Genomic DNA, 72089 nt, shown 5'->3' on the forward strand with positions numbered 1-72089 from the left:
TGCTACTAGCGCACACTCATTTGGAAAGTATTCATCTATCTTAAAATCATTCCCTAGTTTTTGGATTATCTCTTTTTCAAGTTTGGATAAATGGTTCGTGATTTGATTCTCTTTCCTCTTTCAGTTCTTGACCTCAAAAACTCTTGCAGCAAGAGTACCTAATAAATCAACCAAGGTTTGGCATCTTTATTAGTCATCAGATATCTTAATTCTTCATGGTCAGTATGAATTATCACCTTGGTCCTAGTCAAGTAGGACCAGAACTTCTCAAAATTGAAAACCATAGCAAGTAGCTCCTACTTTGTGATAGTGTAAATTTTTTGTGTGGGGTTTAAAGGTTTTCTTTCATAATAAATGGGATACAAAATCAACTCTATTCTTTGGCCAAGGATAGAACCCAAGGACACTCTGTTTGCATCATATATTACCTTAAAAGATTTTAACCAATCTGGTGATGCAATAATAGGTGCCAAAATCAACCTCTTTTTTAGGCATTTGAAAGCCTTGAGACACTCATCTTCAGACAAGAACTTCACCTTCTTCTCAAAATATCTGTATAGTAGGGCTGTAATTTTATAGAAGTCCTTGATGAATCTTCTATAGAAACCTATATGACCCAAAAAACTTCATATACCTTTAACTGATACTGGTGGAGACAATTTCTTAATCAGTTCTATCTTTTCTTTGTTTTACTTCAATGACATGTTTGGAGATCTTATGCCCTAACACTATACCTTCTTTAACCAAGAAGTGACATTTTCCCCAATTTTACACTAAACTACATTCTTTACATCTCTATAGTGCACTGGCTAGATAGTCTAGGCAATCATCAAAAGAATCTCCAACCACTGACAAGTCATCCAAGAATACCTCAATTTTATCTTTTACCATGTTAGACAATGTAGATATCATACTTCTCTAAAAAGTGGTAGGTGCATTGGAAAGTCCAAATGACTTCCTTTTGAATTCAAAGGTCTCATAGGGAAAAGTGAATGTAGTTTTATCTTCATCCTCGAGAGCAATCATGATTTGATTGTATCCCGAGTTCCAGTCAAGCAAATAGTACCAACCCCTTCCGACAAGTCTGTCCAGCATTTAGTCCATGAATGGCATTGGAAAATGGTCTTTTTGAGTCCATTTGTTTAGCTTTCTATAATCCATTCATACTCTTCATCTACTCACTGTCCTTATTGGTACTAACTCATTCTTTTTATTTGGAACCACTGTGATTTTCCTTTCTTTGGTACCTATTGAACTGAGACAACCCACCTACTATCTACAACAGGGAAAGCTACCCCAACATTTAACCATTTAACTATCTCCTTCTTCTCCACTTCTTATATAGGGGGTTTAGTCATCTCTGATGATAAATACTAGGAATGTTGTCTGACTCAAGATGTATCTTATGTGTGTATTTACCAAGTGGGATCCCCACACTATCAGCAATTGTCTAGATAATAGCTTTCTTAAACTTTCATAATATCGATATCAAAGCCACCACCCGTGCTCCTGTCAAGTCTGTTGGAATTATCATTGGTAAGGTAATATTGATCCCTAAGAATTCATACTGTAAGTGAGGAAGGAGGACCTTCAATTCCAATATTAGTGGTTCTATAATCGGTGGTCTTGCCAGAGGTGTGGTTCTATTCTTCAAGTCAAGATCAAACTTTTTTGGGGGATACTTATAAGAGCCTATGCCATGTAGGGCATGAACCATGTCATCACATTCAGGTATTCCATCTCTATCAAAGTTTATGATTACCACAACCAAGGCTTATACCCCTAATCTTTCCTCAATAGGCACATCAACAGTGATCCTATCATCATTGACCACATCTATCACTGCCATAACACTTATGTCATCTTACTATTGTACTATGATGCATATATTCAATACAATTTGCACATCATTCTACTTGAAGGTGATTTCTTCCAAGTCTATGTCAACCAAAACTCTACCGGTAGCTAGGAAGGATGTACCTAAGACAATTTACGAATGGGTATTCACATCATAATCTAGAATCAAAAAATCTTTTGGATAGCTGAATGATGCAAATTTTATCTCGACGTCACGTACAATGCCCAGTGGATCCTTTATAGATAAGTCAACCATGAATAGCCTTACAGAAGTAGGCTTGAGTTCTCCTGAACCTAGCATTTTGTATATTACCAATGGTATAGTATTTATTCTTGCCCCTGAATCACATAAGGCCTGGATGATCTCATAAGTCCCAATAAAATATTGGATGGTCACTACACATGGATCTTCTTTCTTTTCAATTAAAGTATTGTGAAATCTTTAGTTAAATTCATTAACTATGTTTTGGAGCTCTTTGCCAATCCATTCATCATCACTATCACCATCACTATCATCATCACTATCATCATTAGTACAACTCAACTTCTTAAACTCTTCCTCAGGTGGTTTATCTACATCAATGTCCTTCTTCTCGAGATTATTAGTAAAAGGTAAATAGTGCTCCTCCGATGAGAAGTCATTCCACGTCTCAATGGCCATACAATTAAGAAGTTTTTAAGGGCTCTATACATTATCATCACATACCGCTACTTACATCTCTCCGCTAAAGTGATAGATATTTGCCCACGCTGCTGCTCCAACTGCTTAATAGTATTTTTTTGTGACGCCACCTTTTGGGCTAATCTTGAAATTTCAGCTTTAAGTTGATTTAAGCAAGCTTCTAGACTCTATCTCATGTATGCAAGGTGGAATCTATTTATCCTTCTCATCCTGATTATTCCAACCTTGATTTCTTTTCCTTTGGGCTTGGAAACCCGCCAACTGACAATCCACACACTTCTCCTCTTTAGATACCCCTAATCTATGCACTTTTGATTAATTTATGGTTGGTGCTTGAACAACTCACCAATTTCTGTCCATAATATTAAAATCTCATATGCTACCGTATCCTCCGCTACTATCTGTATAATGGGAGCTCCAATGTCATAAATATCCGAACCTCTCTCAACCTCTTAAGTTTTCCACCCCTGGTTAGTTAACAAGATCTGATGCATAATACCCGAAGTTATCTCCCATCGCAATATCATAAAGGGTCCCTCACATATATTATCCACCATTTCTCTTGAATTAGTAGTCAAGGCTATATAGAATATCTCTAACAAGCTTATCCCTGATATATAGTGGTTGGGTACCATGCTCAATCTCTTCATGAATTGGAACCATGCGTCGTACATAGATTCTGAGTTTAGCTGCCTAAAATTAGTAATCTTATCCCTGAGCTGCAATGCCCTGGAGTGAGGAAAGAACATGTTCAACTACTATCTACGTAACTCCTTCCATGAAGTAATAGATCCTCTTGGCAGTTCACCAAGCCATAATAATGCTTTTCCAATAAGCGACAAAGTATAGAATCTCAGTCTCAGTGCCTCATGATCTACCCTCGGTATGGTATATGAAATGCATATCTCATTAAAGTTTGTCAAGTGCATGTTTGTGTAATCTTTAGGTAACCCTGTAAATTTGCCTTTTAAATATAAGAGTTGGATCATAGCGCTAGAGATATTAAACTTCACATTAGGAGATACGGCAGGAGGAATAATGGTTCCTTTATCAGATGGCTCATCATATGCCAAATCTTCTTCATCATCAACATATAGCTGAACAAACTTCCTTGCTAGGACCTCTTGAGGTTGACTTCTATTCTAAACTCGATTGAGTACTACTCGACGGTCTACTATCCGTCTCTCAACAACATCTCAAACTCCATCTTCAGGGAGATTGTCCCTAGATGCTTCAAACATCCCACTATGTGATTATAGGATCTTCTTTGAAATTAGTAGGAGTAAGGGATTACCTTTACTCCATGTTCTAGGCATAAACCGATGTATGTACAACTAAGAACAAAATGAAAAACCTCAAAATTACAACAACTTCAATCCACAAATCAACATCGTATTCCCCAGCAACTTTACCAATTTCCTTGTGAGATCCAAGCAATACCTCGTTTTAGATGATGGTATGATTGCTGTCAAGATATAGTAACCCAATGAAAGTTAAGGTCAAATCCCAAAGGAGCACATGGTTTGAAGTTATTAGAAGTTGTTGTCTACAGGAAGTATTAGAAGTAAATAGGGGAATTTGTTTGTAGTAGTCTCGAGCAAGTAGCAATATGAAATCTGGTTGAAATTAGTTATGGGTGAACACTAGGATTTTATTTCCCCTGGCATCTAAAATTTATAGGTTTACATGCATTGTCGAATAAACTTAATGCCATGCATGTAGAACAGATAAGTTATGTACCTCCTACAACCTATTTTTGGGTGCAGGTACTAATTGCAGGTACTAGATGGTAATTTTCCTACAAGTCAGCTCTCGAGATTTTGGACTTCTTGTACTCTCTTTGCGTACCTACGGTTCGTGGGTCAACTTAGTAGGTGTTGAGAGTCAATTTTTCAACTCTTTTTTATTCTCAAACATGTTTTGATCACGATCAAGTCAAAAAATATCTCAATCATCATAATAACTCCTAATGTAACCAAAAACTACTTTTTTTCACCAACTTTAGGAACCTATCATCCAAATAATGGTTTTCTATAAAACATACCCAAAACAGATCAAATCCAACAAAAAGACCTCATAATCTATAGCACATCAGGATGTTGCCTTACTAACCCATATATTAGATTCCAATTAACTATTACCTTTTGAGTAACAATTTATTAGACGACAACTAACCATCTTACTTAGATAATACCCAGTAGTGTGGATTGATAGTTAAACTTCAAATTACTATTGTAATTATCTTTTCCTAGTCACTACTTCTCTTTTGGAGGAATTAACAATAATCTAGGTGGGATCCTAATGTTTGCAACCGCTAAGATAGCTATTAAAATGAAGATAATGCAATACATGCATTAGTATCGATTTAGAACAACATAATACAATACATGCATTAGTATCAATTTAGAACAACATAGCACTTCCACTACTTCATCAATTCATCATGGTTTCCATAACTTAGCTAAGGCTTTTTAGCCTCTCATGCTTGTAAAGTAACCAACAATGCTCATAATTGAAAGAATAAGATATAATAACAATAATCATAATTGAAAACCCAAAACTTCAACAAAATATATCAACCAAAATCAATGCAAGAGAATTCTGAGACCAAAATTGGATCTTTGAATCAAAATATGTTTGCAAGTATCAAGAGTGCGTAAATTCTACTAAAAATAAATAAAGGGTATTTATAGTTCATGAGAAAACCGTAAAAATAAAAGCCCGAATAAAAAAGGACAAAATAGTCTGTAGCAACTTACTTTGGCCACATGCAATCTGCCAGTGGGCGGAAGTACCACATGCAATCTGGATGTAGATCGAGGTAAGTGTCAGAAAAATTTCTGCATTGTTCATTCTCAGGATTTTTGACTTTTGGTACTTACCCTAATCACATGCGATCTATATGTACTCTATGTGGTTCGCATGTAGACATAGGCATGTGATGTGCTATTGAAATATAACACTTTTGATGCTTAAAACTATGAAAAAATGCAAGTTTCTTAGGTTGTTTGGTTAGATATGATGCATTTTGGCTATATTTTTTTAGAAAACTAGGTTTTGGATGCTAAGTTCCTGAAAAAGGTGAAAATATGGTGTTTTTAGCTATTTATGTGATCAATCTTGGGTATTCGTGACACTTTCTGGATTGTACGTGACTAGTACATGTGATGAAAGTTAAAGATTTGAAGCTTGGTTTCAAGTGGACCATATATGGCACTTGTGGATCTTGAGAGTTTACAGTGCTTCAGTAATTGGTCATAACTTTTCACCACGATATTGGATTAAGAAAAAAATGGTATCGTTGTAAAGCTAATTCAATTATCTATCAGATGGTGGGGACTTTTCCACTTACTTAGTCTACATGCAGACCGCATGTGGGCAAAGAAAGCATTAGAAGTCCAAAATACCGAGAGTAGACCTACAAGAATTTTTTATCTGAGCACATGCGGTGGACATATGTGCCCAGCCTCAGGCTGCATGTACTACATGCGCCCAAGGACAGGCCTCATGTGGATACCACATATAGCCCTTGACCCGTTTTTGTCCTTTTTTGTTCAGGTTTTTATTTTAGGATTTCCTCATGTACTATAAATACCCATTATGTGTTATTAGTAGAAGTTACGCACTCTTGATACTCGCCAACATATTTTGATTCTGAAATTCAATTTTGGTCTTGGAATTCTCCTATATTAATTTTGGTTGATTAATTCCGTTATGGTTTTGGGTTTTTGCTGGTGATTATTGTGATTTCATCTTATGCTTTTAATCATGAATGTTGTTAATCACTTCACAAGAATGATTGGCTAAAAACCCTTAGCTATGGTTGTGGAAACCTTAGCGGATGGATAAAGTAGGGGAAGTGCTATTGTTGTTCTAAATTGATACCCTTGCATGTATTGTATTATCTTTACTTTAATTGTTATCTTAGTTGTTGTAAATGTTAGGACCCCTTTAGATTATTGCTACTTACTCCAAAAGAGGAGTAGTGACTAGGAAAAGATAATGACAACACTAATTTGGATTTTAACTATTGATCCACACTACTAGGTTTTATATAAGTAAGATGGTTAGATTTCATATAATAACTAGAGACTCAAAAGGTAATAGTTAACTGAGATCAAGATAAGGGTTAGTATAGTGATATCTTGAGACACAAAAGGTAAATGGTGAAATCCTTCCGCTCGTCCAAAAGACAATAAAAGGTAAATAAATTATCAATTTTGCACGCAAGGTATCGGGTTGGTGCAACAAAGAACGATAAGCCTACGTAGCTTAGAAGTTAGGGTGAACACAATCCTAGTGTTTACCTATGACTGAATACAACAAAAGTTGATATTTTCTAGTAGTTTGACATTGATACTCAAAACCCCCATTTACTTTTCCAATTCTGCCCGTTGATTGCAATAGCCGAGAGCCATAATTCCACACATTCCCTTGGGACTCAACCCCAACCTTTTTTGGGTTACTATATTTGTCAGCGACTGCATCATATTTTGAGTCGAGTTATAGCTTAGACATTACCAAATTTTGGTGTTGTTTCTTGGGAATAGTGTTGATTTGTGAATTCAAGTTAGTACAGTTTTTGGGTTTTTGATTTTATTGTTGTTCTTAGTTGGGTATACGCCGGTGTATGCCTCACACATGGAGTCTAGGAAATCCCTTAGTCTTGTGAATCTGAATCTAGAGAGGATCCTACAAACACCTTGTAAGATAATGAAATAGAAAAGAAATGATATTTATTAAGCGGTTCATGAAGATGTGCCTCCCCCTCATCTCGAAGAAGTATATGATATTATTGATAGATAGACTAGTGATCTTTTAGCTTAAGCTGAAAGCAAGAGGAGGGCAACAAAAAATCTTAGTGGATAGCTAGGGAGGCAAAGCTAGTTGAGCAAAGACAAGAAGACGACTGCCGAGTAGCACTCAGTGAAAATCAAAATGGGAGATAGAGGTGCTCATGTTCAAGTTATCCCAACATATTAGTATGTGCATCAATATGTACTTAATGAAAAAGATCTAAGATATGTTAAGCCGATAGAGACTGTAACCTTTATCCCTCATGCCTTACCCCCAGGCATAAAGTTTGACATAACAAGCTCAATGATCCAGCTCTTAAATCTAAAGGGTGTGTTTGCAGGTTTGCCTGCAGATAATGCAAATATGCACCTTGCAAATTTTATTGAGATCTACAGTTCATATTCTATTCCAAGGGTAAATTAGGAAGAAATTAAACTAAGGTTGTTCCACTTCTCGCTTACAGGAGAAATATCTTTATGGCTAGGGGAGCTTCCAAGAGTATCTATCACCACATGGAATGAGTTGCGCAGGAAATTCTTGAAGCAATTTTTTCCTTCATCTAGGATGTTGCAGCTTAAGGAAAAGATTTATTATTTAGGCAACTTTAGTCTGAGTACATGTAAGAGGATTGGTTCAGGTTCAAGAAAAAGTTGAATATGGTGCCCAACCATCGGGATTCAGGGACAAACTTATTGGAGTTGTTGTTTAGAGCCTTGACCATTAGTTACAGATCTATGGAAGATACTATCTTTGGAAGATCTCTTACGAGATTATGATGGGTGGTAACTTCTTACAATCTAGACTAGATCTCTCTCAGTAACTTGAGGACGACAAATTCAGGAGGTAGAGAGGGGTTCTGCAACTTATGCCATTGGAGTTTCTGAGGACCAGGGAGTATCTGATGATTTTGCAGTGCAAGATATTATGATACCGAGGATTGATCTTGGGTTGTTGGCAAAGTAGTTTGAAACTATGACTTATAAGAAAGTTTATGCAGTAGGAATATACGGTGCAACTTCCAAAGCTTATGAGTCTGAATTAGATAAGGAGTTGAGGTATTTGGATCATTAGTTGGAGGGTTTTTGAGCTTAAGGATAAGGAAACCAAGGTTGGAACTATTATGATAGATACATAGACCGTAGTAGGGATATAGACTATGAATAGAGATGAAAAGATGATACAAGGAGAAGTGAGATCAATATATTTTACATGGCAGACGAAATATATAATTATGAATGGAAGAAATGTTGACCAAATTGGTAACAAGGAAACAAAGTTAGGAGACTATTCTTAAGGAGATCAAGGCTGATATTTCATGTTTTGACTTAGAAGTTTGAGTCTCATGTAATGGCTATCAAGCAGTTAGAACATCAGTTTGGGCAGATGTCTACCACTTCGCATCACAGGCATCCAGGTGCCCTCTCAAGTTGCATGGTGCAGAAAACTTTAAACATCAGTCATTGTTTAGTTATCACCACTAATTGTGGAGCCACCACTGATGATCCCCCTGTACCTACTATTAAAGAGTTAAATATTAATAGCACTAAGACATCAGAGGCAGATTTTCAGAAGTCTCCATGGGGTGATGATGATTTTATGTATGATAGTGGTGAGGATTGGGTCATAGAGCGCAATGATCATATGCACATTTATGGTGCGACCCCTTTCTTACCGCTAGTAGAAAAGAAGAAGAACCCCAAAGTAGTCTTTACTTCATGTTCTATTGGGCCTTTTAATGTCAAACAGGCTTTATGTGACTTGGGATCAGGAGTAAATGTGATGCCTCTGGTAGTGTACAAGTTGTTAAAAATGGGGGAACTCAAACCTACCTCCATAAAGTTATTATTGGTTGACTCATGTATAAAAAAACCAATGGGTGTTTTATGTAACGTAAAAGTAAGGGTGACATCCTTTATGTTCCCTACTGATTTCATAGTTCTTGATTGTGAAGTGGATTTTCAGGACCCCATTATATTAGGTAGACCCTTCCTATCCACTGGTAGGGTTTTGATTGATATGGAATTAGGGGAGATTACTTTCAAACCAAATGATGCGCAAGTAGTTTTTGATATATGTATGGCAGTGCAGAAGCCATATAATATATAAGTGGTGTCCATGATTGACACTATTGATGAGGATGTTATTTCTTAGACCAGTGTACTAAATATACCAGGTGTTGATATACTTGGCTACCGATTATTAAGACTGAGGTGGCGACACTCTATGAGCAAATCCGATAATGGGTTCAGACTACACTAGTGACAGTTGAGGCTAGACTGTAGCCTGCACACTGGGCTATGATGTCAGAGCTATGAGGTTCCTCACACTCTGATTTATTTGTGAAGGATGATTAGATGGTCCCTATAGTTGGGACCAAGAGAGGCTGAAAGAGGTCCTGCAGAATCCAGTTATGCCATATGAGCAACCCCTGAAAAGGGCCACCCATGGTTGTATAGAGACTGCATTTATTGATAGGAAGAGGAAAGTTAAGATACTTGAGGGTGCATCCTCTCGTAGCAAACCACTAGTACCATGGCCTCCATTAGTAGATATACCCCTATATGGGGAAAATTATGATACGAACAGTTAGTGCATCCCAGGTTTGTCCTCATTCCCTTTCTTTTATATTATTGTAGCAAATTGGGGATAATGCATAATTTTTTGTTGGGGGTGGGGTATACCATATCCTTCGTGGGTTTTGATTATGGTTCTTCTTTTCTTGTCGGCCATGGTATGGTTGTAGAATCCACATGTCAAGGTTAATTTGTGTCATATTGTATTTTGTTTTGTGTAATTAGGAAATTTTTAAGTATTTAGGGTAGTTCTCATATTTTTGATTGATTTTTGAGAAAAATGATACCCCTCTAAAATTTTAGAATTGTGTGAATGTATATATGGGTGAGCATTGTAGATCTTGTTATGGCATTAACATTAGGGACATGATAATCACTTTCTAACAATTGCATGAATCAGATAAGTAGTAGTTTGTAATATTTACTATGTGCTATGTGTGTGTGACATGCTACTTAGTTCCCTTTGTGTGTTGAATTCAGAACTTACCCGCTTACTCTTGACTAGGTTAAAGGATAGTCGGTTAGGAAAGGATAATAAGACATTTTGATTTTAGTCCACTTTTAGCCTAAATAACCTCCCCTCGGTGAAATAGTATTGATCCCTATTTTGAGCCTATAACATGTTTTTCTTGTTTCACTATTCACCTTCATATTGTGTTGGAATAACCTGTTTTGTCCCTGGCCCTCCTTAGACATTGTGCACCTAAACTCAGGTAAATTGCCTAAGTTTAGGATGGCTATCATAGGGGGGGTGTGCTATAAATTGGGTATGTAGAAGGGTTAAATAAAAGAAAAAGTTAGAAGGGATGGGTGTGGTATCAAAAGAAAAGAAAAAATGAGAAAAAATGAAAAAAGAAAGAATAAAAAACCACACCCAACCTGAACATGAAATAAAGAATAAAAAAAGGTGAAATAAAGTGAAAAAATTGGCTAATAAGTGATACCCCAAGGTTAGTTTAGTGCCAAGGATGCTTAATCACTTGATGTATCCATATGTACCGTACCAGCCCCCAAGCCTATATTAAAAGTTGTGAAATGTGCTATAGTGATCCTAACATGATTTTCTGAATGCTAAGGTAAAGAAAATAAGGGCAAACCTACGGTATTTTATGAACATTGATTGGAACTTCTTTTCTAAGTGTTAGTGTCTCTTGACTATCCCTACATTGACATGCATTATTTAATATGAGTTAGGGAGACACCTTTGTTGTGAGGGAACATGAGTCATATTACTAGCTGTCTACATTGTTTAATAGTGTAACTTGTACATATGCATGGATATATATTGCTAATGTAATGTCATATCTTGATCTTGTGCTTCATGTTCATACACAACTGATTTTGAAAAGTAAAGATAGGAGGAGGTGTTGCAATTTAAGCTAAAGTGTTGATTGACTTCCTTGAAAATCTTAGAATTTCCTAGTTAAACGTCGTGTTTTGTGTTGTTTTGGCTTGTTGTGTTTTGTTCCTGAGGAGATGCAAACGTTCTAAGTTGAGGGTTGTTGATGTGCTATATAAATATAGCACTATCTAGGCTTAAAACTATGAAAAAATACAAGTTTCTTAGGTTTTTAATTAGATATGATGCGTTTTAGGTATGTTTTGGAAGAAACTAGGTTTTGGAAGCTTAAAACTATGAAAAAATGCATGTATGAGGCTTGGTTTAGGTTCAAGAAGAAGTTGAGTATGGTGCCCAACCATCGTATTTTAGGGACGAACTTATTTGAATTATTTTATAGAGCCACATGTAGCCACCGACCTTTTTTGTCCTTTTTTGTTCGACATTGATACTCAAAACAACCCATTTACTTTTTCAGTTTTGCCCATTGATTACAGTAACTGAGATCCATGGTTCCACCTATTCCCTTGGGACTCAACCCCAACCTTTGTTGGGTTACTATATTTGGCAACAACCGCATCATCTTCAGAGTGGTGGTGTAGCTTGGGCGTCACCAGTAAGTGCTAGAAGTTTTTTTTAAGCTCTTTCACGCTCTGTATCTTCATTTCTGGTAGTTACCTTAGTCATATGTGGACCACAAGTCCTATATGCATTCCACATGTGGACATAGGTAAGTGCCAGGCCTTCTTATTCTTGCAAGCAACCTTCAAAACATCAAGTTTTAGCACATGCTTTGGTCAAGTACATCCGGTAAGTGCCACAAATGCCCAAAAATAATCAAGTAAGTAGCCAAAAACTCCATTTTTCATCTTTTTCTTGAACTTAGCAACCAAAACCTAGTTTCCTACAAAAAATACCCAAAATACATCATATCAGAGAAAGAAACCTAAGAAACTTGCATATTTTCCTCGTTTTAAGCATCGAATGTGCTATATTTCTATAAAACATCGACGTCCTTAATGTTGCGGTCTATCAAACATGAAAGTGCACTCAATCATACAGGTAATATAGTAACTCTAAAAGTTGGATATCATACCCACGAGGACTACTTAACTAGTAATTCTAGTAACTTTAGTTTCGACAATAATGCATTAAGTGTTTCGAAGGAGCAAGATGATTTTGAAGATTTAAATAATAATCAAACTAATAAAGAAATAATAAAGTATGAAAATAGCAACGTAAGAAAAGTTGTAAACAATATGAGTGAGGATTCTATGGTTGGGACACTTTTAACAATCTTACAAATATCTATTTTTATCGTAGTTTAGTTGATTATCAGGTTATTGATTCACAAGGTTTAGAGTATGATCATGGTCTCTCGATCTTCTAATCTTCTATCTAAATGGACATTACAACTACATCGTTGAGTGGGATGCAATAATACATTTAAATGCATTAAGATATCATCTTGATAGTGAACCAAACAAGGCTTCTAGTTATATCTCTATCCTAGATGCTAATTCAAATCCTTTATTTTATAAAAGAATAAGAACCTTGCTCCTTAAACTCTTTGATCTAACCTGTGATTCTCCTCTGGGATTCATAAAGGAATATAGGTGTATTTTAATGGTGGTAAATCATGAAAATAGTAAGAACAAGATATTAATAAAAACCCATATAATAATGCAATAATAAATTACTCTATGAATATCAAAGTGTAATCATGTTTTCGACCTCAACCCAGAACAAGGGCGTTTAGCTACTAATGGACATAGTCATAACACCACAGATGAATACATGACTAAATCAATAAATAAACTAAATTAAAAGTATAAAAACCCTAATTGAGGTGTTTTCCAGTCTCCCTTAAAGTTTCAAAGTCATCTGAGGTGTCTAACATCAAGTTCAAGTGTCTTATTTATAGAGGGACAAGTTGACCCTTTTTGGATTAGGGTTCGCGTCGCCCCTCTTATTCCATGGACAAGGGTGTGCGACACAGACTAATTGTAGTGACACTATGGAAAGTAATATTTTAATCCATATCCATGTACGTGATGCCCCTCTCATGGAATAGAACAAGGTCCGCGATGACCCATGTATTTACGACCTCAATTTTCCTTCTAAACTTGTATTATGCACTTGTCCTTGAATACCAAGCCTCGTGGTGGTGTTTAGACATGATTTACAGCTTTTATATCATCCATATATCATCAAAATCAACTCACCTAGAATCATATAGAATCAAACATGATGGATTAGAGGCCAAAACCACATAATATCAAGGACAACAAAATAGAAGCTTAAGTTAAGAACTAGTTGCCCTTTTTGATCTTTACCTTCTTGTTCGACTACGCTTGATCAAATTGATTATTAAAAAATATAAATAAATTTTCAACATGTAATTATGCAATAATAACATTAGGAACCCATTATACACACTAGAATTCATTGAGATCAACTAGAGCAACACCTAGCTCATGCTAGTAACACTAGTTTTCGCATTTGAACTTTAAGTGACCAAATTGAGTACAAACTTGTTTGAAAGACATTTTAAACAATGTAATAAAGAACTTAAACACTTAGATGATTAATTATATCATTCTTATCACATTAAGCACAAGATTAATCCTCAAAATAAGGTAAAATAAGCTTGGATAACAACACAAAGGTACAAAAATCCACCTCAGATCCTCACCCCACACTTAAATCTATGCTAATCCTCGAACAAATCTTTACTCCAAGCATCATAAGATGTGGTGACTTCAAACTTCTACTACAAGCAATGAACTCAAGCTGGTACTATAATGACTACACAAAATGCAAGTTCCTACACTAAGCATGTTACAAACATAATTGATAGTTCAAAAATACTACTCCAAAACATCCTAGCCTTAAGAATTGACTCACCTAGTTGGCAAACTCATACATATTGTTCAATCAAAGACACCATACAAATCACCAAATTATCATCAAACATGTGCCCTTACAAGAGGAGAGTTACCCATAATCACTCATATAATGGCAATTTATAACAAATTAAGTACAAGAATAAAATTATGCTCACTTTCATAAAGAATTCACAAGTTACACAAGATGAACCATAGGATTTCCCTTAGTGTAGTAATCCACTAATATCAAAATATTGAAGCTTAGGATCAAATAGGTCATTAAGGGTTGTAGTGTAGGCTAAGGGGAGAGTAGGAACTATTTTGATCAACAATAATGACTTTATTCCCTAAATGCTTTAATACATTACACATTTCATTCATTTCACCATTAACAACCAATTTCCACCACTTTTGTCTACCCCTATCTTTTGTTTTGACCCATCTCATTAAGCTTATTCACATACACTATGGTGGGAGTAGTGTATATGAATTCATAATTCAATTTCACCCTTCTTCATACCTATTTTACATAATGCTCCCCTATGATAGCCACCCTTAACTTAAGAGATTTGCCTTAGTTGAGGTAGACAATGTCCAAGGAGGACCAGTGCCAAAACAGGTTTATTGTAACACTACTGGGCTAAAAATAGGAATTTCTATACCACAAATTTCTCTAACTCCCAACCACAATACATCAATTGTATACACCAATAAATATTACTTTAGGGCTTTACTTTTACCTTTCTCCTACTTAAATTTCAAAATCCTTAACTTAATTAACATTTACACTAAAACACTTAGGAGCTTTGGATCAAATTAAGGTCTATCAAAGAAAGGGATTTATGATACATATGAAGATGCCAAAGAAAATAATCTAATGTCTCAATGGGGTGGACTAGGATAATGTACACGGGTAGGTAAAAGAGGGTATGCAATATATCTATCAAGGAAATGCTTATATCATCTCCTAAAATCATACTCTTTATTTCACCTTTCACACACACCAGGAAAGTTCTAGACATCAAGTATAACATGGAATACATAAAACTTCTTACACACATAGAACATGCTCAACTCAACTAGGATCATTATAGACTCTCAACCAAACAATCACATGAAATCAACATTAAGTCAACACGAGTCATAATCATGAGCCTAGGGGTCTCAAAAGTAGTAATTCACACAATAAACATACCTATTTACAACCAAAACACATGCGTCATGCAATCAAATATAGAACCAACACGAATATCCCATAATTTTTTTTAAGAATTACTCCTAAAAATGGGAATTTCCATACCCCACACTTAAAGATCTACTTTGTTCCCAAAGTATATTCAAAAGATAGAAATACTCTCTGAGGCCTCTAGGCCTAGCTAGTAGCATCTTTATACATCAAAAGGGTCCTTAGGACCCCTCACTCAGTCTTCACTATCCTCTATAGCTCATATTTTTCAATACTCAAACTTTCCATCAACCTGTGACTCAACAAAAAACCAGTGAAGTAAAAACTAAAAATACTTAAAATATAATCTAACTTAACTTGGGTTACCTCCCAAGTAGAGCCTGATTTAGTGTCACAGCATAACCCATATAATACTTTACTATCTTCTATCATCCTTTTACTCCTACTTGGACGCCATATTCTTATTCATTACTTACCCCTTGAATGTGAACTCTCAAGGTTAGTAACTCTCGTAACAATAGCCTTTTTAGGTTCATCAGTCTTTATTAGTTTGGGTTGGGGTATTTATGGCTTTGGAAGTTCAATGAGGAAGTTTGAAGAGGTATTTAGTGAAATAAACTCCACCACTCTAGACTTATCCCCTTCAATCACTGTAATCATGCATAAATATTTGTAGTGGGATAACTATTATTGCAGGCTGTGTAACCCCCAATTTATTTTGCTGAGCTGATTAGTTATATGATTTTGTAGTGTAGTAATCTAAGCTGATATACCAGTAAACTAGTCTACCTCCAATACACCTGCAACCTTCATTGGAGCATCTCTTGAGTCAACATACCACTCAGGATTCCCTTGTTAAATCCAATTCAGCAGTGTGTATAATTCATCATACGTCTTCTCAAGAGCTTACAAACCTACTGCTGAATCCAAAAGAATCTTAGTGTTTGGATCAAGACCCTCTATAAAAGTATGAACTAGTACATTATTAAACTGATGGTGGTAAGGAAAATTTCTAAGCATACCCTTAGATCTTTCCCAAGCTTGGTAAAGATTTTCTCCTTTTTTTGCCTGAAACTCAAAATCTCACTTCTCAAATATGTTGTCTTCCCAGATGGAAAGAATTGAATATGGAAATTCTAAGCCAGATCATCCTAGGAAGTGATGGAGTTTGGGGGGTTCAGCAAATAACCACCTCTTCGCTTCCCTAATTAGAGAAAAGTGGAAGAGAGTCGGTCTAACATAATCAGTAGATACCCAGTAGGAATATAGGTGTCAATGATTTCCAAGAAAGTCTGTATGTGTTGTTGTGGGTCTTTATGTGACAACCCTGAAAATTGTCCACTCGAACACAATATTTTTAACATATTTTTCTTCAATTTAGATCGACCATCAACCTTTGGCTTACGGATGCAATTAGTAGCATGGTTTGTAAGTGGGATTGCCATTTTATGAATAGTTCTGGCTTATGCTTAAGCAGGAGCAGCTAAAATCACCGGAGCGGAGCATGTGCCACATTTGGATCAATAAGATTAGGATCTATTTGATTGGCCATTTAAACTTGCTGAATTGGATAGTGAGATCTTTGCCTTTTATGAAATGCTTGTTTTGGTTCTGAATAAATCTCTACTAACTCTCTATCTCTTGCCAGACTAGCATATCACTAGTCTTGCAAAAGTCAACCACTAAGATTAATTCATTAACACTTAAACTTATTATCAAAAAAACAAAAATTTAGAAAATACCTAATTATTTGTGTCCCCGACAATGGCATAAAAAACTTGTTGCAGTCTATTGCACACGCAAATGCACACGATCGTACAAGTAATATAGTGACTCAGAGAGTCTGATATCGTACTCACAAGGACTACTTAACTAGAAATTATACTAACTTTAGTTTCGATAATAATGCATTAAGTGTTTCAAAGGATCAAGATTATTTTGAAGATTAAAGTAATAATCTAATTAATAAATAAAAAGAATGGAAATAGCAACGTAAGCATAGTTGTAAGCAATATAGGTAAGGATTCCAGGGTTGAGACACTTTTAGTAATTTTACAAATCTCTATTCTTATCATAGATTAGTTTATTATCGGGTTATTGATTCACAGGGTTTAGAGTATGATCATGGTCTCTTTATCCTCTAATATTCTACCTAAATGGACATTACAACTACATCATTGAGCGGGGATGCAATAATCTATTTAAATGCATTAAGATATCATCCTGAAAGTGAACCAAATAAGGCTTCTAGGTATATCTCTATCCTAGACGCCAATTCAAATATTTTATTTTATAAAATAATAAGAACCTTGCTCCTTAAAATCTTCAATCGAACCTATGATTCTCCTATTGGATTCATAAAGGAATATAGGTGTATTTTAATGGTGGACAATCATCAAAATAGTAAGCACAAGAGATAAAGAATAACCCATATGATAATTCAACAATAAACTACTCTATGAATATCAAAGTGTAATCATGGTTTCGGCCGCTACCCTAGAACAAGGGTGTTTAGCCACTCATGGACATAGTCATAATCACCATAGATGAATACAAGATAAAATCTATAAATAAACTAAAGAAGAAGAATAAAAACCCTAATTGAGGTGTTTTACATCCTCCCTCAAAGTCTCAAAGTCATCCAAGGTGTCTAACATCAAGTTCAAGTGTTCTATTTATAGGAGGACAAGTTGGCCATTTTTGGATTAGGGTCTGCATCACTCCTCTTAATCCATGGACTAGGGTGTGCAATGCGTCCTCATCATGGTGACACAATGGAAAGTCATATTTTCAGATATATCCATGTCTGCAACATCCCTCTCATGGCATGGATCAAGGTCCGTGACACCCCATGTTTTTGCAACCTCAATTTTACTTCTAAACTTGTCCTGTGCACTCGTCCTTGCATCCCAAGCCTTGGGGTGTTATTTCAACTTTATTTCCAGCTTGTGTATAATACATATATCAGCACAATAATCACACCAAGTATCCTATAGAATAAAAAACCATATATTAAAGCTCAAAACAACATTATATCAAGGACAACGAACTAGAAACTTAAGCTAAGAACTTGTTTTGGCTTTTTTGATCTTTAACTTCTTGTTGGAATCTAGGCTTGATCCAATTGAAACTTGAACAATATAAACACGTGATTCAACATGTAATTATACAATAATAACCTTATGAACCCATTACACATAGTAGAATCCATTGAGATCAACTAGAACAACACCTAGCTCAAGCTAGTAACACTAGTTTTCTCATTTGAACTCCTACTGACCAAATTGAGTACAAACTTAATTTAGAGACACTTTAAAAAATCTAATCAAGAACTTAAACACTTAGATGCTCAATTATATTATTCTTAAGACACTAAGTGCATGAGTAGTCCTCAAAATAAGACGTAATAAGCCCGGATAACAACACTAAGGTGTATAAATCCACCTCAGATCATCACTCCACTCTTAAAGCCATGTTTGTCCTCGAACAACTCTTTACTCTAAGAATCATAAGATGTAGTCACTCAAAACTTCTACTACAACCAATACATTCAATCTAGTACTACAATTACTACACAAAATGCAAGTTCCTACACTAAGCACGTTACACACACAATTGACAGTTCAAGAATACTACTCCAAAATATCCTAGCCTTAGGATTGACTAACCTAGTTGGCAAACTCAATACATATTGTTCAATCAAAGACATCATACAAATCACCCAACTATCATCAAACATGTGCCCCCACGACAGGATATTTACCCATGATCACTGACATAAATGCAATTTATTAGAAATTAGGTACAAGAATAAAATTATGCTCACCCTCACAAAGAATTAACAAGTTAAATAAGATGAACCATAGTCTTGACATTAGGGGTCGTTTGGTTGGGAAATTGTTATCCCAGGATAACTAATACCGGGATTAGCTATCCCGAGATTACCCGGGATAACTTATCCCACCATGTACATGGGATTAGTTATCCCATAACTATGGCATAAATGGTGGGATAAGTTATCCCACCATTGATTGATCCCTCCAATCAAACACTCATTCAATTGATCTTTATATTTTATCCCGGGATTACTTATCCCTTGGATTACTTTCAAACCAAACGACCTCTTAGTGTATTACTCCACTAATATCAGAATGATAAAACTTAGGATCAAATAGGTCTTTAAGGGTTTTAGTGTTGGCTAAGGGAAGAGTAGGAACTATTTTGATCAAGAATAGTGACTATCTTCCCTAAGCACTTTAATACATCACACTTTTCATTCAATTCACCTTTAACAACCAATTTCCACAACTTTTGTCAACCCATATCTATTGTTTTACCCCATTTCATTAAGCTTATTCACATACACTATGGTGGGAGTATTGTCTTTTAATTCATGATTCAATTTTACCCTTCTTCATACACACTTTACGTTATGCACCCCTATGATAACCACCCCTTAACTTAAGTGATTTGCCTTAATTGAGGTGGATAATGTCCAAGGAAGACTAGTGCCAAAATATGTTCATTGTAACACTACTGGGCTAAAAGTAGGAATTTCATTAGCACAAATTTCTCTAACTCCCAACCACAACACATTAATTGTAGACACCAATGACTATTACTTTGGGGCTTTACTTTTACCTTTCTCCTACTTGAATTTCAAAACCCTTAACTTAATTAGATTTTACACTAAAGCACTTAGGAGATTTGGATCAAATTAAGGTTTATCAAAGAAGGGGGTACAGGCTACAAATGAAGCTGCCAAATAAAATAATATACAAGATCAATAGGATTAACTAGGATGATGCACAAGGATAGGTAAAATAGGGTATGAAACATAGCTATCAAGGAAATGCTTATATCATCTCCTAAACCCACACTCCTTATTTCACTTTTCACACACACCAGACTAGTTCTATATATCAAGTATAAAAAAGAATACACAAAACCTCACATACACATGGCACATGCTCGACTCAACTAGGATCATTATTGACTCTCAACCAAACAATCACATTGATTCAACATTAAGCTAACACGAGTCATAATCATGAGCCTAGGAGTCTCAAAAGTAGAAATTCACACAATAAACATGCCTATTTAAAACAAAAAAACATGTATCATGCAATTTAATATAGCACCAATAAGAATATCCCACACATTTTTTGAGAATTACTCCTAAAAATGGGAATCTTCCAACGCCACACTTAAAAATCTACTTTATCCCAAAAGTATACTCAAATGTAGAGATAGAAATACTTCCTAAAACGTTTAGGCCTAACAACTATCATCTTTATACATCAAGAGGGTCCTTAGAACCCCACACCGAGTCTTCGTTATGCTTCTTAGGTCAGAATTTCTAGTACTCTAACTTCCCATCAACCTGTGACTCAACAAAAAAATCAGTGAAGTAAAAACTAAAAATACTTAAAATAAAACCTACCTTAACTTGGGTTGCCTCCCAAGTAGCACCTGATTTAGTGTCGCGGCACAACCCGTATGATATTTTACCATTTTCTATCATCCTTTTCCTCTTACTTGGAGGCCATCTTATTATTCGTTTCTTACCTCTTAAGTGTGAACACTCAAGGTCAACAACTCTCTTAACAATAGCTTCTTCAGGCTCATCAATCAGTATCAGTTTGGGCTGGGGTATTTGTGGCTCAAGAAGCTCAATAAGGAATTCTAAAGAGGTCTTTAGTGGAATAAACTCCAACACCACACACTTATCCTTTTCAATCAATGTAATCATGCACAAATCCTTGTAGTGGGATATCTGTTGCTTCAGGTTATGTAACCCCCAATTTTATTTTACTGAGTTGATTAGTTAACTAATTTTGTAGTGCAGCAATCTAAGCTTATATAACAGTAAACTGGTCCACCTCTAATATACCTGCAGCCTTCTTTGGAGCACTTCTTGAGTTAGTATGCCCCTTAGGATTCCTTTGTGAAATCCAATTCAGTAGTGTATATAATACATCATACGTCTTCTTAAGATCTTGCCAACTTGCTACTAAATCCAAGAGAATCTTGCTGATTGTCTCAAGACCTTCTATGAAAGTATGAACCAGTACATTTTTAAACTGATGGTGGTGAGGGCAATTTATAAGCATACCTCTAAATCTTTCCTAAGTTTGGTAAAGAATTTCTCTTTTTTTCTGCCTGAAACTTAGAATATCGCTTCTCAAATAAGTTAGCTTCCCAGATGGAAAAAGTCAAATAAGGAACTTCCTATCCAGATTATCCCAGGAATTGATGAAGTTTACTTGTTCCGCATATAACTACCTATTCGCTTCCCTAATTAGAAAAAAGGATAAGAGAGTCAGTCTGACATTATCAGTAGATAGCCCATTAGGAATATTAGTATCACTAATTTCCAAGAAATTTTGTATATGCTACTATGGGTCTTCATGTGATAACCCTGCAAATTGTCAACTCGAACATAGTAGTTGTACCGTATTTTTCTTCAATTCAAACCAACGACCCGCCTTTGGCTTTCGAATGCAATTAGTAGAATGGTTCATAAGTAGGATTGCTAACGGAGCAGCTAAAATCACCGGTGCAGAGCATGTGCCACGTTTGGATCAATAAGATTAGGATGTATTTCCTCGGCCATTTGAACTTTCTAAATTAGATAGTGAGATCTTCGCCTTTGATGAAATGCTTGTTCTGGTTCTGAATAAGGCTCTACCAACTCTCTATCTCTTGCAAGTATGGTACATCGCTAGTCCTACAAAAGTCATCCACTAAGATCAATTCATTAATATTTTAACTTATTATCAAAAAACAAAAATTTAGAAAATTATTAATTATTTGAGTCTCCGACAATGTCGCCAAAAACATGTAGCAGTCTATCCACATATAAGTGCACACAATCGTACAAGTAATATAGGGACTCAGAGAGTCGGATATTGTACCCACAAGGACTACTTAACTAGCAATTATACTAACTTTAGTTTCAAAAATAATGCATTAAGTATTTCGAAGGATCAAGATTAGTTTGAAGAATAAAGTAATAATCTAATTAATAAATAAATAACAGAGTTGGCAATAGCAACTTAAGAAAAGTTGAAAGCAATATGGGTGAGGATTCCAGGGTTAAGACACTTTTAGAAATCTAACAAATCTCTATTCTTATCATAGTTTAGTTTCTTATCGGGATATTGATTCACAGGGTTTAGAGTATGATCATGGTCTCTCGATCCTCTAATGTTCTACCTAAATGGACATTACAACCATATCATTGAGAGGGGATGCAATGATCTATTTAAATACATTAAGATATCATCCTGAAAGTGAACCAAACAAAGCTTCTTGGTATATCTCTATCCTAGACTCTAATTTCAATCCTTTGTTTTATAAAATAATAAGAAACTTGCTCCTTAAACTCTTTGATCGAACCTATGATTCCTCTCTTGGATTCACAAAGGAATATAGGTGTATTTTAATGGTGGACAGTTATCAAAATAGTAAGCACGGGAGATAAAGAATAACCTATATGATAATTCAAAAATAAACTATTCTATGAATATCAAAGTGTAATCATAGTTTCGGTCTCTACCCCAGAACAAGGGTGTTTAGCCACTCATGGACATAGTCATAATCACCATAGACGAATACAAGATAAAATTCATAAATAAACTAAAGGAAAAGAAGAAAAACCCTAATTGAGGTATTTTCAGCCTCCCTCAAAGTTTCAAAGTCATCCAAGGTGTCTAACATCAAGTTCAAGTGTTCTATATATAGGAGGACAAGTTGGCCGTTTTTGGATTAGGGTCTGCGTCACTCCTCTTATTCCATGGTCTAGGGTGTGCTATGTGGCCTAATCATGGTGAAAAACTGGAAATTCATATTTTAAGATATCTCCATGTCTGCAACATCCCTCTCATGGCATGGATCAAGGTCTGCGACACCCCATGCATTTGCAACCTTAATTTTACTTTTAAACTTGTTTCGTGCACTTGTCCTTGCATCCCAAGCCTTGTGTTGTTGTTTCGACTTGAGTTCCATCTCGTGTGTCAAACATATATCATAAAAATCATCTCACCAAGTATCCTATAGCATCAAACACCACAAATTAAAGCTCAAAACAACATAATATCATGGACAACGAACTAGAAACTTAAGCTAAGAACTAGTTTTGACCTTTTTGATCTTTAACTTCTTGTTCGAGTCTAGGCTTGATCCAATTGAAAGTTGAATAATATAAACATGTGTTTCTACACGTAATTATACAATAATAACCTTAGGAACCCATTAGACACACTAGAATTCAACGAGATCAACTAGAACAACACCTAGCTCAAGCTAGTAACACTAGTTTTCTCATTTGAACTCTAAGTGACCAAATTGAGTACAAAATTGTTTGAAAGACACTTTAAACATTGTAATCAAGTACTTAAACACTTAGATGCTCAATTATATCATTCCTAACATATTAAGCACACGAGTAATCCTAAAAATAAGACTAAATAAGCCTGGATAACAACACTGAGGTGTATAAATCTACCTCAAATCACTCATCTTTGAATGTTTGCATATCTACTGGAATCACAACCCAACAAAAAAAACCATGCTTAACTAGGAGAATCTAAGCTATCCAAGACAGTCAATCAATACTATAAATTCATACCATAATAACCTCTCTTATTCCAACTTTTCAAAACCAACTGTACATAAACATAAAGCACAATAATGTGTCACAAGGGGATATATGTATGAAATTACATTAGAAACACACAATTATGCATGTATATACAAGTTACACTACATAAAATAAGTAAACAGCCAGCAATATAACTTATGTGTCATCACAACAATGAAATCCCACTCACTCATATGAAATAATGCATTTTAATACAGGGACAATCAAGAGACACTCATACTCAAAAGAGAAGTTCTAATCAATATATGTCAAACACCACAAGCTTGCCCTTATTTTATTTGCCTTAGCATTCAAACAGTCAAGTTAGGATCATAATAGGACTTTTCTCATCTTGTAATGTAGACTTGGGTGACTGGTATGGTACATATAGATATCAAGTGACTATGCCTCCTTTGCACTACACTAACATTGGGGGTCCACTCATTAACCATCTTTCTTTTTATTCCATCCTTATTTCTCCCTTTTTATTCTTTATTACACATTCAGGCTAGGTGCGGCCTTTTGTTCTTTCTTTTTCACTTTTCACATTTTTTCTTTTCTTTTGCTACCATACCTAGCCCTAATAAATTTTTCTCGCATTTTACCCTTTTAGATACACACTTTACATCACACACCCATATGATAGCCACACTTAACTTAGGCAATTTTCCTTAGTTGAGGTACACAATATCTAAGAACGAACGGGCCAAAATAGGATATTACAACATAAATGAGAAGGTGAAATATGAAATAAGAAAAATAGTCTATAAGGCTAAAGCTTTGGGAATTAAGGGATATAATTTACGTATGGAAGGTCATTTAGGCTAAAAGTGGACTAACATTAAAAGCGGCTTATCATCCTTTCCTAACCAACTATCCTACATCCCAGGCAAAACTAACTGGGCAGGTTCTAGATTTAACACACAAAGAGAACTAAGTACCATCTCACACACACATGGAACAAAGTCAATATTACAAGCTATTGCCTATCTGGTTTATGCAATTATTAGCAAATGATTATCATGTCCCTTATCCTAATGCCATAACAAGATCCACAATGTTCACACATATATACATTCACACAATTCTAAAATTTTAGAAGGGTATTATTTTTCTCAAAAATCTATCAAAAACATGACAACTTTCCCCAATTACTTAAAATCTCCCAATTGCACAAAAACACAATACAATATGAAACAAAACACAATACGACACAAATGTTATCCTAGACATGTCAGTTCTACAACTATACCATAGCTGACAGAAAAACAAGAACAACAATAAAAACCCATGGTGGCTATGGTATACTGCATTCCCAATTAAAAAATTATGCATTATCTCTAATGTGCTACAAAAATATAAAACAATGAGAATGATGACACACCTAGGCACCCTAAGCATCTATGTCTTGAGCATCCTAAGATGAGGGTAAATCTACTAATGGAGGCAGTGGTGGTGATGGTGCACTACTAGAAGTTGCTCTTGCTACTATCTTGGTATGCCTCTGCCTCTCAATAAATGCAAAATCTATTGAATTATGTCTGGCCTTTTTCAAAGCCTAGTCATATGTTTTATATCTTTGTCCTACCTACTAGGACTTCTTCATCATCCTCTATAAATAAATCAAAGTATTTAGGCCTACATGAGGTGATATCTAGACTACTGAGGGTATGATTGGAGTTGTGGTTATCATATGACTCTCTGTGATATAGCATACTTCTGCTTGCAAGGGATCCACCTCCTCCAAAATATAACCTAGGTCTGACATCTTAATCTCTACAAATTAAGTTGCAACATATCTCTTAAAAGAATCAATACATGTCTGTAAATCAGGATATAAATTTGATATAGCAACTTTGTGTGAAGCATCCCATATATCCTCTGTTATCTCTAGTCTAGTATGGACCCATGGTCGGATCTACCCATATAGAGTAGCCACCTTATTCTCAACATCCTATAACTGAGCAGCAGTGTCTGTCTTACTATCCATTAATTTCTATAAGAATTCATGAGAAATAGTCGTCATACTTATAGCAACAGTTATAGTGGATGGGTAAAGAGGCAGTGAAGAAGTACCCACCAGCTTTAAACTGGAGGCTGGGGCTGATGTAGAAGTGGTCGGTGTCCCCTCACCTTGGTACTAATCTTGGGGGTTTCTATCTACTTTTCTATCTCAAGATAAATGCTAACTCCCATATCACCTTCCTACATATCAATAGTCTCTATAGGTACTTTAGTAGGCCCACTAGGTATCTTAGGAAAGGTCGAGCATGTTGGATCCTTCATCATCCTCATTTGTGCAGTGGTTGTCACAAGTAATCTCTCATCGACTCCCAATATCTCTAGTAACCTGGAATCATCACACAATCTCTGAATAAGATAAAAAAAATGGCAAATTCATCATATCCCTAAAGGCTCTATCATGAATCTTGTGTTGGAGGATAGGAGCAAAGTAAATATCATACCTGACCATCATACTAGCAATCGGGGCGTCTCCCTCCTAAGTCAATACATTATCTGAAGCAGTCGGGAATAGTCTATAACTGATGATCAACTATCAAAACTTAGCATAAAATTTTAAAGATACTTTTTTATAGTGCTTTGTCCCTCGATCTATGGGGTCTCATCACAAAAAGGTGAAATATAGCCAGCGATCTACTTAACCATCTAAACTCTCTCATTTTTATACTCAACCTCTCTCATAATATATTTGTCATGTACAATTCTTAGTGTGTAGTAACACTCTGCTATTGATATTGGGGTAATATAGTCTTGACTAAAAAGAACTCGTCGGATGCTCTCTACTGAAAGAACAACCCTGACCTCTCTCATAAGGGTCTACTCAAGCTATGGCTACTCTATATGTCTCATCAAACCTATAAATTTGCACATCAAAGGAACTATTATGGCATGATATGATGTATACAACTCTCGTACCAAAGTCGGGCTATAAGAACCGAGTGGTCTAGTCATCCACTCAAACTGATAATGATCAAAAGTCGCCCACAACTATGGTATTCTGCTCAACCCAGATAGATTAATCCTACGCTCCTATAAAATGACCCTCTTAGTTTTGCCGGTCTCCAAAATACAACTATTTATATCAAATATCATTCGTATTCCCTCACCACACCACCTCAGTTATCCTCCTCAAGAGGTGCCTCCGAGGCATGTGTAGGGGGTATACTCTATCCTTCCTATGCTGGTGACTTCCCATCTAGAATTGGCACCTAATGGGAAGCCTGACCCATACCCTCATAAGACTAGGATGCTGCAAATAGTTGTGTATGAGAGGCATTACCCTCCTCGGACTGGGGTACCACTGATGACGCTTTCTGATTTATAGCCATAGATGAATCCTGGTCCCCTCATTAGACTGAGGATGCTTAGAAACACCCTATGGATCTAGAATCGGCCTCACGCATACTATCATCATCACTCGGTGGAGGTGACTGGAGGTGATCCTTAGGACAACTTTATCAACGGTCGGGCTAGAGCTGCCTGGGCAGCTTGAATGACCTTAATTTAAGTCCTAAGCCGGGTAAAGGCTGGCCTTCTGCACTACTGTGAGTTCTCAGGCAATAGTTGTCCTATAATACCAAAAATAATAGTCTCAGCTATCTAGAGCACCTGGCCTCTAGTCACGCTACGCTTTACCCCAGTCACAGCTGCTCTAATCTATGCAATAGGGTACTCTTCTACCGAGCCACTGAGATCAGGGGACTCATCTCGTCTCCTTGATATAAAAACCTTCTTATTTGCAACTTTGGGTGCTATCTGTACCTAAAAAATTAAGTGTTAGAATTCAACACTTAATAAAGGAATGAAAAAGTTGAAGAAAAACTCAAAATTCAAATACTTTGAATTTGTCCTCAATTTTCACACCCCTGTAACTTATTCCAGTACCAACAAGCCCAATGTGCACACATATACAATGAATTATACATTTTAATGCAAACTAACATGCACAACTTTTGGTATTCCTCTACTTGTTAAAGTTCAGCTTTTGTTTAGGTCCTAACCTTAGAATTTAATTTAAAACAAAGAACCACATCAAGATTTTAGGCTAATTCAAGATCTTACACATGAGCATGATTGTTTCTTTATATTTTGCATGGAAATACACCTATCAACTTGCTTGTTCAATATTTAAATCAAGATATTACTTTTAGGAGCCAAGAAAGTTACGTTTTCTTTGGGAATCCAGAAATGAACTATGAAGAATAAAAGTAAAACCCAAGAGTAAGCTTATATTTAGTGTGGCAGGACAAGTTGGTACCCCATATAAGTTTCAATTTAGTCTTTTCTAAGTCTGGCATAATTTATACTTTGTGAGGGAAGTTTGGATTGAAAGAGAAAAAAGTGAGATTTTGAGGATTTGAATGGTTAAAATGAGTTAAATTATGTTTAAATAGAGGGGTGGGGGCGAAATAGGACTTTTTCAAGCATGGGTGGGCCCAAAATTTCAGTTAAAATTTTACCCAACAACTAGCTTACTTGCGTCTGCCACATGTGGGTCGTATGTGTTACATGTGGTCCGTATGTACTGGACATAAGTGTGCCAGAATTTTTGGCCCAATTTCCAACTTTCTGGACTTTGCATTTTGATGCTTACCTGGCTACTTATGGTTGCATAACTTGATACAACTACAAAAGTATGGTTATGGGTCAAAGTCCAGAACTTTCCATTATTATCCTCAAAATTTCATTTTTTGAATTACCGCTCAACATTGCCTGCCCGAGTGGGACTTGTGACTCTGATTGGTTGGTCACAAAGTACCCTTACCTAGAAAGTTATGAATGTAGCAATCCTAGTGTATTTCGGGGAAGTCCATAAGTGTCACGACCCAAATGTTTCTCGAGTCTTCCAAGGACCGGAGACCACCCCCATTTCCTTGTCAACAGAACACAACATACACTAACATAGACTGAAGTCCGAACATATAAGAAGATAGAGTAACATAAGTTCAAATATTCCAAGTTATATCAATAATCACTAATCGAGACTAATAATCGATACTGGCTACCAATACAATACTCAAGTCCACAGTACCCACAAAGCCTCTAACAAAACCAAATACCAATAAAGTATCAGTAAATGCCCCTAACCATAGCCAAAAATAAGTCTGAAACAAAGCCTAAGACATAGAAAATGAAAACCTAAAATTAAGTCTTCTGTAGGATGGAAGCACACCACTTCAAGTCAACTCTCAAACTATCCATGAACACCTGATCGCTGCGTAGGAAAGGAAGAAGAATTTTGTATGCCTGCATTACGTGGGGATACAACATGCAGAGACGGTTAGCGGTTGAAGTGCTAGTAAGTAACTCAGGGTTAAGGGATAATATAATGCCATGAGTAATAGTTCAAAATGAGTCAAATCCAATGCATATCTCAAATTCAAATACATGTGTACATATCACATGCTGGGTTGGGGAGCAAGACTTAGCATGAACTTTTAAAATCTTAAACTGGATTATGTAGAATAACCATCATAATCAAGGCACCCACAGGCTATATTGGCCCAATTCTCCCGTAGCTAGAAAGGCCTAGTGCATGTAACCACCAAACCAGAGGATAATCATATGTCATATGCTTGATGGGGGACTCATACCTCCCGTCATAAATCAAAGGTGATTTAAGTACCAATATATATAATATTGGGGAATCAAACTTCCCAATTATATAATAATAATAAGGGGGACCCAAACCTTCCGTTCATTGAGACCCCCACTTCGACTAGTGCGGTTTTAGGTATTGGTCCATTGAGACCACCACTTTTGCTGCACGGATACACAATCCACTTTTAAGCCCAATTAAAAGATTTAACACATATTCCTACTTTATTGAACCGATTATGCAGTTAGGCATCCCGTTGGTATCGTCATACCAACACCACTTGCAAGTTCATTATCACGTGATAATCTATTAACCATCATACAGGGGAAATTCATGATCCCCTAGGTTCAATTAACATTGACAAGGGGAATTCACATACCCCAAAGTTCAATAGAATAAGACCATAGTTCATTAACCCTTTATTCCAATGCATTAGTTAAGTGAGCAAGTCAAAACATATGACAAAGCCTAGTATCATTATCAATTTCACATTTAGGTTGAGGGAACTCAATTTCCAAAACCATGTGTCAAAGCAGAATTCATCATAATTGGGGAAAAAATAACCCCTTTGATTATTCACCAATCTCATGCACCCCAAAAGTTCAAACCATTAATAAAGCATGAACAATGCATAATAAACCAGGAGAAATCAATTTAAGAACCATTCATGTCCAAGCCCTCAACCATATCAAAACCTTTATTTAAAATCCACATAATTAACCATGTAAATTATTGGTAGATAAAATGAGTTTTAGGGTAGAGTCACATGGCTAAAATACCCAAGGTTATGGAGAGAATCCAACCCTTGAAGATCTACTTGGCCCACATCTTAGAAACCCTAAGTATTGATACTTCAGAGGACTTAAAAGAGAAGAGAGTGTATTTGATATGTATTATAGATGAAATAGGGTCCCAAGTATGTTTATTGTTATGGGTTATTACTGGAATAAGAGGGAAATATCTTAAATACCCTCATTAAAACACTGGGAAATAAGTCGCTAGTTGTTATGGGTGACCTTACAGCTGTAGGGTAACCCTATGTCTTATTTCTCCTCAGTCGTAGTGTTGACAGTGTCCCGGACCACCAACACTGGTCTAGTTATGGAAAGGACCTTACGACTCATAACGATTCCATACGACTTATTACATCCTAGTCGTAATCAAGATAGAATACTTTGGGCATCACACTGGTTTCCTTATGGAAAGGACTCTATGAGTCGTTTAGAGTCCGTACGACTCATAACATAGCAGTCGTGGTCAAAACAATGACTTTGAGAAATCTCACTGAGAAAGTTATGATTGTGTCCTCTAACCTGCAATGACTCCCTATGACTCGCAATGAGAGCCGTAGTCAGGGTAGTAAGCCCAGAATTAGGAATTTTCTAGGGTCCAAGACCTAGGGTATTTCATTCCCCCCCTCCCCCCCTTTTAGAATCATTCATCCTCAAATGATAGTTCAAAGAATACATTAGCACTATTTAACACCGAGATACACCCACTCTTACCTTTAACAAAGACAAAAAACAAAGATATCAAGGAAATCAAAATTCCTTTAACAAAGTCAAAAAACTAAGATTTTGAGATTAACATATACCTTAAGCACGATTTTTCAGAATAGGGAGTAGGAATGGATACTTGGAATTTATGTCCTCCTCGGCTTCCCAAGTAGTTTCCTCGTACTTTTGGTTTCTCCAATGAACCTTTACCGAAGCCACGTCCTTTCTCGATAACTGATGGGCTTGCCGATTAAAGATCTCCACCAAAACTTCCTCATAAGACAAGGACTCCAACATGCCCACACCTTTCAAAGAAATAACCAATAAAGGATCACCCACACACTTCCTCAATATCGAGACATGGAAGACCGAATTAATAGAGCCTAAGCTAGAAGGCTCTCCAGTTCATACGCTACATTACCAACCCTCCTCAAAACCAAATAGGACCAACATAACAGAGACTGATCTTCCTTTTTTTCCCAGATCCCATTACTCCCTTTAAGGAAGAAACCTTTAAGAATACCCATCAACCAACATTAAACTCCAACTCCCTTTACCTCATATCTGCGTAGGATTTTTGGCAACTTTGGGAGGTCTTAAGCCTATCCCAAATCACTTTCACCTTCTCATAGATTGGTGAACCACATTGGGACCATACAACCTATTATCTCCAACCTCAAACCACCCTATAAAATACCTACATCGCCTACCACATATAGCTTTGAACGAAGCCATCCCAACACTCGAGTGATTACTATTATTATACGCAAACTCGATGAATGGAAAATAGTCAACCCAACTACCACTAACATCAATAACACAGGACCTTAGCATATCTTTAAAATTTTAAATCATCCTTTTCATTTGTCTATCCATTAGAGGGTAGAAAGTGGTGCTAAGGTTTACCTTAGTCCCCAAACCTCTCTAAAAAAACACAAAAAAGGAGACGAGAACTGAGTACCTCGATAAGATATGATGGAAACTAGAGTACCATGAAACTTCATAATATCCTCAATGAAAAGCTTAGCATAGTATTCTGCCAAATAATTACTCTTCACTGGCACGAAGTGAGTAGACTTCGTCATCCCATCCATGATGACCTAACTGGAATTTCACTAATGGAGATACCATATAAGACTAGTAACTAAATCCATATTAATCATTTCCCATTTCTATACGAGCAAGTTATTCTCCTAAGAGAAACCACAAGGCCTCAATGCTCTACCTTCACTTGCTGATACACCATGAACATAGCCAATAAATTAGTTACATCCTTCTTCATGTTATTCCACCAATATATCCGATTTCACCCAAAACTAACCTCCAAAGAAGTATTCTACGGTCGATTCCAAATATAGTAACCAAAAATAGGTGGGGTCAAACCATAGGGAAAATATTGAATTGTTGGTTAACTTGGACAAAATTCACAGATGGGGGAATTTAGAAGTAATCAGTAACTGGTAATCAAACTTGAATGCTTTGAGTTGTAAATAATAGAAGACGAACACTATGACTGTGTTTCCCCTGGCTTCTTAACTCTGTAAGTTTCTTATATTCAACCCATCTATTCTGCTCTCTTTATGTAAAGTCGGCAAGCTATGTATTATAAATAGTCTTGTAAATGTGTTGACAAATCTCAGCCTTTACCTTGTGAGTTTCAAGGTGTCACCTTATTTCTCCTTATTGATGACTTTAGTTTAACTCTCACCTTTTGAGTCTCGAGTTGATTATTAGATGACATGGAGGAATAACAAGATGGAAGTGAATCTCAAATTACTATCTTAATCCACTTTTCCCAATCTCAAACTCCCTTGTGAAGATGATATCGAATACAGTCAACCTTCAAACTTCTGCAGTAGCTCTGAGGTTAATTAATATGAAGAAGATTAAGATACATGCAACTACATTAGAATACAAGAATATCCAACTTTCCTTACCTAGTCAATCAACTAGGGTTCCCACTACCCTAGTTAGGGAAATTATTCGCTCACGTTCTTGCGAAAATTCATGATCATCATTGAAGAATTGATGTAATTAATTGCACAAAATAAGATGAATAAAATCTAAAATCTGTTATTGAATAATAACCTAAAAATCTCAATAACAATGCAAAGTATGGTAAAGTATATAATAGAATGTCTAAGAATGTAAGAGAATATAACCTAATAAAAGATAAACCATAGGGTATTTATAGTATCAAAAAATAGCCCTAAAATCCTAATAAAAAGGAAAAAGGAAAAGGAAGTTGGCAAAAGGTATGACTCGCTCATCCACTCGTAAGGTTTACTTATGAGTCGTACTGTCCTAGTCATATCCACTCCAGTGTCTGATCTTCTAGCGCTTCAACTTTCTGTTCTTCTTACGAATCTTGCTCACGAGTCGTACCTTGACCAAACGACTCATGTTATTCACTCGTTACCACCTAAGACTTGATTTTCAATCCTTTGAACACTATTCTTCTTACAGTTGGATCATACGAGTCATACTTAGACATTCGACTCGTCTTTCTATGAGATTTCAACTTTGTATCTGACTTTTGGTTTTTGTTATCTTAACGGTTTCTTGACACAACCCATATCCTTATCTTACGATTATATGACTGAGTCGTATCTTTTTTTCACTAAGCATTTTTTCTTGTCCTTTGGTTCTGTTGTGCTTACGAGTCAAACTACGAGCATTATGGTGTGTTGAAAATTCATATGCTGACTTTATCATCTGCAGAATTCATCTTTTTAATGCTTTTTCTTCTGGTTCCATTACAATACTTTTAATTATCCATTTCACCTGCAACAAGCACAAAAGCACATCAGATCTCCTAAAACAACCTAAGTCTAGGCATAAATTTATTATTTTTAGTATCTAAAGTGTCGTGTTTCATGGCGCATCAACAAATTCAACTTAGACTTTTGTGTGTCCTCAAGTAAAAAAAAATCAAAACCTATTTATCACAACAACGATGCTTAAATAGGAAGATCCTAAGATACCTATAGCAGTGACCTTTCAAGATTTTTATTTTCCCTCCTAATTTTAACTTTTGAAGAATCAAACTGTGTATATCAATTTTGCACACGAAGAAATATAAAAAAAATCCGATGATGGCATTACATTAGTAACAGACAATAAGGCATAGACATAAATTACATTAACCGAATAGTTTCGCAAACTAACAACATAACACATGTGCACTCACAGTCAAAGAGATCCCCTTCACTCAGTTAAGATCAATCAGTTTATTTAGAGATATACAAAAAATACTCTCACTCACAAAGACCTATCATCGGTGTATACAAAATACCATAGGCTTGAGCATATGCTCTCTTCCTAAGTTTTTGGATAGCTGACGTAGGATCACTAAAGGACTTTATTCAAATTGCAACATAGGTTAGGGTCTAGTATAGAATCATTTTGGGATTTAGTGACTATACCTCCTTGACACTATGCTTTAATCGGGGTCCACTTATTTTTCACTTTTCTTCTTTTTATTTTTGCCCTTTTGTCTCCCTTTTTAATTTTAAAGTACATACATATTGGATCAGGTACGGTTTTATTTTCTCACTTTTACCTTTTTTATTTTTCTTTCCTTGCATTTTTTCTTTTTTCTTTTGTTTTTTCTTCTATACGTCTTTCTTCATACCCATTTTTTCCCTACGTGCCCCTATAATAGCCACTTTCAACTTAGGTAATTTTTTGGAGTTGAGGTGCATAGTGTCTGAGGAGGACCAGGGCTAAAACAGGTTCATTATAAGTGAAACGGGAAGGTGAAATCGATGTGAACAAGAAATGGCTGAATTAACGATCAAAATTTTGGATTAAAGGGATTCATTTCACTTGGTTCGACATTTAGTCTTGAGTGGACCTAATCAAAAATGGCCTATGATTATCTCCTATTCGACTATTCTAAACCTTAGGTAAAATCGACTAGGCAAGTTCTAGATTCAGACACAACGGGAACTAAGTAGTGCCTCACACACACCCGCATATGGTCATATTGCTAGGTACTACTTATCCAGTTATGCAAATGTTTGACCTAGTTGTTCTATTCCTAATCCTAATGCTATTATCAGATTCATTATAGTCTCACACATATAATCATCACACAGTCAACAATGTTTCTGGAGGCATATCAAATTTTGTAGCACGGTAATTTAAAAATCGGGCAATTTTTAGAATAATCATTCAAAACAAGATTAAGTGCGACATATATAAATTTTCCTCCTATTTTCAGCTATCATAGCACACAACAAAAACACAAAACATCAAGAAGAAAACAAAAAATACTAGTTCTCAATTTTTTTCAGAATATGGTCACGAGCTTCAAATTATGGAAAGTATAGCTCGTGGCGACCTTAGTACACCCCTATCCCTAACTTGTATCCTATGCACTGTCTCCAGTTCATCTAAAAAATATAATATAAGGGATCTATAACATACCTGGGCACTCAAGGAACCAACTCATGCAATATCATCATGTGGGCCCTTAAGTTGGGTCCTACCATCATCAGTTGTCATCCTATCAAGTACCAGGACTGGCTCCATAATAGTGGCATAGGCTGTGGCCGGTGCGCTCAATGTACAACAATAGTTGGGGGCACATAACTACCCCCCTCAACATCAACACTTGCTTGTCTCGAACCACTGGCTCTAGCACGCATCTCCTATACCCTTTCCTGCCTGTCTTACTCACTCTATATGCTATCTATCTTTGCTTTCTATATTGCTTCTTTTTCTGTGCTACTCTGGTGCTTTCTTTTCTTTTTTTCTCTCGAGGTTCTTTTACCAATTCCAAAATCTCCTAGATATTTTCAACATGTACTTCGAGCATAACCTCTGTAACCACAAGATCTGGGATGATTGGTCTGTCGAATAACTCAGCAACCATCTTCTTAATTTTGGCCACTTTCTCTTTTACATTCGTAATATCTGGGGTTTGGCCGCTACTCAACTACCGGGTCATACACTTCTCAAAGACATCTAGTCTACTCTGCACTCGTCTATCTTTGTCCACTACCCTCGTGTCAACCCAGGGCTTCACACCTCTTTCATTTCCAGACTTTGGCCTTAAACATTTCAAATATCTTTATAGCCTCATCCCATATAGCCTGTGAGATCAACATCAAACCAAATGGCATAGGTCTTGGTTAAGGTGGTACGGACTGTATAGGAAGAGGGACACTAGTTGTACCTGCAGTATTTAAAGTCTGTGACTCAGTATGTACACCTATCTCAGCAGCCTCAATAGTGTCAGTCTGTCTAAACATCTCTGCTCCTCTCCTCGCATGCTTGGCCATAGGGTTTGCTGCATCTCAAATCAACCTAAGATCTGGGATATCCATAAGCTCAATCATCTTATCAATCCCTGGGAGTTCCTGCACTCCCTCAGAAAAATAGATCTATGTAATCATTATCAGATATGCCAGCAACAACTTCTCTCAGGCCACAGCCCGATATCAAATATCTCGGGTTAGAAACTCTCCCACATCGAACTCGTACCTAACCATCAACCTAGCTATCAAAGCTGCATGAATTGGGTTGAGTATGTTGTCCCCAGTGGTGGGACAAATTCTTTGTCTGTCCAGTGTCCACCACGCCATGGCCTCAAAGTTAAGCATGTGTTTTTCTATCTTTTGTGAAGCCACTCCTAGCCTCTAACTACCCAAACTACATCTTCCCCGTTCACTGTAATCAACCCAGTAATCCACCTAAAGTGTGTCATTTTATCCTTCAATCCAAGTTGTTTTTGTGTAATTTTTTGTATTTTGTCCATTCGGAATTCTATCTTTCCTATGTTAACTGGCGGTTGGATATCTGTTCTATTTAAGAACTAAGAAATAGTGTGTGAGGAGATATTCACCCACACTCCTCAAATGGTTAGTGATTCAATGGGGTCACCACCGCCCCACAACTGCCCCTGTAGATACTGTCTCTTCAATTCACCCTTGTATGCCACGTAAAACTCTCAAACTAATGTGATACTGTACTTACCGGACGGTGTGGTCATCCACTAAAAACTGTATTATTAGAATCTTTCTTTGAACCTGGGCAACTCAGACATCATAGTAGTAGACAAATTCAAGATAGGAGCCGAAGTCAATAACTCCTTAAGCTTTTGAAATCTTTTCTCACACACATCCGACCACTAAAAAATTACATTTTTCTGAGTCAACTTGGTCAAAAGAGCTGAAATAGACAAGAAACTCTCTACAAAATGCTGATGCTGACCTACCAAACTAACAAAACTCTAAATCGCGGTAGGAGAATTAGGTCTACCCCAATAACAAATCACGACAATATTGACCAAATGAACATAATACCATCCTTAGTCACCATATGGCCCAAGAAAAAGATAGAACCCAACTAGAACTCATGCTCAGAAAATATGGCATACAACTTCTCATCACGTAATCTTGAAAGTATAATCCTTAAATGCTTCACATGGTCAGCCTCACTCTTGCAATAAACCAAGATGTCATCTATAAATACAATCAGAAAGGAGTTGATATATTGTCAAAATACCCAGTTCATCAACTCTATGAATGTTGTTAGGGCATTGGTTAACCCAAATGACATGACTACACCGAGTCCAAAAAGTTGCGTTTGGAATATCTGAAGCTCTAAATATCAAGTAGTGATACCTGGAATTAAAATAAATTTTGGAAAACACCAAAGCACCCTGAAGTTGGTCAAACAGATCATCAATAAGAGGAAAATACTTGTTCTTAATTCTCACAGTTGGTCAAAGGTGAGTCCTCATGATTCGAGGGCATACTTCTTCGGATTTCCTACTTTCGTAGTAATTGAGTTATTGTTTTCAGTTTAGTTCGAGTCAGTTGGGGGTCTGTCCAAATGGCTCTCTAGTTCTTTAGTCGTAGAGGCTTGTCGGACTACGAGTTTAATTACAGACTTTCAGTATTTGCTATTCAGACAGTATCTATAGTTTATTTAGTTTAGTTTTTGGTATAATACAACATAATTTCTTGACTAGATTATCTTAAAGTAAGGTTCAGATCTAGTAGCAGGCTCAAAGGGTTAGCTTGGGGCTACTCGTAGCCTTGAGCACCATTTGACGTCTCGGGATTAGATTTCGGGGCGTTACATTATATAAACCCCTAACTCAGGTGTACCTATCATGATAAAGGAAAATAAATGCTCAATTAAGACCCATATTATCAAATTAATCCCCACACATGTATTATATCTAGAATGAAGGTATATAGATGCATAAATAAAGCCAATAATGTCAAATAAAGCCCCCCATATGGAAAATTACACAATATAAGATACTACAAGTCACTAACAATAGAATGTAAGCCCCCACATGGTAGACTACAGTAAAATAATCTTGAAATAAATCCCACGGTTATTTATCTCAACCCATAGCATGCTTTAATTATAGAGAAAATACATCAAAACACTCCTAAACCTGTCCGCCCAACTTACTTTAGACCTTTAACTTAACAAAAATCTATTTACCCCCTTAATAACTTTAAAGTGAATTAATATCACCCCTAATGCTGACATGACATTTTTTAAAGAAAAACAAAAAAAGTGTGTCATTTAATTAAAAAAATGGTCCCACTTTTATATATATATAATATATATATATATATATATATCCAAATCACACCCTTTCTTCACCTATATATCAAAATTACACCCTTTCTTCTCCTAAATATCCAAATCACACCCTTTCTTCTCCAATGCCCCCACCCCCACACCCCAGCACCTCTTTTATTTTTATTTTTTTACACCTCCACCCCTACCCCTACCCCCATACCCCTTTCTTTTTTCTTACACCTCCACCCCTACCCGAACCCCATCTAATCCCCTATCTCCTTCTTTAAATTCACTATTTCCATTTTTATTAGATTTCATCAGTTTCTTAAGAAAATAATGTGTATAAAAATTTATGAATTTTAACCCTTTTTTTCAAAATCTATTACTGAGAATAAGAAGAAATTTATAATTGATTCAATTTTTCAGTGTAAGTGGCCATTATCAAAGAAATTGATGACAATGGTGTTTGCAAAAAAGATGTTCTTTTCAATTTATGGATTTCAAAAGAATAAATAGTTAAACACAATAAGTTATTTTCAACAATAAAAATCACTTTGGCAATTTTAAAAATATTTCTCTTCCCCTTAACTATACAACTAGCGTGAGGTGGGATTGGATTTGTTTGACGAAATGGAGGAAAAATAATAATGAGACGGAGGAGACGATGGTTACAAGGGTGGGGGATGGGAGGGCGGATGGGTTTTTCGAAGAAGGAGAATGAGAGAGTGGAGGGAGGGGGGTGAGAGGGTGTGTGTTAAGGGTAGTCTGAAGGAGAAAGGGGGGGAGTTATTTTTTTAATATATATGTGGGATTATTTCTTTAAAAAGGAAAAAGTAATAATTTTTTATGTGGCAATAACATGGCGCTGATATGGCAATGGCACGGCAGCGTGTGTAGTCCACTCTTCATTATGAGATTGGGATTTTGATTTCAAGGTTGTATTTAATTCACTTGAAAGTTGTTTAGGGGGTAAATAATTATTCATAAACATAAAGTGTTAAATTTAGTGGAGCGGACAAGTATAGGAGTGTTTTGATGTATTTTTTCTTAATTATATATTAACTACCTTGCACAATCTTAAAGAATTTATGCCATAAACTACCTCAAAATGATAAAATTCTAGTCCAAAGTGTTTCAACATGAAGCTTTACCGTTATGAATAACCTCAAAATCAACTACAACATTCAAATATAACATCTAAGCATTAAATGAAAGACAGTGATACCCATATTGTCCATTTTTAGGTTGAATCTAAAACGGACTTGAAAAATGAGTTCAAAAATGAAAGGGATAAAATCAGAATTTATTTATATAAAAATACATTCCCCAAGGTTATAGGAGTCTATAGGTAAAAATTCATGCAAAAAGGGGTTAAAATCAAGGTCTAAAATGAAAAAAATTCTTTATAAACTTTACCGATAAAATCTCAAATTTTTCACTTCGTAAACATGATTTAAAGGAGTTTTTCATGAAAAAACAATAGAAAATAGTGGTATTGAATTTAAAAGATACCCACACAAAAATCAACATTGAAACCCTTGAAAGTTACCTTTCCCAAAGCTTGGAGGTAAAAAACGAGAGTAAAATCGGTAAAATGAAATCCTCGAAATTTGACCAAACAAATAATTGGCCTTCGCATTTGAGGCCAAAGGCTTTCAGTTTGTGAAGATCTATGAATTCATACCTTTGGATTTGCGATAGTCTCGTCGCATTCGCAAAGCTAAATCGACCCGACCTAGGCCCCTTAACCTTTCACAAGCTCAATGCCCTCCTTGCGATCGCGATGAGGAAAAACTTCCTCCATCATATTTACGGCCAGAGAATAATATATAAGTCCCATCGGTCGTGATGAGGAAACATTTCCTATATAGTTTGTACCAGATATCAATATTTTATTGATTTCTCCAAGGTTTTAAATACTCTGAAAGAACCCTCACAACAACAAATTCGATTATTAGTGATTAAATATTTTGTCATGAAAAAAATCATATTTCATTACAAAAAATTTTTCATGACAAAAATAGAATCGCCACACATTCGTTTCTAAACCATGGGTCGTTAAATGTATATTGAGATGACTTAGTACTTCGTCACTAAATAACCTTGCATTAACTACGAAAATATTTGATGTCCCCAAATGCATAGTTTTATGACGATCTTGTTTGTCATAGAAATTATATTTTTTGTAGGTATTAGTATTATTTTTGTCACTAAAGAAGTTATACTGCCGATGAGAATGATGTGTCACTAACTATTTATTTCAACTAGTGATGAATTAATTTGTCTCTAATCTTCTATGTATTTTATCGCGGAACAAAAATTATTTCGTCACTAAATACTATCTTTTACATGCGCATTCTCTATTTATCTCTAAATGTATAAATTAGTGACAATCTTACTTTCTTATCATTTTGTAGCTGAAAGTGATCAAGTCGTCACTAAAATTACTTTTTTTACCTATGAAATAATTTTGTCACTAGAATATGTCATAATTAGTGAAGATAGCAATTGTCAGGAAATACAAAGTTAATTTGTAGGTAATAAGTGGACTATTTAGGGACAAAATTTACTCTTGTCACAAAATATTAATGTGTTGACGAATATGTGATTGTCTTAAAAAGTAAAAGTAAAGCTTTTACGGATAAAATATTTTTTCATTAATCACAACCATTTGTATATAGCTAGCTAGGTTTTCATAATTTGAAACTGAAATCATATATAAATATCTTTAACTTTATTATAAGGAGAATTACACAAAATTAGAAAAAAGACAACATACTAAAAGAAGAAAATAGCAAAAACAAGTTAAAAACACTGTCATATATTAATTAAGAAAAATCAAAATGACATTCATGAGATGATATCTCACTACATATGCTTAAATAAAAAAATAATATTGACCAAAATTCATCAGACTTGAAAGTTTAACTGAGATATACTAAACATTAACAAAACGAAGATAATAAAATGGAGGTTGCTTCTCAAAATATCATTGCAAAATCATTTTTTGTAGCAACTAATCTTGATTTCTACCTTTCACAACCTGTGTAAAAAAAATAATTTAATATTATAATTCATATGTTATGATATCATGATATATGCAACAACAATGATATTCTTCATGTAATTTCATGAGTTCAAAAAGGATTCAACGTACGCAGACCTTATCTATTTCATTGCAAAGTTAGGAAGAGTGTTTTCAATAGACTCTTGACTAAAAATATATGTAAAAAATGCAGAAATGAATATGCTTTGTTTAACACAATCTCATTATTCATATTTTCTATCATGAGAACAAGCTAGTAGTAAATATCAAATTAATAGTTCAACATCAAACTAATAGTAAACAACAGATTTCTATTCAGAATCAGAAACAAGAGAACATGAAAACAGAGTAAACAAAGGCAATTGAGATCTCTCATAGAACTTCTATTTGGTTCAACAAATTGCTTTTTGATGATTGGGAATTCAATCCCAGGTCTAATTGGCAAAATAAATAAAGAAAGTTTTAACAATAAAATTAACGAGAAGAGACTTATGTAGTTATTAATTGTACCTCAAGGGATAACTTGATAAGGTTCAATGATCAGTGTATCATAAAAAGAAGATATAATTAAGGGATAAATACTACAAATTTTTATCTAATTTAACTAAAAGAACTATAATATAATTTATAATTTAAACTATACTAATTCTAATCTTGACTGAGAGGAGCTCATAAAATGCTACAGTTGTTTCAAAATATCATCTTGGCGCACTAATATAATTTCTAATTGGGAATTTAATGATGTTATTTGAGATTTTTGATTTTTTACCATGACTTCAACTATATCTAATCATTTTTGTAAATCATGTTGGATAGTAGCAGCTTCCTCCTTCACCTTTTTAAGGGAGTGTGTTCTAACTTTGTCGCTCTTCTTTGTGTTGTTCAAGTAGTGTTAGGTTTCGGACCATAACCAAGACCTTTTATGTACCCTGACTTTTTATCAGTATAGCTTCCACAATTTCATCAATTGTCATGGACCACTCTCCCGAAGTATATAGAGGTTTCAAATCATTTATGCTACTCTGTAAAAAGTATATATTTATTAATGTTATGTAACAACAAGTAAATTATATTTGCATATGCGATCAAACTATCTGATTTCTTAAATAGTAAGTTTCATCTTGTTCAGATGACCAGCCTTTTTAGTCGAGTAATGAGTGCTTTTATAGAACTCAATTCTGTCTGGTTCTACCCCTTCATATTCTTCACTCTATAAGATAAATAAAAAAGATGATTGCATAGAATGACAATGAAGTTAGCCTGCTCCACGAAGTAAGAAGAGGAAAATCTAGAACTCCTCAATAAAAAATAGTATTCTCAATAATTTCAGCATTAAATCACTATTAATGAGAAAATTAAAAAATATTTGACTTACTATTTCAGTACAAGGAACTACAAATGCTTTCGAACCCATGATATGATTACATTTTAGCTTTTGATCGATTGGCCTTGTCTACCCACATCATTTCTACAAAGACAACACATATATAATTAAGTTAAATAGGATTGAAACAAATATAGTGCATATCTATACGAATATAGGCCACCTTATGTTTCAGATTTGAGCACATATCACAAAGCCTATTCCATTTTTTGGGTGTCAGTACACATGTCACAAAGCCTATTCCAGTTTTTGGGTGGCAGTTCTAGTACTTCAATTTTATGAGCATCTTTCTCAGAACGAGCACTTTTAAACATCTTTTTAAATTTGTAACACCATTGATGACTCCTAGTTTTTAGGATATCTTCACAACTATCTTTGACATAATGTTCATTCAAATTAATTTCAAACTTTTTTCGGAGAAAATATTTATACGGATAAACATAAGAATCAAGACCCCTGACGTATTAAAAGGATACTATCACCAGTGTTACAAGAATCAAGACCCCTGAGGTATTAAAAGGATACTATCACCAGTGTTACAAGATTAAAAAGTGTAAAAAATCTTACATGACATCTAATCAGTTCAGTATTTTTTTTCCTCTTTTGTAATCATTCCACTTATTTGAAAGCGTAAGAAAATTTTACGCAATTATCCCCAACTCACTTGATAGTTTTGATGACTGGACCGCCTTAACAGGCCTTCCCTTATCAATTGAAATTTTCATTACCATCTTTTTTTCCAAAGTCCTCTTCAGCTTTTAAGACCTTTTATCCTAGTTTTTTCTCGATGCTTCTTAATTCTACTTGTATCATCTGAGCAGAAAAATTTAGTTGCAAATAGTGATATATAGATGATAGCATTTCTAAAATTACAATTAAGAATTAACTTTTAATGGATGATATTATTAGTCAAATTCGACACATGTAATGTTCAGCTTGCAGAGTAATAAAAAGTGACTGTGGAGGATAAGAAAAGAATAAAAAATTAATTTTATGAAATTCGACATACTACCTCAACTAATTAATTTTGTCGAGTAATTACAAATTCTGCACTCCAGCCAATTATTGTTGTTATCATTAGTGTCGATAATTTTTTCCTTCGACTTGTGATGCGTTTGTTTGTGGACCAGAACATAATTTACTAACATACAAGACTACTTTTATTTTTCATATAAGAGAGATGAAATTAGCTGGAGAGTAATTATAAGAGAAATTTGACACACTACCACAATTACAGAGTAATTACGAATTTGACAGACTACCTTAACTGGTTAATTTTATAAAATATCCATCATCTTTCATCAACAAAAGTACCGAATAACTTAGATTAACCAAGCTTTAATGTATGGTATTACCTATTATAGTTGCAGGAGTACTTTTATTTGACTCATCGACATATTGGGTAGCTGAAATAGTTTCTCCAGTAACTATCTTTTTCTTATATATACGTCCTCCTGCTGCCATGGCTTTACTTATATTCCTGCTAAATATCATAGCATATGAATTATAAAGCTTAATTATGAAAATTCAATAGTTTTGAATATCCCTTTGACCAAGTACCCTCACCTCTTCTCTGCAAACTCAGATTTAGCTTAAGGCAATAATCTTCTCAGAATTTATCTTTTTCCATGCTTAGTTTAAGTTGTATATCACTCTCATATCAGTCATATATTCACGAAAATCATTTCAGTCATGTATCATGAATCAGTTCAGTCATGTAATCATGCTTTAGTATGCGTTTTCAGTGTGTAAACTCAGTTCATCGATATTTTAACTGCTCATAATAATTCATGTCAACCATGAGTAGGAATATAATAGAGGGATATTCAAAACTATTGAGTTTTTAGAAAATGGTTAATAAAAGAAAAATAAGTAATAAAATATAGTACTTTCAAGTTTGATTGGAAACTCTTGGTGTGAATATTAAAGATTTTGAATATGTAAATGAAATTTGAATCGTCATGAACAATACTAGAAGAGGGATTTGCTAGTTGCAACATCTAAAGTCTTTGACTATGTTGACCAGTTTAGCAAATAGAACATTTCAGATGTTGTCACAAATGTTATGATGGTTTAGAAAATGGCAGAGCACATCAGTCCTATTTATAATTTTCTTCTTTCATCCTTTTTCTTGGTTCAATAACCAAAAAGTTTCTCTATACTTATGCATTAGTTGTACAAATTTTACGGAGCTAAGTTATAGTAATAAAGAATCCTTTCATTTACTTTCCTATGAATGAATTCGACCCTTTTGCTCGAAATTTCTATGTTTGTGCTGCACAGCTCGCAAAATCAAATCATGTTCTACTAAGATCCTGTATCATCTAGAAAACCAAACTAAAATAATTCCAAGTATCTCACTGCTTGTAAAACACAAGGAAAAGAAGAACAAAGAGGCAAAGTAAAACACAAGCAAGGCATTCGATTACTTCGAGCACTAAAAGGTATGAAAAATTGGCATACAGGGATCGTAATTTTCACTTAATACAAAATTTCAGGGTGCAATTTCACGTGTGACTACTATCTTTTTTATAACAATTTTAAGCATTGTCATAGGTACACATATTATTGTTGAAACCCAACCACCGACCCACCAAGAAGCAGACCCCACTCCTCATTGTCAGCATCAATTTGTTTTCATTTAGTCGATTGGATTATATGGACATAACACTATGACAGTTCCGTAGGAAAAGAAAGGTGTGATTAAGAGAATAAAGAGGTGCAATTAAGAAAATTAAGTGACTGATTATAAAATTTTCACCCAAAAAAATCTTAGTTGTTTATCAGTTAAATTGTTGATGTGGGATGTTGTGAAGACAACACAATCTGTCTAAATATTGTATTCATTTAAACAATACAATACAACATAATACTATATGATACATTATAAAACAATACATAAAAGCCATCCAAATAAAGTGTTATATGAGATTGAGAGCATACAAGTAAATTATAAAGAAAAGTTTCAAAGATTGAAACTCTCTATGAAGGTAAAAAGAAACTCACTAATTATTATCTGAAATTGCAATATAGCAGACGCAATGTAAAAGACTCAAACCCTGCTCCATAATGAAAATGCTTTTTGAAGCTTTTAGGAGGTTATATGGATTGTAGATAAAGAGATGAAATAATGGTACAAATATATACGAATTATTAGTTGTAGAAGATAGTTGAAGAGACACAATGTTTCAATTACTTTTACTATTAAAAATATTAATAAGCATTTAGTAGAAACAATTTAATTAGGAAAGTTACAGCACTTAGACTAAAACGTTTAATAAGATTTATTGCATTTGATTGCTATACTTAATTGGGATCTATGAGGCTTTATTATTATGGAATGTTTTAATAGAAAGGAACAGTTATAATGGAAGATATTGTAATTGGGAAGAAAATTTTGCAAATTAATTTTAGTCTCTTTATATTAGGATACGGATATCCAACATAATACTTTAGTCATGGAATGTTTTAAAAATATTAGCTGACCTTAAATTACTTATCAATTAAATTTAGCTGACATTCGTGTCTTTATTTTTACTAGATTAGTGTACATGTTTTACACGTGTTTCTCACGTCAATCAATAAAATATACATAAGAATTAAGAACAATATAATTAGAAAGTAGCAATATAATATCGTTAAAAATGAGATATCTATTTAAATTATATAAATAAATATTTTATCTCAAATATATTACTATGTGATGTGTCTCACTTCAATGTTTATTATAAACAAAATGAACAAATTTAATTTGAATTTCATGCTAATAAAACTATTCCCAAACCTCATTACTCTTTTCATAGAAGTGGTACATAAATCTATTTAATCTACTTTATCCGCGCACCCCCCTACAAATGGTATCAGAGCACAGTAAGTTAAACAGTACGGAAGAGATATATATTAGACCATGTTAGAATTAAAATTAGATATAAAAAAAAAAATTAAAATTAGATATAAAAAATATTAAAATTAGATATAAAAAATTTACCTACAAAAATATTAAATTAATTATGCGGAGACCATTTAAAAATAGAGAAGCTTTTAGAAAAATTAAAGAATCTTTAATTAGTAATTATCCAGAATATATAAGTCTAAATAAAACAAAAGAAAATCCACAAAAATTAGCCTACTTAATTACATTAATATCTAGTATTGAATCAAAATTAATAACACATTTAAAATCTAGAAGAATGAAACATATACCACCTAATTATGATAAAATTAGATTTTAGATATCCACCGAGATATTATAAATATAATTTAAAATGAATAAAATACAACGATATAAAGAATTAAAATAAATTATCTCTGAAAAACGTAAAGAATTAAAAATAAGAATAGAAAGACTACATTATAATATATTTGCCGGAGTTAGTAAAAATTCAAAAAGATGAAATATCAAAATTAGAATCACAAATAGATAGTTTAGAATATGTATATCAACATGACCTATTCACAATAAAATGAATAAAGAAGAATTTATAATAGATGAAAAAATATATGAAAATTACGAAGGATCAAAAATAAAAATAGTATTTTCTAATCTAGGACGAAGATATAAGAAAATAGGTGAACATTTATATCTAATGCTAGAAAAAGAAGAATTAAAATTAGAAGATAAATTAACAGCAATGGTAAGAATAGAAAAAGAAAATGAAGAGATAGATAGGAAAAAAGAAATAGAAAAAATAAAACAACAAACTACGGAAGAAATACGAAAAATAGAAGAAACCAAAAATAGTAGAATTGCTGAATTAGAAAAAGAATTACAAATGTTAAAAGAACTGTATGAACAAAGACAAAAAGAAAAAGAAGAAAAAGATAGAGAACAGAAATTACTAAATGAGATAAATCAATTTAAGGAAAAATTAGAAATAAAAAATGAAGAATTAGAAATAAATAATATAGATATTGAAGAGACAGATGATTATGAGTCCGAAGATAGTGAAACATACACAGAAATATTAACAAATACAAAAAATTTAGGAATCAATGAAGAACAAAAAATTAATGAAGAAAACTTAGAAAATACCCAAACAGAAATAAATACTCTTGATAAAAAAGAAAATGAAAATATAATACCTAAAACAACAAGAATAAGGAAACCTATATATTATAAGAATAAGTTTAAAAAATATAATGAATATGATAAATGGATACCAAAACAAATAGTGAATAAAAATTATAACTTTTTAGATCTAGACTGTGTAATAGATACAGAAAAAACAATACAATTATGGATAGGATATATGACAAAACAATTATTAGATAATAATATAAATATAACAGATGCACCGGAATATATAGAAAAAACACTAATAGGATCAGTAAAACTATGGTTTGCAAATCTAACCGAAAATAGCAAAAAAGTATTAAGAACTAATAAACCTATAGAAGGAACATCATCGACAACAACTAAACTAACACCTATAGAATTATTAAAAAAATATGAAACAGCTATAAAAGATGAATTTGGTAGTACGACAACAATCGAAGAAGAACAAAATGAAGAAAAAGATACAAATAGAAATTTAATGTTAAAATTAGCCATATGTAATATGTGTTATATAGATGAATATACTTGCGCATTTAAAGAATATTATTACAAAGGAGCATATAGTATAGAAGAAAGTAAAGAAATAAGAAAGTTATATTTTAATAAATTACCCGAGCCATTTAGTTCGAAAATAATAAAAAGTTGGGAAGAAGCAAAAATAGTAGATACGTTAGGAGCAAGAATAAAATATTTACAACAATGGTATAGAAACTTATGTGAAAAATATAGAGAAGAGTTAAAAATGGAAAAAACATTAATAAGAAATTTAGCTTGTTGCAAAAATAAAATAGCACCCCAATTTGGATGCGAAGAAAGATATTATAAGAAAAGAAAAAGACATAAAAAATACAAGAAATATAAAAAATCAAAATATAAATATAAGAAACCAAGAAAAAGATATTATGTAAAAAATTATAAACATAAAAGACCATATAGAAAGAAGAAATCTATAAAAGAATGTACTTGTTATAATTGTGGAAAATTAGGACATTTAGCTAGAGATTGTAAATTACCCAAAAATCCAAAAAATAAACAAATATCAGAAATAAAAATAGATAATACCGAATATATCCAGATAGATTATATAGATTATGAATTAGAAAGTGAAGATAGTATATATGAAATTTCAGAAACGAAACAGATAATGAAATAGATAGCGAAATAGATGAATCAAATGACTGAAGAAGATATAAAAATAATAACAAAGGAAGAATATTTAAATGATGAAGGAACGGAACAAAAGATAATATTTGACAGTAATATATTTGATGAAATAAAAGGAAAAGAATTAGATTTAAGTGTAGAAAAAATATTTAAAATACCAACAATAAAAAATATTTTTACTAGGAAAAAGGATGAATATTATGTAGTATGTCAAAAAGAACATGTAATAGACTTCAGATATGCAAAAGGAAAAGCTAGTATACCACTGGTAACAAAAAGAATAATTAATAAAGAAATAAATGATATAAAAAGTAAGGGAGATCCAATAAAATATGTACACCTTGGAGGTACAGAGATATTAATAAAAGCATGTTTTAGAGAAGGAATAGATATACCCATAGAATTATATTTAGCAGACGATAGAATAATAAAACCTATAGAAAAAAGCATAATAACTGCCGTAAAAGGAAATCTAATATACCAAAAATTTAAATTTATAATAAGTGCAAATTATTCAGTAGCAGTAACAGATAGGAATATAGATAAATCATTAGTATTATATTGGAAAATATCAGGAATAGAATTAACCCCAGGAAGTAAAATATTTACAGCAAGATGTAAAAATCTATATGTATTAACAACAAAACATAAAATAACAGGAAAAAATAAGATTAACAAAATACAAATAGAAAGCCCATTCGAACAAATAGTAAAAACAATAGATTATAATGATTATACCTATAGAGACATAGATATAGAAGAAAATTTAGAAATAGTAAATGATAGAATTAGTACAACGAAAAGAATAGCTAATGAAAAGCCAGAATCATCAAGCTCATCAAAAAGAACAAGTTATGAAACAAATTCAATAAGTAATTTAAACCAATATTACATAACGGGAAAAATAAATGAAAAAGAATATTTAATACTTTTGAATACAGGACAAGAAGAAAATCATATAGCAAAATATCTAGTAAAAAATGAAGAAATAAAAACTGACAATGATATATGCCCAGATCTACCAAGAAGTTTAATAAATAATAAAAATATAGCAGAAAAAGAAATAATATTAGGAGTTAGAAAAATAAAAATAGAATTCGAAGTAAAGGAAGAAATGCAGAAAGCAGATATAATATTAGGAATAAAATGGTTAGAACAAGTAAAGCCATATAATATAGAACATACACAATTAACCTTAACATATAACAAAGAAAAGTTATTCTTAAAAAGAGCCTTAACATGAAATGAAGATATATGTATTAATGAAGATAGTAGTAGAAGGATATTACAGTAGATATTATACGCCTATGATAGATACAGGAGCCGAAGCTAATTTATGTAGATATAATTGCTTACCAGAAAGCAAATGGGATAAACTAAAAACACCAATAATAGTTAAAGGATTTAATAATGAGGGAAGCTTAATTACTTATAAAGCTAAGAATGTAAAAATACAAGTATGAGATAAGATATTAACAATAGAAGAAATTTATAATTATGAATTAACATCAAAAGATATACTTTTAGGAATGCCATTTTTAGATAAATTATACCCACATATAATAACCAAAACAGACTGGTGGTTTACAACACCATGCAAACAAAAAGTAAGAGCAAAAAGAGTTAATAATAAAATAAGAAAGAAAACTGATTGGATAAAAGGAAGTGAAAAAATTACACAAAAGTTAGAAAATATAAAAAATACTGAAGATACAATAGAACTAGTAGTATTTTCGATAAATAAAACAGAAATAACTATATTTTCAATAAATAAAATAGAAATAATTCAGAAAAAATTAGAACAATTATATAGTGAAGATCCATTAAAAGGATGGGAAAAACACAAAACTACTATAAAAATTGAATTAATAGATAAGAATAGGATAATAACACAAAAACCATTAACATATAATTTAAAATGCACATAGATGAATTATTAGAAAAACAATATATACAAAAAAGTAATAGTAAACATAATAGCCCAGCATTTATAGTAAATAAACATAGTGAACAAAAAAGAGGAAAAAGTAGGATGGTTATTGACTATAGAAATTTAAATGCAAAAACTATAACATATAATTATCCGATACCAAATAAGATATTAAAAATAAGACAAATCCAAGGATATAATTATTTTAGCAAATTTGATTGTAAATCAGGATTTTACCACCTAAAGCTAGAAGAAGAATCTAAAGAATTAACCGCATTTACGGTACCACAAGGATTTTATGAATGGAACGTGTTACCATTTGGATATAAAAATGCACCAGGTAGATATCAACATTTTATGGATAATTATTTTAAACAATTATCTAATTGTATAGTATACATAGATGATATATTATTATATACGAAAACTAAAGAAGAACATTTAAAATTATTAGAACAGTTCACAGATATAATAGAAAAATCAGGAATAAGTCTAAGCAAAAAGAAAGCTGAAATTATGAAAAACCAGATAGAATTTTTAGGAATACAAATAGATAAAAGTGGAGTAAAAATGCAACAACATATAGTACAAAAAATAATAAATTCGAAAGAAGAATTAGATACAAAAAAGAAATTACAATCATTTTTAGGATTAGTAAACCAAGTAAGAGAATATATTCCAAAATTAGCAGAAACCTTAAAACCACTGCAGAAAAAATTAAAAAAGGATATAGAATATAATTATGATGAAAAAGATAAAAAACAAGTTCAAAAAATAAAATTACTTTGTAGAGAATTACCAAAATTACAATTTCCAGATGAAAATAGAAAATTTATATATATAGTAGAAGAAGATGCAAGTGAATATAGTTACGGAGGAGTACTTAAATATCGATATGAAGCAGAAAAAATAGAACATCATTGTAGATATTACTCAGGTACGTTTAACGAAATAGAAATAAAATGGGAAATAAATAGGAAAGAATTATGTTCATTATATAAATGTTTATTAGCATTCGAGCCATATATTGTATATAACAAATTTATTGTACGAACAGATAATACACAGGTACGATGGTGGTTAACAAAGAAAATACAAAATTCAGTTACAACAAAAGAGATTCGAAGACTAGTTTTAAATATATTAAATTTCACATTTACAATTGAAGTGATCAGTACTAACAAAAATGTTATTGCAGATTACATATCAAGACAAAGCTACACAGACTGAAATAGTAGAGGAAGATACTCTAGAAAAAATACTTAACACCCTAACTACTCTTTCAATGAAAGTGGACAGTATGGGTAATGAGATAGAAAAGCTAAAGACTAATGAAGGTAAACTGAAGTCTATAGCTACAAATCAGCTAACTCAGCAGTGTGCAGAGCTATGTCGATCGGAAGACATTAAAAATCCAGAGCTAGAAGGAGACGTTGGGACACTCCATAAAACCCATAACATTTATCAATCTACTTCTGCAGGTACAGGCAAAGGAGTTAATAGGCCAAGATACCAAAATGCAAATATGAACAAAATATTTGAAAAATCATTTACCCCCAAAACACAAAAAGACCATTTATTCATACCCCCACAAGTTAACACATACCGAGATAGCCTAAACCAAGACAAAAAAGTATACAACTACACCGCCCAGAAATACATAGAAAATATATACAGAGTACAAGCCTTTCTAAACCATAACCCCAGAGCTACAGATATTAAAGAACCAAATACCAATTATATAACCCAAAAACTACAAGGATACAATAAATTAATCGCACTACCCAAAACTAACCCAAGCCTAGTTAAAACTTGTTTTGACTATGGACTACTAAATACCATATACACCCACGATAGAGAAGAGCTAACAGCTATGGAGGAATTATACAAGATATTCACTACCTATAAAAGAATAACAAAAGGAAATTTATTTTATATAAAGTGTTATACTGCACCAGCAGAGATATTATATGACGAAATAAAACCAGTCATACAAGTTGTAAAGATAGGACTAACAAGAGATATGATTATACCAGAAGATATTTCGCAACAACCGGAGATACCTAGAATCGAGATACCAGATTTTTATGCAAATAAAAGACTTATTGGACTAGCTACGATCATTCAAGAACTAGCAAATAACTATGCTAACGGAAACCCAATATGGAGCTACTATTCAAGAGATCATCAAATGATATATTCAAATTCAAAAGAGCTAAGACAAGCAGATATGGAAGACGTAAGACAATGGATAATGACGCTACTCAACCCAGAAAAACAATCTACCGCGACAGCAATAAAAAAGGGATTTATTTCAGACGGACTACTAACAAGATACTGTAAAATAATCGGACATAAATATCCAGACCACCAATGTTCAAGGTGCAATGGAGAAGATAATATTATTCCAGAGGTACATCTAGAATAAAAAAGACAAAATGCCAGCTGGAAAGATAAAATAAAAAAGCAATAATAGAGCAGATACAGAGCAATAATGGAGCAGATGCAGAGCAATAATGGAGCAGATACGACAAAAAATCAACGGAAGATATTTGGACTTATTGTATAAATTTTCTTACGACAAGCATTTATGTAACTTTTAAACTTTTCTTACACATTTAGGACTTTTTCTTTAGGTAGGTGAAAGTAGGATAGGCCATAGGCCATTTATGTTGACTTTTTAGCTTTAAGTTTTTAGTTTTTAGAAAACGTGTAAAGTTGTTTTGATTGCCTTTCTTTCTATAAATACAGAGGCAGAAGGCATTGCAAAGAGCAAGCCTTCATGCGTTGAAGCACTTTCACTCTCTCCAATCCACAAAAATATTTTACTCAGTTAATTAGATAAACATATTCCAATGGAAAAAGCTATGGAACAACAAAACTCAGAAATAACAAAGCTACCCGAACAGGTATATCTATTTATGATTATGAATAGCTAATTTCATAATTCCCAACAATCATGATATGATAAAATAAATTCATATTAGTTACTTTATAGTAGAATTATTCGAAGAATAATATGTTAAGAAGTTTATTAACAAAGAGGAAACGGAGAAATATCCCTAAGGACTATGCCATCCTAAAGGTGAAACCAATGAGGCAAGAAGCCGTGGTGGGGAGTAACCAGAGTAGAGGCGCTGTTTAAGGGAAAAAGTATCCAAACTACCATGTTAATAGTGACGGAAGGACATATTATTTAAGAATAATCTAGTATATAGTGAGCTGAGATGACTATATTTTATGTACATGGTTGAAGGGAATATTTTGAAAAAAGTAATTTTATGAAAATGAATGATAATATATCTGATGTGATGGTAGATAAATTCAAGATACTTATTTTGTATGCACTTAGAAATATAAAAGTAGCAGATATAAGAAAAATAATATTAGAAAAAGCTTTTGGTGAATATTACATGACTAGAATAAATTATATACCACAACTACCTAACTACTCTTATAAGTACTTACAATGATAAGTTACATAAAATTTTTAGAAAAAGATATAAAAAAAAATGCAGTTACTAGAAAAACAGATAAAAATAAATATAGATAAATACATGGAAAACAAAGATATAAAATTTCTTAATAAAAATATGCAAAAACTACTAAGGCTAAAACAAACAACTACAAAATATTATAATTTTTAAAAAAATAGATCATCTTAAAGTTTTAATATTATATATACTTAAAAACATAGAAATTATAGATATTAAGAAAATAATATTAGAAAAAGTAATAAACCATGAAATTGAAACTATAAATTGCCTAGAACAGTTATACGGAGAAATTTACCCAGAAGGATATTATTCAGATTAAAAAAAAATGTTAGAATATATTAGAAAAACTAGAGAAAATCAAGAAAACCTAAATAATGAAATTAATTATAGAAACCGAATTAGACAAATAATGAAAGACCTAAAAGAAAAATTAATATGGATAGAAAAAACCTTAGAAAATTTAGATAAAAGTACATGTGATAGTTTATATAATTTAAAAAACTCACTACGAGAAGAACAACACAAGATAATAAATAACATTGAAAATCTAGAATTAGATATACATTATAGCACAGATAGGATAAATTATTATACAAGAATTTGTAACTCTGCAATTACAACAGGATAAAATAATTAATGAATATATCTTACGAAAAAAGTAAATTATTAAAAGATATTAAAACAAAATATCACGCACTAATAAAAATAGATTCATTACAAATGGTACATAAATCTATTTAATCTACTTTATCCGCGCACCCCCTTACAAACTTCAAACTCCAATTCTCTTTGCCTCAATCAAAATAACACAATTAAATATAATCTTTACACACAAAAATTTTCTCACAGTCGTCCGACACTCTTCTACCACCTGTAAATAATAACAAAATAATATGATAATAGAAATATCAAAATAATATAACTAAACCTAACCTTTACATAAAAAAAACCCTCAAAGTCGACCAACATTTATCTATCACTTGTAAATTACAACAAAATAATACGATAAAAATGATATCAAAACAATACAATTAAACTTAAATTTTACACACAAAATTTTTTCAAAGTCAATCGAGATTCATCTACAAACTGTAAACTACCTCAAAATAACAAACTAATAAAAATATTATGATAATACAACTAAACCTAACCTTTACCTAAAAACAATTTTCAAAGCCCATCCACATTCATCTAGCCTCTATAAATTTAAACAAAATAATAAGATAATAAAGATATCAAAACAATACAATTAAACCTAACCTTACAAGAAATTTTTTAAAATCAACCGACATTCATCTACGACCTGTAAACTATAAAGAAAAATATAATTTTCTCAAAAAGAAGGCAATTTGTAAGGGCAAAATAAATGGTTTTTAAAGTTTATTATTTTCCAAAAATAATGCAAGTTTTCATAACTTACTTCTTTATTTTTCAAAAATAAGAGTCCTAAAAAATAAGTGCAATTTGTTAGGACAAATCACACGATTTTAAAATCTTTTTCTATTTTCCAAAAATAAGTCAAGTTTGCATTAATTACTTGTTAGATTTGAAAAATAATACGACCATCTGTTTTTCCAAAAAAATTAAAAAATACTCCTAATATTAATTTCTAATTTAGGTTTTTTCTAATTTATGGTAGTTTTTTTCTATCCTAATTTAGTCTTTCTTTATCTAATATAATTTTGCAACACGAAAACATTAATAAGTCTCTTTCCTGTATATTGTAAGAGTCTAGTTAATATTGTAAATATAATAATATAATAATTCAAGAAAATAAGCGAAAAGATGATTTTGTCTATTGCAGAGATTTTTAATGAAGAAGAAAAGGTTCAAATGACTTTTCTAAGGGTCTTCACACTTTTAATATATTATAGATTATAGATTATAGCCATATCATACAAATAAGTACTCATAATTAAACTAAAATTATATGAGAAAAATAGTAAAAAAACGATTTTATCTATTGTGTACAATTAATCGTAGTATCTTTATGTTAGGATATGGATGACCAACATAATTTTTTTAACTATGAAATATTTAATAAAAAGGAAACATTAACATGGAAGGTATTTTAATTAGAAAGAAAATTTTGCAACTAATTTTATTCTCTTTATATTAGGATACAGATGTCGAACACAACATTTTAATTATGTAATGTTTTAAAAAAAATTAGCTGACCTCAAATTACTTATCAATTAAAACTAATAACTAAATTAAAATTATATGAGGAAAATAGTTAAAAGACGATTTTGTCTATTATAAAGTCTTTCAATGAAGGGTGAAAAGTTCAAATCACCTTTTTAAGGGTCTTTTCACTTTTAATATATTGTTGATATATTCTTCTGAAATCAGTTTGGGGCCAAAAATAAAGAAATTAAGTGCCAAAACATTCTTTTTTGTATTTTTATCTCCAAATATGATTTACTTGTTGTGGGAATTAGCAAAGTAATTTGACACATTTAAACAATTAAAGAAAAACAAAAAAGCAGAACACTATGATGGTCCATTACATTTTTTTATTCGAAACATTTAAATAGATAAGGAAAATAAAAATAAAAAATAGAACACAATGATGGTTCCTTGCGATTTTTAAAGAAGATAAAAATAAGCCACAAAAAAAATGATTCAACTATCTTGGCATGGTGAAATTTTGACTCACCGAATTCTATTGGAGGTGTTTGGTATGAGGTATGAGGTATAATAATTTATGAGGTATAATAATTTTGAAATAAAATATATGATTATTTTATCCCGCATTTGATTGGGGGTGTTAGTTAATCTCGAGATTATTTATCTCACCATTTATATCATAGTAGTGAAATAAGTTATCTTATATATATCGTGAAATAACTTATCTTATCCCAATGTAGCTAATCTCGGGATAGACTAGTTCTAACCAAATGAATAATAAAACATTATAATAATAAAATGTGTGCACATAAATTACTTTAACAGAAAATTTAATAATAATATGTTATAGTGTGTACACGACACAAGACTTCCACAAGGCTTGATACCAATGAGAGTCCAATTCTTTGAAGCTGGGGAAATTATGTGGCCATTGGGGCACCTGGGGCCCTAAAGGTATCACTTCTTGTGTGAGAAGGAAATATCTCGCGAGGCACCAGTCTGGTTGTGAGTAAGTGAAGTTAGACTAGTGCGCGTACTCTTCCTCTATGAGCGAGACTCTATTCAAATTTGTCACTCCTTGGGCGAGGTCTTCTGATGAGTGGTTTCTTTTTATTTTGCAAGGGATCACTCCCCTGTGGCTATCAGACATAAGGGTGGAACTCTTTTTTAGTAAGACTAGGGCTTTCAAGCTTGAGCATACTCTGCTCATAACGGGCGCGCTGTACCTGCTTTGTTAACTGAGTTTTCAGATTTTTATATTATTGACCAATTTGGGCATATATGCAGAAATCTTTTTCATTATTGTAGCGGATCTTCCTCTACTTACAGTCAAGTGGCTGAACACTCCTCGTTTTGAGACATTATGGCTTAGGGGTCGACCTCGATAACAAAGAAGGAATCCATTCTGGTTGTAAGTGAAGTTAGACTATGTTCTAGAGAAGGGTATTTTTGTCCAATGATATGCATACACCTTATATAAGCTAAATGATGATTTTGTGAGCGTTTAAGCTAATTGGAGATAGAAATAAGTAAGGAGATGAAGTGACCGAGGCTTAGAGTTTTACTGTATTAACCTCGATTTTATGAATGATGCATTTTATAATTGTGTAATTTAAGATAATCGACGAATCTCATCATTTTCACAAAATTGACAAAATTCGTTGATTTCAAACTTTTTCTTACCAATTAATCGGTGGACTTTGTCCATTTCTTATGACACACTTGAATGTTTTTTTCCGGGTGTTACTTGTAATCATTAACAATAGTAGCCAAAGAAAATTTTGTATTTTGCTACAAATTATTTTAGTCGCAATTAGTTAAATTATTCAACTACAAATTTTGAAGTCATTGCTATTTATACCTTGCAAATATTGTGACAAAATTTTTTTGTCACTAAATCATAGATTGATTACGGACAATAAAATGATCGTCACTAATTATATATATTATTAGTGACAAAAACTAATGGCACAATTAAATATAGTTTATGGCTAAAGCTTTCAACATTTAACTACAAAATATAATTTGTCACTATTGTAACAACATATTTTTGTGTCAGAAAATTAATTAATTTTAGGACAAAAAGTTGATTTGTCACAAACTAGGTAAATTATTAGTGATGAAATAATGTGTCACTGATAACACATAATTCGTGACTAATGTTGATTAATAAAATGACGCCACCTCATCTTTTGCGGGAAACTTTAGAGGACAAAATTGTGCTACAAAAATTTACGCTTTGTCACTAAAAATATGTGATCCATGTATTTAAAGATGAAAAGTAGCTTTTTTCATTAAAAGTGAATAATTAGTGATGAATTTTACCTAAAAAATTCATAGATAAATATCACATTTATTGTAGTGGCCTTGCGATTCATTCGGGCCCAACAGAAATAAACTATATGTGATACTAGAGAAAATTGAAGGAAAAGTGTCTTTTAAGTCTTGAATGAAAGATTGGTGACATTGACCAGCTTAAAGGATCAAACATCATTAGAAAACTTGATTAAGTTAATTGTGGACTTGATTAATATTTTTAAAACTTTCTAATCTTTTCAAAATACAAATCAACCTAACCCACACCCCTCTTCAATCCAAATCAACCACTCTCTCACTCCAGCTTCTCTCAACTCTCTCCCAACCAACAGTTCTGCAAAATCTATCCCTTCAACCTCCGACGATAAATAGTCGGGCGAGTTTATTTTTGACTTTCTACCGTCAATCAACATGAAGACTTCTTCGGTGACAACAATTTCGAGTTCTTCGTCGTCCCATTTCCTTTTTCACTGGTAAAAAATTATGAAGAAACAGAGGAACTTGAGCCAACTACTCTTCTAGTATTGAAATATGAACTGAATGAAATCCTAATTTCTGACATTCCTTCTTCTTGTTGTCGTATTGTTGATTCGAATTTGTTGGTGATTTTTTGTCACAGTTGATGTTCTTAGTGTGTGTGTGTGTGTGATTGTTTGGTGTTGCTGGGTTGATTTGTTATTTGTCTTGGTAAAAATAGTATTGCAACATATGAAACATATGATGTAACAGATGAAAAATATGATGCAACAGATGAAAATCTGATGCAACTATAAAAATCTGATACAATAGGTGAATAATTTAACAGATCATTCATCTGTTGTGACACATGACTCTTCTGTTTGGAAGAAATCTAAATATTATTGATCCAACAGATAACTGATTAGTGATCTATTTTTATTCTTTCCAATGATTTACTCTTCATTTTGTAATAGATTAGGACTATTTTTATTCTTTCCAATGGCTTACTCATCCATTGCAACAGGTCGGTTATATGTTACAACAGATAACATATCTGATGCAATAAATTAGTGATCCATTTTTATTCTTTCCAATGATTTACTCATCCGTTGTAACAGGTCGATTATATGTTGCAATAGATAAAATACCTGGTGCAACAGATTAGTTATCTATTTTTATGGTTTCCAATGGATTACTCATCCATTGCAATGGGTCAGTTATATGTTGCATCAGGTAAAATATTAGGTGCAACATATTAGTGTTGCTTTTATGCTTCCCACGGATTACTTATCAATTGCAACAGGTCGGTTATATATTGCAACAGATAACATAGTTGGTGCAATAGATTAGTTATCTATTGGAACTGTTATATTAGTATTATGCATTAATCAATTATAATATATGTTATGTTCCTGTTAATTTAAGATAATATGGATCCCAAAAGAAAAGAAATCGAATCAAGTCCAAGTAAAGGAAAAAATGTAGTAGCTCATCTACATCCACCACTCTATGAGCTTGCTTTACAAGCGTTATCTCAATCAGGAGCAGAAGATAATAAACACGGGGAGAAAAAATCTTTCAAAAGAGATGATCCAAATGTTAATAGCCCTTCCGCCGAAGAGTTGGTCAAAACCTTCAGCATTGATCATTATACTATGAGAATGCAGTGCAATGGTGCCACAAATTTAATGGGTGATCTCGTGGTTAAGTCAGTCATGGGAAAATCTTTCAACGCCTTCAGAAAAATACTTCTAGAGAATAAAAATTAGATTCTTATTTCAGGGAAAGCTACTTTGGGGAATATCTTGATTTGTCAGAGGACAACAATGCTTGTTTCCAGATGAAAATGATATATGATCTTCTCAAGCACACGTTTATGTATGAAAACAAAGATAAGATGGATGAGGTGTGGATAAATTACTATGGCATGCCTGTTTGTTTTGGTTGGAAGGAGTTTGCCATAGTTATCGGACTAAAATGTTATCCTCCTCCTTCTCAAGTTATACCTACTCTGACCCAAAAAAAAGCACCCCACATATCCAAAAAGGGAAAAGACAAGTCGAGTGATCATGATGACCTGGTGTTAATTATTGGTCCAAGCTTCAAAAATTAAAATCTGATAGAAGCATTGAAAGGTAAAGGACTTTTAAAGAAGCACAAGCAATCATTATGCTTGGTTTGGTTTGTACATGATGTTCTTTGGGCGAGAGACGTTAACAACAACATAAGCCTCGGTTTAATAAATCTCTCTGAGGATCTTGAGGCATTTAACAGCTATCCTTGGGGTTATGAAAGCTTTGAAATAGCTGTCGCATATTTGTTGACTCTGTTAACGCCAAAAACAGTCAACTTACATGGCTTTCCATAGGCCTTCATGGTAAATATTTCTTTTATCATGATATGATTCATCATTTTTTTATTCAATAATGCTTTTGATTTATTGGCATTATGTTATAGGCTTGGGCATTTGAAGCTATTTCTTATTTGAGATAACAAGTGAACTACCAGGAAGAAGTTTTCTATCCAAGAATTCTGAGATGGTTATCGGCCAAAATCGATAAAAATGCAAAATTTCTTGATCTTTTCAATCCCCCAAGGAAGCAGTAAATCCAATTCTAATCAATTTTTTGCTTTAATTAATAATTAAATGATTTCATCATCATTCTTAATATATGTACCGATTTATTTTAGATTGTCCATCCGTGGCTTGTTTCAACCAATCGAGAGTTAAAGATGCCATTTTTCTTACTTTACGGTTTGTGCAAACTTTATCGGACCCTAAGGTCGTTGATGGAATAAAAATAGAATTGTTTGGAGCAACAGCCATCACAAAAAAAATAATTTTGGAGGGTGGGGATAATGATGCTCCTCTTACAGTTTTTGAAACAACAAGCCATTATGATTATGATCATAATGATTGTACAGATTTTCTCCAGATTTTGCCGTATCTAGCGAATGTTCTTCAGGAAAATGTCAAGAATGCAATGCGAAACACGATAGAGTGATTAATGTTATTAATGCACTAACTGCTTCTGTAAAGGAAATTACATCTAAGAGGGTGTCATTCCATCAAAGAGGATTTCATATCCAGAAACTCCACTAGAGATCAAGGCGGCTAAGAGGAGAAAGAAAGACACTTCCAAGGCATCATCAATCATCAAAAAAATCAAGATTACAATGCCTCTATCTTTGTCTTACACCGATGTTCAGTGTGCAAGGGTCACAAAAGAGCAGCATGAGCTAAAAAAGGTAAATGTACATCATCTATTAAAAAAAAGGCACATATCTGTTTCAATAGATGATACATCTGCTAAAAATACCAAACAAATATATACATCTGTTGCAACTGTTATCTAACCTATTGCATCAGATTCGTTATCTGTTTCAACAGATGAGTCTTATGTTGCAACAGACGGGTCATCTATTCAAAATTATCGTACTTCTCTGATTTACCTATTCGAATTTGTCCCAACAGATAATCCATCTGATGCAACATAAGACTCATCTGTTGCAACAGATGAAAAATCTGTTGTATATCTCTACTTAGCATTGACAATTTTGGCTTTCCAGGTAGATGTCACAGCTACTGTCGAAGAGCATAATATCACAGTTGATAATCCATCAACTACTTCCAAAGATGAATAAAAAGTGGAGCCTATCAGTTTGGGAGAACAGAAGAATTACCCATTTGAAGGGTTCAATATCTCGGATGAGGCTCCAAAAAAACTAACACAGTTGATCAACGACTATTCAGAATGGATTGCCGATGGGCTATTAAAGCATCATGCTAGCAGGTACATAAATCAATTTTATAGATATAGGTTTATACAATTCTTGTTGTAAGAATCTGACATTAACGCATATAAATCATCATGTAAAAAATAAAATGACCAACGCTACAAAGTGAACGAATCGAATCTTAGTTTTGACATATTTGACTTTGTTGTTGCACATCTCAAAATGAAGAATTAGTTCTATTTGATGTCACAACCCCAAACTTGCTGGAATGATGAAGTTTAAATGCCATACATATTACTATTAATTAATACTTTATTTAATTGCATTTGTGTATTGGTTTTTTCATCACGTAATCCAAAATGTTTGATAATATGTGCAGGACATCTATGTCATTTTTTACTACCTCCGAAAGAAGGCCAAGTTGCAAACACAAGAATAATACAAATACACAACAGGCAATTATTTGTACAAAATTTACATCAATAATGCCTATGATAGGTATTGTCAACAGCAGGCAAAAGTTTTCCAAAATGAGGAATGCTTAATCAACAACATCAAAGATTTTAGCATTCCGACTGGCTTACCATGGAATTTGGTCGACGAAGTGTACATCCCAATCAATTGTACTGATTAATACCACTATATATTGGCTGTCGTCATTCTAAAAAAGAGGCGCATCCGAGTTTATGACTCGATGTCGCAAAGGAGATGTTCCAAGCCATCATCTGAGATACAAAAACTGGTCAAAATATTGCCTACTTACCTTGATATGAGTGACTTTTTAGACCAAAAGGTTTATACTGATTGGTCGACGATTGAAGCATACCAGGATAAAATGGCTAATCCATTTTATGTACAATATATTGATCGAATTGCTCAACAAACCATTGGTAGCCTGTAAGTTTAAGTGTCATGATTTAGTTTCATTTCACAAATTTCACAATGCTTGCATGAACTGCAAGATATGAATTATCTATTTTTTTATAACGCAAGGATTGCGGTCCTTTTGTTGCCGCCTATGTCGAGTATTTGAGCGATGGATTACAAGTATCAAATAATGGACTTGATGTCAGATTACTCCTCAAAATATATGCTGCTCTTTTATGGAAATATAGAGAAGCAAAAGCTCAGAAGCTGTATGCAACCGACATTAAAGATCCACAACGACCAAAGCCGAATTTTGTTGCACTAGATGAAAAACAACTTGTCCATATTGATTAGATTTTTATAGATTGAGTCCGTCAATGTAATAACCTATCCTCCTTGGTTTAACTTGTTGATTTATTTGTAGAGTAGATTGTTTGTACCCATAATGATTTTTTTTACATTTCATTTATTTGTTGAGTTATTTCATGTAATTTTAGAAGGCTTCGATTTATTTTATTCTTTCTATGAATATAATTAATTCTTAATTTTGAATATGTTAATTGAAATGGAGTACTAGATTCAAATATCCCAACAGATAATACATCTGCTGCAACAGATGACATATCTTATCAAATAGATTTAGACATATGTTGCAACATGAGATGCAAATCGTAGGTCATCTACTAGAAATTATAGAACAGGTCTTTCTACTTTTTTGATTTTCTCCAATAGATTACCGATCAGTTGCAACAGATAAGTTATATATTGCAACAGATCATAAATCTTTTGCGACAGACAGATTGGAAACATCTGCATAATTCAACAGATGACTAACCTATTCCAACAGATAATCAATCTATTACAACAAGTACTATATCTGTTATGATAGATATAAAATCTGTTGCATTATAAATATTCAACTTGGCCAGACATAAAAATTATTGCCACTACATGTAACGTGAATTGGCTTGAAATGAAAATTTGTTACCATGTTCGTCTCTGTCTTTGTACATGTTCTTTTTTATACACGGACTCAAATCAATTAGTTAGTATCCCATATGCCCAGACCCATTTCATCTTTCCCACAACAGTGTCGCACACACCGATCATTTGTGTGTCGGTCAGCAAACACTTGATGTATGCAAGCGAGTACGGCCCACACACTGCACCGGTTATATTTCTTGGGAGCTGGATGTTCTTATTTCTACCTTCAAAATCCCATGATTCATTTGCCAAGACTTCAGCTAGTAAATGATCCATCAGCTTACTCTGCGTTAACAACTTGGGCAACAACTTCAAGAGTGGCTGAATGTGGGTTAAAAACGTCTTCTCGCTGAAGACAGGTAAGTTGTAGTCATAAACCTTAATCTTTCCCTTTTATAGTAGTATCTCAACAGTGAGAAAATATGTGACATCCACGTTCATGACTACAAGGATTCTCTTTTCCTTGGTCCAGCTATTGTCATATGGATATGGCCTCTTCCCTCTAACATATTTAATTACTTCTTCATCCCATTAGAACGTAGAAACTATCTGATCAAATCCTGAGCCATTAGAATCAGCTATCTTACAGAGTTTAGCGTATCTATCCTTGAAATTATTATAGAAGTTGAGGTCCATTATCCTATCGGCAGCATCATAAGCATCTGGGTACTCTAATTGCCTGCCCCTCATGAGACAGAGAATTTCATCAACATATTGTGGTATAAGAATTCAATTTTTAAATAGGTTAGTAACTGTAAAGAATAAAAACTCAGTCGAAAGAATTTGATGTAGAGGGTTCTCTGAATCAGTTCACAGATTAACCAGCCAACGCAACTTATGCAACAGATGTGTATTATGTTGCAACATAATACCAAGTTTTTGCAAAAAATTACACATCTGCTGTGTAGATTCTTCTTCATGGAGTAGATTCGAAGGGTAGGTTAGCAAAAGTAAACTTACCATGTCCTCGTACTACATGCACATATTTGTCATATTCGAGAAGTCTTTGGTGGCAAATGAATGCATGGTGTATTCTTTTTGAACCTTTATCTTGATGAATTCTTTAAGTTTCTTCTTCTTCTCCTTGCCAAGCGTCGCGAATATGTCCACCTTCTTTAGCGGCCCCTGAACATCAACAACTATTGAAGTGGGGGGATTTTTTATTTTTATTGATTTCAGAACGAAGAGAATTTGTCTATTTTTTCTTCTCTTCCTCCTAACCTCCACTGTAGGAGTGCATGGCTCCCTTACCTCGTTAGATGGTATAATACCCCTCCTGGATTTTAACTCCTTGGTAGCTTCAGCAATAGTCTCTAGCTTGTCGAGGAGTTTATCCTCTCTTTCTTTGCACACTTTGCATTTGTAATGAGAATATGAGGTGAGGAAGGGTGAGAGGGACCACTGTAAGATGGGAGGGACTGGTGTAGGGGTGAGAGAGAGGACCTGTGCAAGGGGTGTTTTCAAACATATTTATTTTTTGATGAGAACCAACATGCTCATAATCACGACTGGCAGCAAAAGCAGAAGCAGGATGGCTGCCACCATCACAAACAACTACACCAGCAACACCCCCAGAAGAATCACCTGGATCTATTGCAGTTTGAGTTTGGTTGTGAAGAGCTTCAACATTAGACTGACCTTGCCTAACTTCTCTTCTTATGGATGTTGCTTCATCCAATTCCTTCTTTATTAACTCTACCATTAGGTCTTCTTTTGTATCAACAAAACCCAGAGTAAGAAAAAAAGTCATCCCCAGCTCATCAATGGTAGGCATGATCCAAGGATGCATAACCTATAAAAAATACAGGAGGAATTTAAATCATATAATAATAATTTACAATCAGTTGGGTTACATGGGGATCGAGTTATGTTAACACAACCAATTTATGCAACAGATGATCTAGCTATTGCAACAACTGATCTGTATGTTGAAACAGATTGATAATATATTGCATCAGATTACCCATCTATTGCCTAATTGGTAGTAGATGGGTAATCTCTTGCGTAGGGTTTAGAGAATAGAGCAACATATGGTTAATCTATTATGAAATATGGATCATCTGTCATAATAGATTACCCATCTGTTCCACCAGTTATAGTTAACAGGTAATCTGTTGCAATAGATGACCCATCTGTCGCAACAGATGGAACATCTGTTTCAATATCTTTCTTTGAGGCAAATTATTTTAGTTGAAAGAAGACGTACTGCATCATCTGAAAGTTTAAAGAGATCAGCCTCGTTAATATATATTTTGCTGCTCTCTACTGCAACCAACCACCTAAGGATCCTTGAATGAGAAACCTTATCCGGGTAATCCTTGAAATTCTTTCGGAGGAGAGGAATGACTTCGCATGCCCAAGCCTAGAAAATTGTAAACAGGAAGCAAGCAAAAAAAAATCACAAGTATATTCAATATAAATTAATGAATGACTAAAAATAGTGATCAATTTTACCATGAAAGCCCAAGGAAAGCCGTATAATGTGATCATCTTTGGCTTTACCTCTTTCAGTAAATATTTGATAGTTAAGTAGTAGCTATCGTATCCGCAGGGATAATCGTTGAATTTCCAAAAATCATCATCAAGTACCAACAAATCACGTGCTATGACTTTCTTGACGTCTCTTGCCAATAAAATGGAATGGACAAACCAAACTAAGAATAATTTCTCCCTGTAGTGCTTTGGTATGTCTTTATTCTTTAGATCCGCCATCAAATTCTTCATGTAGCTAGGTCCAACAATACCCAAAAACCCATAATTTTTTATGTTGCATTTGTTGGACCCTTTATGGGGTGTTTTCTTGATGGGAGGTTCTTCTGGACGATCGCATCTCAAGTCCGTCACAATGGCAAACTCTTTTAATCCAAAACAAACCGGCATGCCTTAGTAGTTGATCCAGATTTTATCTATCTTTTTTCCGCCCTCCTTCGGACCTCCATTGGACATCCATTATCCCCCACATATATGATCCTTTCCTTGAGAAGGCCATATACCATGATCATTGGAAAACAGAGAGAGCGGGGCCCAGTCAGCTCAAGAAAGTGTGCAAAACAGCTCTTCTTAAAAAGTCCATCTATGTTTTCCTTCTTCATAATACTCCTAAGTTCATCAAAATATTTCCCCAACTGACATTTAAGTACAAGATCACCAAATACTACTTTAGGGTTATTCATCAGCATCGTAACTCGAAACTTGTCAATACTAATGGTTTTGACAGAATCATGCTGGAATTTTGATATTATTTCATGCCCCTTTAGTGAGGAGGAGTTATCACTTTCCCCAACTTTAATTTTCTCTGATTGAGATTGTTCTTGAAGTTCCTCCGAATCTATCTGTACTCTATCCTTTTTTGTTTGGTGATCGAAAGTTGATCCACTTTCTCCACTTTCAGTTTCTTTTCTTTTGGGAGACATCTTTTAACTTCAAACAAAAGAAAAATAAAAAATACATTTCATTTGATGTCTACATAATTTTTTTAAAAAAGGTGAGACAAATTTCAATAAATTATTCTTACCATATAACAAAAAAAAATACTTCAACAGACAACCCATTATTTGGAATAAGTGGGGAACCCGAATTTGTTTGAAAAACTATTTAATATCTCCTAACAGATATTTCACCTGTTGCAATAGGTGGACAAATTTCAATAAATTATTCTACACCACATTACAAGAAAATATTCCAATAGATAACCCATTAGTTGGAACAGATGGGGAATCTGTTTGAAGACCTATTTAATATCTTCCAACAGATCTTCCACCCATTGTAACAGATGGACCACCACCACCACAACCAATGCCACCAAGACCACCACCAATGCCACCAATACCAACACCAAGACCACCGACACCAACGCCAAAAAACACAAATACCAACACCTCCAATAACAACCACCAACAACACCACAAACACCATCCAACAATACCACAACAATCAACAAAACACTGAGAAAAAAACTAGGGTGCTTCCTTCCTTTTTAGCATCAGAACTCAAAATTGTTAATCCATTCTCGAAGATAATACAACTAAAAGTCTTCTTTTTTTATCATTAACTAAAGAACCCTATTTTTTAGAATAAAGAAAAAATGTAGAACTCTTCTTGAACTCTGCTACATGCGAAAACAGAGAAAATAACATATACAAGCGGGAATAAAGTAAAAAAAAACAACTATATGTAGTCGTAAATGGAAAGAAAATTGAACTGTTTTGAAGGGTTGAGCAATATGTTGAGCAGTTGTTATTTGTACTGTTGAGAGAGAGAGGAGACCCCGAGAGAGAGACAGAGAAAGAGAAGAGCGAGAACTTAAGATTTGAAATAAAAAGTTTTTCGCGCAAATAGATGATTTATATGGGTTGATTTGTAATTTTGGAAATGAATGACAAGTTTTGAAATTGCTAATTTAGTTCGAATTGATTTTAATTAATTTTAAAATTTTTTAAAGATATAGTTTTTTAAAACATTGAGTTGATGAGAAATCATTTCAACTCAGAGTGATCGATCGACGACTCAGATCGGGATGAACGCAATACCAACACCATGCAATTACAAAGACTCGATTGGTTTTGTAGTTGACCCTGAGAGCTCATTCATTCATCCATAGTTCCACCTAAATTAACTTAGTAACTATCACTATGCTAATATTGAGTTGATGAGAACTCATTTCAACTCAGAGTGATCGATCGATGACTCGGGTCTGGATGAACACAATACCAACGCCATGCAATTGTAAAGACTCGATTGTATTTTTAGTTGACCCTGCGAGCTCATTCATTCATCCCTAGTTCCACTTAAATCAGTTTAGGTACTATCACTATCCTAACATTGAGTTGATGAGAACTCAATTCGACTCAGAGTAATCGATCGATGACTCTGGTCGGGATGAATGCAATACCAATGCCATGAAATTGTAAAGACTCGATTGGATTTATAGTTGACCCTGCGAGCTCATTCATTCATCTCTAGTTCCACCTAAATCAACTTAGGTACTATCACTATCCTAACATTGAGTTGATGAGAACTCATTTCAACTCAAAATAATCGATCGATGACTCAGATCGGGTTGAACGCAATACCAACGTCATATAATTGCAAAGACTCAATTGGATTTGTAGTTGACCCTGCGAGCTCATTCATTTATCCCTAGTTACACCTAAATCAATTGCAATGAAATCTGTTGCAACAAACAACTGAGCTGTTAAAAATTTTCAAACATGTATTCATATCTGTTGCAACAGATAACATATCTGATTTAATTATCAAATAGAAATTTGCATCTGTGTGACAGATGACTGAGCTATTAGAAATTTTCAAACAGATATTTTATATCTATTGTAACAGATGACATATCCCATTTAATTAATTATCCAATGAATATCTTCATCTATTATCACAGATAACTGAGTTGTTGGGATTTTAAAATAGATATTTATATCTATTGTAACAGATGACAGAGCTGTTCGAATTTCTAAACAGATATTTATATATGTTGCAACAGATGAAATATTTGTTTAAAAATCTTTTTTTCTCTTTTAATTTTAAAGCAAGCTTTTGGTCCGAGTAGATAATATCAAGTAGTAGTACTTACTACTAAAGACAGTAAAAAATATTTCTTGGATATCTCAAAAGTGAGTTCATTGAGCAGTCTTATCTTGTCTTTTCAATATCAGTACTCTTAGTCTTTCTCATGCCCCTCAAATTATTTAATGAAATTAATGAATATTAATTAATGAATATTGAAAACCACCATGTCTACGTACACAATACATACTTACATTTATAGAAATTAGAAATTATCTCATCTTTTCCTTCAGCTGCAGTTTATTTTATTCAACTCTCATCTTTTTCTTTCTCTCCTCTTTAGGGTCACAACCTTTTTTCTCTCTTTTCTCTTCTCTTCTCATAAAGAAGATCTTTTCAGATCAAAACTGATCCATATCTTTCCTCGACTTAAATTTCTATTTTGATCTCCTTTTTGATATTAAGGTATGGTTTATTATTGCTCTTTCATTCTCATCTTCTTCTATGCAAGTTATTTATATCTATTTTTTATTTAATCACGATTTACCCATACCATATTTATTTAAAAAATTTGAAGGAACATTTAAGTGTTGAATAAACAAATCGAGAATTTTTATTACAATATAAGAAAAAAGTCATATGTTAGGAGAAGTTTAAAGCCTTGTTGACAGTATCATTTTTTTTATATGTATTTTGTTTGTTTTTTATTGTTGATGCAGTTATTGATGTTGTTGGTAGGGTTGACATTGTTGGAACTTGTGGTGTGTTGTTATTGATGGTTCTGGAACAAAGGATGTTGCTTCTTTGTTGTTGATAATGTTGTTGGAACAAATGTTATTGTTTCTTTGTTGTTGATGTTTATGTTGTTTTGATGCTGCAACAGATGAAGAAACTGTTGGAACAAATAAAACCACCAGAAAGGATGGTTTGATGTATTCCATCAGACTCCACATTTATTGCAGCAAACTCCACATCTAATGCAACAGATGTATAATATTCTTTTTGTGATATCAATTTTTTCCCCTTCTTTGTAGATATAAGGAACTGACAGTTGATCAACTTTTGACAGACTATTACAAGAGGATGCAGTAAAGATGGGTTTAGAGGAATAAGTTTCTTACAGATGAAACCACTTTATATGTGGGAGGTATGTATTACTGATAATGTTATCATGGAAACACACATAGAGTGCATTGATTTTATGAATACTATTTTTACTGATTAGTCATAGATCATTCAAAGAAGATATCTGTAATTTTACAGTTAAGTTTGGTAGGTCCAAACTGATAAAGCTGAGGGACCATGAATATGGTTCTGATACCTTGTTAAGATTTAATGTCGGTTGTTGCTCATATTTATTTGTCAAGCATTGTGAAGTGATCTAGTTATGGTGTCATTGTAAAGAGATTCAATATCGATTGGACTAACTTTTAGGGTGCATTAGACCCTTAGAGGGCCTTCGAAGCTTAGCACTGCATCTAAAAAGAATGGAAAGCCAATATAGTTATTGCCCTAGCCAAAATTTATATGGTTAAGTTGCTCTCTCAAGGTGATGATTATATGCTAGAAGGTGCGGTAGGAGATGCCTTCGAGGGAAAATGGGTGGTTGATGGAAGACTATATCCTCTAAGAGCTAATTAAAGAATAGACATAGGGTAGAAAGTAACTTCTAGCGAATCTGGCCGATAGAATTATCTTAACAGATGCGAAAATCTGAATCAAGTGCAAATATGAAAATGTATCCGGTAATGTAATTTCATCTGTTATTTCTTCAAAAGAAAAATAATACAGATAGACACTTTGCTAGGGAGCTGCATGGTTGGGACTATCACCTAGGTAAAAAATAGAAGAAGACTCATGGGTATC

The 72089-nt window shown here is 33.5% G+C and overlaps 2 non-coding genes across 2 annotated transcripts; both read left to right on the plus strand.

The window, feature by feature from the left end:
- Positions 1 to 16313: 16313 nt before the first annotated feature.
- LOC124888283 lies at positions 16314 to 16419 on the plus strand. The gene has a single exon (XR_007046412.1). It is a non-coding gene; the product is annotated as a small nucleolar RNA R71 (small nucleolar RNA).
- A 4987-nt stretch (positions 16420 to 21406) lies between these two features.
- Positions 21407 to 21513, plus strand: LOC124888287. The gene has a single exon (XR_007046415.1). It is a non-coding gene; the product is annotated as a small nucleolar RNA R71 (small nucleolar RNA).
- The last annotated feature ends 50576 nt before the right edge of the window (positions 21514 to 72089 follow it).

The sequence above is a fragment of the Capsicum annuum genome, chromosome 10, assembly GCF_002878395.1.
Source record: "Capsicum annuum cultivar UCD-10X-F1 chromosome 10, UCD10Xv1.1, whole genome shotgun sequence".
In the NCBI taxonomy this organism is placed as follows: Eukaryota; Viridiplantae; Streptophyta; class Magnoliopsida; order Solanales; family Solanaceae; genus Capsicum; species Capsicum annuum.